The sequence below is a fragment of the Strongylocentrotus purpuratus genome, unplaced genomic scaffold (genome assembly GCF_000002235.5).
Source record: "Strongylocentrotus purpuratus isolate Spur 01 unplaced genomic scaffold, Spur_5.0 spur5_scaffold_6, whole genome shotgun sequence".
NCBI lineage: Eukaryota > Metazoa > Echinodermata > Echinoidea > Camarodonta > Strongylocentrotidae > Strongylocentrotus > Strongylocentrotus purpuratus.
In genome coordinates, this window is record NW_022145612.1 from 25,120,586 (window position 1) to 25,192,674 (window position 72,089).

The window sequence follows — 72,089 nt, forward strand, 5'->3', positions numbered from 1 at the left end:
TCGTTATTTTCCCACTTAAAGACATTTTTAAGCCCCCCTTTTTATAGGGAAGCTCTAAATTGGTATTATCTTTCAAATGCCGTTAAAATTTAACCTTTTTATTTTTTGGACTGCAAATGGGACATAGTACCTTTAAGGTAAAGGTTTTTATGATAAACAAGTTATTAAATAGTCTACTACTACTACTACTACCACTTTCCAATCCACACACTTGCTCTATTTAATCTCTATGCTCTATTTAAATACATTTTGTCTTCCTTATACTACCCCCCCCCCCCCCAAGAAAGGGGGGGGGGGAGAGAAAAGGAAAAAGAGTAACGCATGCATGCTAAGGAAACAAAATCATTATAGCGACAGTATTGACAGTCATAATTATCTAGGCATAGTAACATTATTTTCTCACGAGATTTAGCCCGGAAATGTCCAGAAGAGAGAGAGAGACAACGTGAGTGATTACATTTTACTCGACGATAAATGTTATCGCTTGCTGGACATGAATGTGCAGCCGTCTTTCAAAAGACAGTAAAGGATAGGACTGTAAGGCCAGCCCCCATTCCACCGGCAAATATAAATGGACCATTCCATTACTGATAAACAGGGGTCATGGAGTACTGCAGGGACACGGGCCGTCATAATTTACGTTCATCCTTTTTTCTTTCTTGTTTGATTTATTACTAAAGTCTCGATCTTCCATACCTTTCAGAGAGAGAGAGAGAGAGAGGGAGAGAGAGAGATAGAGAGAGGGAGAGAAAGAGGGGGAGGGGGGTCAGGATAAAAATGCACACTTATACGGTGCAAAAATTGAAAAAAATCTAAACCACGATTACAAGCAAATTGATGAGAGGAACAAGGACCAAAATGAAACAACAAAATACATGTACCTAAACAATGTGCGCTGTAACGGCATGCACACTTGACTGTACTTGATGACTGCCATGCAGCCCGATACATATTACATTCCCGACATAGCAACAAGCCAATAACACATAAACTGGACAAAACATTCATCTACAAATTTGTATCTCTATTTTAAGGGACCATCAAGGGTTATGAGAAGAAATTAGTAAGCTACACCATGGGTATGCCACTTTCTTTTAATTTTGCACATTACGAAGTGAAAACAGTTATAACAACAGGGGTCGATTTATTTTCATTGTGTAGTTCAACAGCATTAAAATGAAATAATAATAATAATAATCATGTAATAAATTTTGTTTTTCTTAACATCCAGCTGCCCCCCCCCCCCTATCTCTCTACCTCCATATATACTCCCTCTGACTTTTTGTCTGTCTGTCTCTCTCCCTCTTTCTCTCTCTCTCTTTCTCTCTCTCTCTCTTCCTCTCTCCCATTCCCATGTTCTCTATTTTGAAGCAAAAGGTGTCCCTTTCTAATGGATGAGGAGTGTCTCCCCTACAAATAGGTTTGGACGACTCCGGAAGGCCGATATTGGATTACTCGAAAGGTTGCCATGGTTGCAGATTCCGAACCTGCCTGACGTTGCCGTGTCGCCGTTGCTGATTGGTCCGTACCTAATCCTATTTTCAGTGACTTCCGATCATGATCAAATTACTTGTCGATCATACGAGATCAAAAAGTGCGCCGTACTGCCTGGCAAGCGAGCAAAGCCTCATCGGTAATATTGTGCATGGACTACTCGCATTTGAGCTGCATGCATGTTATGGTACGGTGCGAGCAGTGTATCTTCTCTCCCTTTCCGACTTATGAGAGATTCTGTATGCGAGCAGTAGCGGCATCGGCAATTGTCTGTTCATTCATTGAGAGAAGATCCCAAAGCCAAGTCGTTTCCCGCTGCATGTTGCCTAGCGAAAACTAGTCAATGTGGGAGATATTTACTCAGAGAGGGTCAACCATACAGTACACTCATCCGAAACCCGCGTCTAATTTATTTGGGATGTTTACACAAGGAGCAGTGTTCAAAACTTCTCTGCACCGTACCCCATGCACATCGACCCATACAGCATAGCATTGCACCCCTCACAGTGTACTGATACCAGTCACCATATGTATCCGTGTACCTCTCGATTTCTAGTATCAGGAATACGCGCTCAATGACAAGTGCACAAGTTATAAACGTTTTCATCTTTTCTTCTTCATCGTGGTATATCAACTCCTCTTCATATCCGAATAGAAGCCTGAGATAGCATCGTCGTTTTCTCGTGATTGGAATAATATTCCACCCGATTTCTTCGGGGGATACCAAGGAACATAATGCCCGCTCAGACTCCTGAGAGGTCGTCCTTCGGAATGGAAGACTCAGAACTTTTCGGGACCAGTTCCAAGTCGGTACAGGAGCAAGTTTTGTCCGGCCAAGTTCTCCTCATGGACTACAGACCTAACTCGGCCTTCTGTCGGGCGCATATAGAAGGAGCACTGAACGTTTGCTTACCGGGAATTCTTCTTCGGAGATTACAGAAGGGGAACCTGTCGTTGAAATGTCTGATTCAAGGGGATGAAGGAAAGGACCTTTTCGTGAAAATGGCCAGCAAAGTTCCTCTCATTTTATATGATGAGAACTCGAGCAACATCAATGCAAACTCAGATACTCCATTCGTCCTATTGCTGAGGAGACTCAAAGAAGTTGGTTATCGGGTCAGCTACTTAAGAGGTGGGTATATTTTGATCTTCATAATTATTTACAGTGATCATGGTGATAGTCTTAATATTGATTTGACAATTCTGCTCATATAACTTGTATAATGAAAGTTCAAAGATCACCAATCATGCTTATAAGTGTACCTTGTAAGAATATTAAATTAACGAAAAAAGACATTGTGAATTAATGGTGATGTACTGTACCATGTTTGATCGAGATAAGTTCAGCACAGTATGTGATTATTACATATTTATTTATTTTAATGGAATGATGATCAAATAATAGAACACACCTTAAGGCTTAACACTGACAGGTTCAGAGTCTAAAACTTAAAAACACTCAATAAATTCATGATGCTGGTGTTATTAAAAAATGGATTAACATCATACTAGAATGACATGATAAATTGATAGCTCCTCATACTGTATCACTTTCATGTGTCTTCTGTCTTTAATTGGGATTTCGCTATACTCAATATACTGCAATGTCATTACGCCTTTTACGGTAAGTTACATTACGGTAATAAAGAGAAGAATTGTTGAAATTATTGGCGAATCGATGAAATCAAACAATGATATTACTTATCAATGGAAGATACACCTGTGGTTCTCAGATGGGAGTAAACAAAACCAAATGATAGAAGAAAAAAAAGGAGAAAATAGTGATGATGAAGTTAATTAATTGGAAGTAAAGTAGTTACACACACAAAACATTTTAGTTATTTTCAGTGTAAACATCAAGCATGGGGTGGAAATTTGATTAAGGTAATGAGTAAGTCACAAGATTACATGTATTTTTCCAGTAAACATGAAATTTATATTAGCACTTGAAATATTAACAGGATTTGTGGGGCTGATATAGCAATGAACAGAATAGAACGAAAACCATTAAAGAACCATTTTGGCGATGTGATTGATGTAATCACTTTGCTGTTTACATTGATAAGGTGACTAATGAGTGCATCTGATCTACATACCAAAACATCAAAAGGCAACCATTTCTGATATTTGCCATGCATAACCATACATGTACAAATGTACATGTAGTCATATATTTGGCTTCTAAATGTTTGAAATTGTCAACATTCTGGAAATTTGGTTGAAATATGGATGTTTTCCTAATTGTAATAGGGAAATTATTGTGATGATAATTGATGGCTGTGAATGATATGTAAGAGTATATAAGTTGTACGCACAGGCCTACACACACGTTGATTGGGTAGCAAATTATGAGACTGATTTGATTCGAAGATAAAGCACAAAGTTCAACTTTCATCTTTTACTTTGCCGAACCTTTTATCCAAATTGCCTCATGCTGTATTAACACAACACTTGCATTACATGTACATATTGGATAGGATGGACTTGTGTTACTTCGCCTCTTGTGCTTGACATTTGGTCTTAATCTCGGAGGAATTCCATCAACACCAATAGCTGAAGTTCACCCCGTTGAGTTGATATTTCCTGTTGAGCTAGTGGAAGAGAAATGAGAACACATTTCCTCCATGATGCAGAGTCCCCTTCCCATAAGCTCGCCGCTGGTCTGAGGAATTCTGGCTCAGTAGGGCTCCCCATGTTTACAGATGATGTTCTTTTATCTCAGTCTAAACATTACTTTCAGTTTGAAGCATTGAAGACCAGGGAATATTATGTTCCTAGTTTGTTCTTGTCAATGAAAGAAAACTCACCCAGACATGTGACAATTCTATTTTGTTTGTAAACTTAATTATAGAAGTAGCCCTCAAAATTAGAAAATGATTGCTTTTTCCTGTATAAAGTATTATATTTATTCATCAAGAGATATATATCTAGTTTACATGTACTTGTACGTTAATGTCAACATAATTTAGAACTTTATTTAAAAAGATATGATGATACAAATAGTCATTAGATGGCTGGGCCTTATAAACAAAGGGTTTCTAAAGTTGAATTAATTGAAATCAGACCTTAAATAATCAAACTAATTTTTTGTATGTGCACATGAATATTATGATCCGTCACATTTCTGTGTCAAGTGCAAAAAAAGGGTTCTGCCAGCAGATTTTTGAATGGGCTCTGATGAGCAATTGCACAGTTACCTGTATGCCAGATCACCTTTGCAGTATTGGTAGATTGAAGAAGAAAAAACAACTATTGATGTAATTACCAAAGAAAAGGCAAGGAAAAAACAATGGTAAAATATTACATGCCATGTACTATTTAATAATGTACGGTAGTAAAATGAGTGAAAAGTATATTTCCATTCTGTCCTCACTCCTCTGATCATAAAATATGGAGTTGTACATGCAGCATGTAGAACAAGCTGTGTGCTTATTCCGTAACACACTTGTCAATACATGTAGCGTTTGTGTATGGTTGTGCACCTATACTCTGAACTTGCCCACTTGAGTCCCCAAAGCCATAATGCCATTGCCATGTGCATCAGCAGGCTGGCATCCCAATTATATATACACATCCCTTGCTATCTTCTCAGTATTTCTCAGCCCACTCACTTTGCTCTGTTCCATGTATTCCAAGCCTTCCCAATTAAACCTCTACCACTGGGGAGGCTCCTTGACTGGATGTCGTAAATCTTGACTTTTGTCAGTTTGAAATACAACCGTTTGATCTTTTATTTCCTAATTTTAGGAATACATGTCACTCATCCAAAGACTCAAAAGGTCATTGTTTACTATCCATGAGCATGTTTACTACCCCAGTTGCTCCTGTAGCTTGGAGAACGACATGCAAACCCTTTTTCTTCTTTGAAAGGAGACTTTTTAAAGTCCATTTTTACCCCTTTCGTCATAGTTCATAGTTATGAAACTTCCTATTAATTTCGCCGTGATAATCGAATGCATTAAGGTTGTGTTCCTTCCTGTACTATTTATATATTATGAAACTTATTCTATACTGTACCAGTGTACCTCACAGCATACGTAATAGAAAGAATTTGTTTAGTATGACTTTACTTTAGAATGTTTCTTAAGCTATTTTGTTGGTTGAAAAAGAGTTATCCATGCTAGTAGAGATGATATCTTACTCTCTGAACAGTTTACACGTACATCCCTTTTGTACCATATCCCTTCCTCTCATTTTCTCTCCCTCTCTCTCTCTCTCTCTCTCTCGTCATATTTGTTGGTCTCCCTTTTATTTTCGTCCCTGTTCATGAGAAGAGAGAAGATCCCTATTGTAAACTTTTTTTTTCATTGGCTGATGGGTGGTGCAAAAGAGAGTCCTATTGAAGAGGCTTTAAGCTGAGCGTTATGTGCAAATAACCCTATTCAGGAGAACTCATTGATTAGTGGGCCGGAGTCTGAGCTCTTTCCATCGCTTTACCTATTCAATTCATTCTACATCAAACCAATCCGTCCACCCACACACATTGTGTAGAATCCGGAGTCTGGAATAATTGAAAAGGCTCAGCAGAAAAACATGATGGAACTTCTTCTTGTGGTCTTTTTATCTTTATCTTCTTTTAATCAGTGGGAGAAAAATCTAAAGATGAATTTTTTTTGTCTACGTTTAGATTGTGTAAATGTGCTTGCTTAAAGGTCATGTTGTTGTCATGCTGTATACTTTGGGTGTGATGAATGCAATGTTTGTATTCAGGTTTTCTTATATATCGCCCACGTTTTATAACCTTTTCAAGTCTATGAAAGAATGAATCAAAATGTAGGTTAGGTTCTCTTGGCTGTTTGTGTCAACTCTTAACCTAATAATGGTACATGTGGTTGGAAATTATTAAAGTTCTTTCATTTCTTCTATTAATCTGGAACTTTTTAAGATTCACACAATTTGCTAGGAAATGATTTGCAAGTTTCAGCTTGTGACAGTATCTGGTTTTATTGTATGCTGAAATATTTAAATGGAAAATCAGCTTACTGAGAATATGTGTGCAATTGTGCGTACTAAATTTGAAATTTTTGTATTCTGATATCTTTTCCTGATGAACTATGTTTCATCTACATGTAGGTTGTTCTTATAACTTATTTTCTGCTGTATTTGTTTAAATTTAGGTGGCTTTAGCGAATTCTACAGACTGTTCCCTCACTTATGCCAAACTTCAGAAGACAGCGATTCCGACGAGTGTTCTCTCACAGATCTGGGCTTCGACAGGCTCAAGATCGAGACAACGTTGGTGCAAGCAGAAACCCCATTGGACAACCGATACCCCGCCCAGATCCTGCCCTACCTGTACCTCGGAACCAAGCAGGATTGTGAAAACTTTGAACTCTTCTCCAAACTGAGAATACGCTATGTTCTGAATGTTACGCCCAACATCCCAAACTGCTTTGAGGACAATGGGATCAAATACATGCAGATTCCTATCATGGACCATTGGAGTCAGAATCTGGCAGCTTTCTTTCCTGAAGCCATCGAGTTTATTGGTATGTATATAATGATTTAAAGGGGCAACCGAGTCGTGTGGGTTGTTAATTGGCATTAATTACCTATAGTCCTATATTTATTGATGCCTGCTGCTTTGAAAGGTCTTTGCTGATTGGATTACACCAGTCACCATGTACATGTACGTGTAGGTGATACACATTAGCAAAGACTCTTCAAAGCATCAGCAATCAATACTTTAAAGGCCCACTGCACTACTTGTAGCTACTTGCGCCCTCTATATAACAAACAATGCATAATCGGTGACCATTGGTCCCCCATGATCCTCGTTTTCTTATGTTAACTGAGAGCTGAGTTGATGAGATAACCACCTGTCCAGTGACCTTGCAGGGCAGTCTAATCCCTCCTGTAAACTATGGCAGATAAGCTTTAAGGCATAAAGTTATAAACATTTATGATCTTACTTTGCAGCACTAAAGTTGTGCACAATCTGTATCATCAACATCTATATTTCTATCACACCAGTGAAACCAGATAGATACCAATAACTTATTTGTTGATAGATATGCTATCTTTCTTTTATCTCTTATTTAATAGATATAAATACAAATGCTTAGAAACAGTTTTGCCCTTTTGTCAGAACAGCATAAATTTATCACGTTTCCAAGATGGGTCTATCGAAACAGGAAATGATCTGAGTTACTGTCATAAACACTGCATAGAATGTCCCATAGAAAATTAATGACCGAAGGGAAGGGCATATATCAAAACTGTTGTCATGGTAACCCTCTTTCAGGTTATCTGTGTTTAGCTTGTTTTGTCACGGATCAAAACTAGCTGAGCAGCAAGGCTTGTTAGAATGGAAGTACTACAACATGTTTATCACATGTTTGTAAGTAACACAATACAGTGTAAATTACAGAATCCTTGATTCTCTTTTCTCTTTTCCTCATTTCGATGTTCTCAAATAGAAACCAGACTTCACAGGCTCTCAACTATTGTCTGAAAACTGTCTTTGTAAGCTTACCAAGAAGTATCGAAATGTCATTGAGCCTCATACTATAGCTGTATTCCATTCTTCTTTGCACTATTGAGACATAAAGAAAAGACCCATGACCCAGTATCGAATAGTTTCCATTTGGCATAAGGGTTAGTGATGGTAATGAATTTCCGTGATAAGAAATGAGACTTTCTTAATATATGTCATTACCAAATATTTTGAATTGTAATACGGTGACTAAACTAAATATCACGCTGAATTCCCCTTCATTACGAGAATGCAATGACATAGCTTTCATTCTAGTCAATGGCATTATTGCCCCCTCAGTCACTGACCAACCAAGAAGTTACTCAGTGCCAGGCTTGACTCCATTCCATCGCCCCAAAACAGTGACAGAGCAGTGCTTTGTGCCTGCAAATACAAGGAAACCCCACTGGTCAAGGCCATATGTGGGACTATGGCAGCTGTTCTTGACATTTTACTTTTAATGCTTCTAGTCTAAAGCATAGGAGCATGGACCTACATGTAAGTACATGATAGGAGGCAACAGTATCATTTTTAGACAGTTTTGATAGCCATTTGGCATTTTCACAGAGTCACAAGCAACACTATAGCTTTAGTGACTTTGTACTTTAGACACTTTGACACAGACTAAAGAGGAATAATTCTACAGAAAATCGAAAACAATCATGACTTGCATGCAATTTTCTTGAAGTAGAAACTAGAAATATTCTTGAACATGAAGAGTAACTGTAAGACTGTTCAAACTCACTACCCCACTCATTACCAATCTAAAGGGGATTATAAATGCTTTGAGAAAAAGGGGTGTATGAAAATGAAATTTAAGTACAATACATGGCATGCCTAGACAACAAAAGCTTTGTGATGTTGAGTGATAGTTCTACAACCCCCCCCCCCCCCCCCCCCCCCCCAGAGGAGTATAGAAGTTAGAATGACCATGGAATGAAAAATGACTACCGTACCTGGTTTGTGACTAAGACTTAAAGCTAAAGACCAGTTATGGTCATGCGATTGCATTGTGAAAGAAACGTTGTGAAATCGATCAGAAAAGGTTGATCCTCTAGCATAGACGTACTGCAAGGTTCTGGAATCATCACAATGATAAGAAATTTGGCCAAGTCTTCATAAAGTTAGACACGTGCGCGACACGTGCATTTCATATCTCTCAACAGGCAAGAGATACACTAATTTACCAAATATATCAATTAGTAGGCGGTTTCCCGTCAAAATTTGTATCATGTAATATTCAAAACATATTCTTTCACATGATAAGAGCTTCCATTTCATTTTTTGAAATTGGGGCGTTTCCAATACTGGTCTTTAGCTTTAAAAAGAGTTACTTGCTCTCTTTGGTAAGATCAAGTTTCTGTATGCCAATATATTATGCAGGCCTTATAATAGTTAGTCCATTAAAAAGGATTGTAGGGGACAAAAGGCATAACAAGTGTGAGATTCTCAGTGTATTTCCAGTATTGTAATGTAAACGTTGATGAACTGTACGTAGACAAGCCTAAGAGTAAGAAATGTTTGCATGTCTCGTGAGACAAGATCTGCAGTGGTACTACAGCACACTGACTGCATTGATTTGCTGGCTCTCCTCTACATTTAAGCATGGACCTACTTTTAATATAAGCCTATGACTTCCTCCACTACCTAACCATAACACTAATCTTTCCTATTTTCCGTGGGAGCTTGTTTTGGTTCATTGCCTCTCAATGGAACACGGCACTTCCCTCAGGATAAAAGAAACAAAGGAACTCCATTAATAATTTCTCGTTTGGGATGAGGTCAAATGACTTTGTACATTCTATGTGTTTTCGTACCCCAAGGCTCTTCTGTTAGCAACTCCCATTTTCTTTTAAGCCATGTTTTTGTCATAATGACTTACGAGTCGCAAGCACAACAATAGCTAGCATATGATTTTTTTTTTTTTCACCCAGAAGATTCAGAGTGCATTGATTTGCGGATGACTGATTTCAAACTTTTTCCAAGGGAAACGTTTTACTTCAGGACAGATTTAACCATACAATATTGTTAAGAAGCAGAATGGGGTTCCTGAAAATCCTTGCAGCCAGCCACGAGGCTGAGGAAAAGAAGAATATTTTGTACCATTTAGCCCCTTCAAAGGTTATCCTTTCTAAGCCCCTCTCTTTAGAAACTGTACCGATTTTTTAACAGGGCTTAACAATAAGATTACCGCCCAATTACCTGTAAATTTAGGCAAAGATTGTAGTTATTAGCTTCCAAAGTAATTACAGCAATAATTTGGTTCAGGTAAAATTCTGAGCGATTCACACACACAAACAAAAAAATATATTCCAAAGTAGGACACTTACACTGGTCCATGTGTGTTTTTGATTAATGTTATAAATGTTGCTTGTATGACTTGTTTGGTAACACGGTTACACCTATATTAGGATATAGTCCCAGAAATGTAACCTGTTACACAGTGAAGGTCCAATGCCAAATGCAAACATTAAAATACCTGCACGGACAAGTAAACTTTCATGTTTGCCACAGCCAATAACAATTAAGTTCATGGAAATGTTGTAGCGTGGAGTTGCATATATTTAAAATGATAGTTCTGTAGACAGTTCTATACATGTATTCATTTCATTGGCCCATGTTCACTTTCAAAATATCCTGTAACAGTGTAGAGCTTGTTCATAATTCAAGAAGCTCCTCTATTTTACAGAAGATCTATAGTTGGAAATTCACCCACATACACTGCACTTGGTACACTGACTGTATGTTGCAAATAGGATGAAGTCATTCTAGACTTTAATACTAAACAATTTTTCATTGCTTGCATGAATAATATAACTTTTACAAGTGCGATATATCAACATAAAAAGCTCCCAAGCTCCATGTATAATGCATAGAGACTAGAGTAGATATTGCAAGGCATATCAAATACATCGCTCGGACATGAAAGGATTTTTGTTTAGCACATTGTTGGGGGATGATCATGGAAGAATTTTCAATGCAATAAATAAATTGGCTCAGTGACCTTTAGAGTGGCATTGGTCATCGACATCAATATTCCAGATCAATGATAGCAGATTGTCTATCTGGAATTCTGCACCAAGTGGAAAAACAACCATACTTACAGCATACCGGAGCTCCACGCTAATTTATCAGTTTTCTCAGTGGGCGTCCGAGCTGGAAGTTTTAAGGTGACTCGGTAACATACATTGCTTCAGATTCTGAAACAAAATCCTGGATTTAGCTCATGCTGCAATCATAATTATAAACCTTTAGGTCAATTAGGAATCCCATGACTTTTACAAGCCGATTGCCTGTCTGATTATCAAGATATTTATGATTGGAAATCAAAATTTCAAAAATCGCTTTCCTAACGGTTTTTATAACACTACAGTCTATTGGGGAAAATGAGTATGATAAAACAGGTCACTCAAGGATTATGACTTTTTTAAGGCACTTCATGATCATTTTGAAGCACAATTATTTTAGAGCTTCAATATTACACCCTATCACAGACCCTGATAACACGTAGGGCCGTCCATCTCAGATTAAACATTGTTAAATGATGCCTTTAACACAGAGTTAAAGTCTTCTTACTCTGAACAGACAAATCATAGAATGCACTTCAAACATGAATCATTGACTGAATCAATACTCATTGATCAATTTGATGTGGTCATAAAATATTTGAACTATTTGGATCCAGTAAATATTACTTTTTTTGTACTTGTTAATGATATCACAAGACATCACAACATATTTGATAATGATCTACTTGATCTTTGGACAGCAATCGCAGCATGAACTTTCATTTCCCTTTTCCTCTTTGAAGTTTGAATGACAGAATGTGGACCCATTTGGTGTTCTCAGTGAGTTCCCCTCTTTTGACTTTGAGATCATCAACATGTACAGTAATAAAATAAATAAACCCACTATTTACTTGAAGTGGAGGCCAGGATGACACTGGATGGGCACCCCGCTGTACTTCATCATGTTCATGTATAAACTCTTGATAGTACGCCTACACATTATAATTCTTTCAGTTTCGAAGAAAAGAGTTCTGTATTCATCCAACTGCCTGTACACTTCCACTTGAAACAGAAAGTATACTTGAAAGTTTGAAACCTTTTAAAAGAAAATGCAAGTTCAAATCTACATTTGAAATTTACAATAGATAAACAGAAACTAGATATATATATTTGTGGCCAAGTTAGCCAACCATGTTGGATTAATACTGCTTTTTGAGAAATACAGGTCATTGTGATATTAGAATTTCAGCTTTATCAATCAAGAAAGTATCAAGTGTATATAAAGGGTTCTGGAGGCTAAATGACAAGGGAAGAATTCATATACTCACAGCCCCAAAGACACCAACTCATATACTTTATCTCAGAGGTTAAATGCCCCCTAAAAGACAAATTATGAAACTGCCACTGTGCGCGTATGTATAGGACCTACTTGTTGGAATCTGAACTCGTATTGGTATTCATGATTGATGAGTGTCCTGAAGTTGCCAACTTTGAACAGTTGCCACGAAGAGATTGACATTAGAAGCTCAATATATATGACTAGAGCGGAAACTTTCGATTGATTACTCGCTTAGCACTTCCTTTTACCAAAGATCTTTTTTAGGCCACGGTAGCAAGACTTCCAAATATTAGATTTCATTTACAATGATAAGGGAGCCCTTGTCACCTCCTGAATTAAAAGCTATGGCACCCAAATAATGCATGCAGGTCTGATTGTCATCATTAAGCCCCCCCCCCCCCCCCCCCCCCCCCCCCGAATCAATTTAGTCATCGGGTTTGATTTCAATGAATAAGAGTTTGGAGTTTGGTGCTTGGAGATTATTTTCTGCATTCCTCCAAAAGCCCACCTTTGTACTTCATATTAATTACCAGCAAATGTATTTTGTCACGTAATGGGTTTAAGATGGCAGGTGTCACATTAGCAGAGTATTATTATTCTTATCAGATAAAAATATATCCTGTTTATTCAAGTTAAATGTTTATGAGTTTACATTTATAAAACTTCTTGAAATTCAATACCCATGGCTGCCAAACTTTACTTTTAATCTGATACCGGTAGTATTTGAACTGAAATGAATTGAAAAAGAAGGAGTATTGAGAGAAAGAGTAGTATAAAGGACGGTTCATATGAACAAGCTCCTTGATATGAAATACAATTGCTCTTACAACATGGTTCAGGAGAACTTATATAAGAGAACATCAAATTACACACACAGAGTACAACTTAGACCTATATTTTGTACAGTGTATTGGGCTATCAGCATCAGTTTACATTGTTTTGAAGTAATTTTAAACTGGGATGTTCATCCAATGCTTACTGTGCATGGAGCATGGACCATGCATGGTGGTGCTGTACAAACCAACGTACGGCCATACAAAAGACAACTTGTATTAAAGCGGCCTTGTATTGAGAGGGGTTCGTAGAAGCTGAGGACTAAATAGTTGTGGTTCACTTACTCAAACCCTCTGTGTTTGCTCAGTGTCCAATGAGGAAGCTGGATTTCCTATGTTATATTGACCTTTGTCCTCTACGATTAGATAGAGAGCAGGAGAGAGAGGAAGAGAGAAAGGCTAGTCCTCCTCAAGGTCAACCAGGTGACCTTACTGCATAAACTACTCTGGCAAAAAAGGGGTGTTCCAGAAAAAGATGACAAATATGATTTTTGAATAAAATAATGGGTTAAAGGAATGTCCTGCTATCTTATTGGATTTGAATGAGCCTACTGGTATTGCTTTGATTACGTTTGATTGAATTGATATTGGTTTAGCAACCACTCAAGTACAAATGTATCAGTATTGAATACCTGCAGAACTAAACAGAAGGATGTACCCGTATTTTAGAATACTGAATAGCCTAGTTGTGACAGGTTAGCACCTTACTGATGAGTAGATGAGGGTTGCGTTAACCACTAATGATCCCTGTAATTACATCATGAGATGCCACCCTCCCATCCAAGCATTCACACAAAATTAAAGGAGGCATATACATACGCGAAGAGCATGACGCACACACGAGGGCCGCTACAAGCGGTCGAGGTTACACATTTTTCGGGAAGCTCGAAAACCTGCCAAATTACCGGCCTTCTATTATTCATGGCTTGTACTCATTCAATATTGACGCGCCTGTAGTCTGAGAGGGGAGGCCGGATGCAAGGTGCATGTGTGTGTGTGTGTGTGTGTGTGTGTGCGTGTGTGTGGGTGAGGGTGAGGGTGTCTGTGTGTGTGTATACATCCTCTCATCGTACATGTTACAAGGGGAAGATGGAGAAGAATACTGGAGAGAGAGAGAGAGAGAGAGAGAGAATATAAAGAAACCGATACTTAGATGGTGAGAACGGGAGTGCAGGATACATCACGCTTCCATGTTGCTGATTACACACGTTGTCGTAGTGTGCGTGACGAACAGTGAACGGTAGGAAGAGAGAGAGAGAGAGAGAGAGAGAGAGAGAGAAAGAAAGAAAGAGGGATAGAATAGAGGGCATAGATAGGAGAGAGAGAGAGAGAGAGAGAGTGAAGTCTGAGCACATAATTCGCATCCGGTCTGTACCACAAGGGGATGATGCTGGCCGATGGATGCATGTGCACAGCGGCCATATACCTGCATTGTGTGCGGGGAATAAGAAATGTGAGGCAGAGTATAGATTGCACAAACAAACAGACCAGTGCGGAAATCGCATGGTGCCTGAGTAAACATTGGCTAGCATCCCATGAAAATGAGCCCTTGAGCTTCACGACAGAGATGGAGAGAGAGAGAGAGGGAGAGAAAGGAAGAGATATAGATGATATGTATAGAGAGAGAGAGAGAGAGATTAATGTGAGAGACAGAAAGAGAAATAAATATGATAGTCAAGAATATAAAATACCCCACTCAATACCGGTAGGCCATGCAGTGAAGAAGTGTTTTCTTTCTGAAATCAAATATACAGGGATCAACAGCATGGTAATCCTTTTTTTTTTAAATACTTTTTTTTTTAAATACTTTACAACACATGCTTTATTTGGTTACTTGGTTACGTGGAGTAGACAGGAACATATTATTTCAAAATAATGGATATAAACTAATGTTAATCATTTAATTGAATATTCATTCATTCACTCATTCATTTACTGAGCAGGGATGGAATCCTCATGTATGATGTATGTCTTCACCTAGTCTTCTTGTAAACTGTAAAAACGGAAATGTCTGAAACCACCCATTTTAATCGGACAGAAAACTATCATTTGAAGACTCAATACCACAGCATGCAGATAGAGCAATAAACAGGGTTCAGCCCACGTTCTCTTATACTACTTTGTTTAGATTCTACGCGATACTGCTTATCAATATCAACCCTTCATTTTTTTTTCTCCCTCAAAACAGCTATTTTTGTCAGTCTGAAAGATTATATCTATATCTACTGGCCTACTTTCAACAGCTGGATAAGAAAAAAGTGTTCAATGGAGGGGGGGGGTGGCATGAATATTAAGAGAGTTTGTGATCCCGGTAAATGAAAAGTGAGCCCATTTTAACAGTGATCACTCAAGATAAGATCAGATGCATTTATTGGTCTCTTGCAGAATTGAATATTTGTACCGAACAATTGGTTGCAGTTAAAAAGCACAGAAAATGCATCACATAATAACATACTTGAGAGCAGTGTTACATGAAGCAATGTCACTACACAAAAGAAGGAAAAACTAACAATTCACAATATTACCTTTTCACAGTATTTAATATCATTTTCATGAAACTACATGTAACTGGTATGATAATGAAGATGATAGTCCCACAGAACAGATCAATACGTAGCTACATTTTCATGAATAAGCCTGGTATAATGGAAGAATTGTGTACCTGTGTCCTTGCGATTTCTAACTTCTCAGTAATTCCTCACCGACGATATTATTTCCATGTAGATTTATGAGCAGATTCCCTAACAATTGCCCCCCCCCCCCCCATCACCAGACAGATAAGATTACGGATTCAGCATGAGAATAGCTTCTCTAGTTCAGATTAATAATAGGTGTGAATTTATAGATGGGAGTTGCTAGATGGCGATAGATTCCTATTGATTTTATTTGTCATATTGGCAGTTTGGCACCATTGTTGACAATTTAGATGCTGTGGTATTCAACATGGTAGGAAGCTGTAATATTTATCATTATAAGACATATCAAGGTATGCTAGGCTACAGGCCATCAACAGAAATGTGGTGTTTTAGGTGGCCCCTTTTTATATTAATGCTGGCTTAAGTTTTTATGAAGGAAAATCACCTATATGTACATGTCTAGCCCTTTTCTATTTTGAGCTTGTTTCCATTTTCCAATATTTGTAATATCTGCTCCATGAATATTACATTTCTATTATTATATCCCTCTTTTGTTATTACTTTGAAGTGACAGATAAGACAAATTTTGATTATAGATATTAGCAAAAATCACATTCTGAGTTATCTGAGAGTTGCATGATAACATTATTTGAACACAAAATAGCCCTTGCTTTGATAATCATGAATCTATTTTACATGAATAAGTAGGTTACAACAGAAGTATGAAATTTGTGTGCATATACATGTAGGCCCTTAGTGAGACTAATTGTTTTTTGTTTTTTTTAATCTTTGAAATGACAGAAAGTCTAATGTTTTGAGTATTAAATAGTGTGATGGATAAGGAAATAATTGTTCTTTCCTTCCTTTGTTTCATTTTTGTTTCTGACATTTCTCATTGTTTCCTATATTAATTTACTGTGTATTAAATGGGAAATTGTTGGAAGACAGAGATCTATGTCCCATCTAATCTATCATGAAGTTGATTGTGTACTTCAGGGATGTACTTCTCGAAAACATTTATTGATGGGATTTGCATTTCAGCCTGTAGTGATATAAAGATAGAACTATCACTCCCCTCTGTGACTCTGTCCGAATATAGAATTCCCCAAGCCGTAGATATGCATCTGTTCAGCTACTTAACATGCAACCTTCGCTAGGGGCACACGCAGAATGTTACATGTAACCGAAACCTGTATTTAAGTGGCCACTTGATGGCGGAAGCATTCACATCCTGTCTAAAACTGTACTCTACATTAGTCATAGACTTGGCACACACAAAACTAAGCATCGCCAACTCCAACCCAACGACTCAATCATGATGTAGGCATGCATATACACACAAACATGCACCTTGATGTACACAACGCAAGGAAAGGCAGCAACCTTTTCGCCCGATTATTTTTTCCTCCATTAGATCGAGCAACACTCGTCTGTTTAGAGATGTCTGAATGAGACTGTACACTTCCTGCTCTTTGTATCTCTCACTCTCGGTTGGAAACCGCACTTTCCCACCTTATATCCGGGTGTTTTTGTTTTTCTCATCATCTCTGGGAGCGCGTTACATGTAGGATATAAAAAAATGCATAATAGATGTACAGCATCTGGACAGAAGATTCTTCACAAGAAATATATGCAACCTCACATGAAAGATGTTGACTACTAGTACATGTGTTGATCAATGAAAGCAGTTTTCATCTGTTGGATTTTTAATGAAGTAGGGGCCCTACATGAATACATATCATCTATGATATGAGCTGAAGTATGTAGTTGAAAGAGGAGAATTATATATTTCACTGCTTTCACATCATGCAGATCATTCAAGAGTTTGCTAGCTATCATCCCTTCAATCATTGCATGTTTTGGTCCAGTGTTTATAACTTGAAAGGCCGATTTGAAGATGCGTGACCTGACTGAGGTAACTTCATTGACCTCTGTCTGATAATAATGAGACTTAGTATACAAATAGATACCGTAATTAGTTTATCATTTGTTGATTTTTTTTTAGTATAATGCCAGAATATTGTAACAAATTCTGATATTGTCTGAATTCCTACTCGCCCTGCTTGTCAACATATTCCTATTCAATTTGTTGGCACTTGTGGCCTTCTACAATGTCATTTCCTACTCTCGTTTCCATTTTCACACCACACTTGTTTGATTTCTACAGACCACATCCACATCACCTCCTGGCTCTGTGACTGAAGGCCATGGTGGTGGTGGAAATTATTTGGCATTAGGTACCAGACACTCAGAAAATATTGGTGGGGGGGGGGGGGCGGGCGAGGGCCACTGGAAAATTGCAAATGGTACATGTATATCTCCCCCCCCCCCTGACACACACACACACACACACACATTACCCACTCCACCACCCTTAAGTGGTATAATCCATACAGACTACTTACAAATGCCAAGATTTGAATTCTTCATCACTCAATATTCAATTGACCCCTTGCTTGGGTCTACTCCCGTATTAATTTAGCTTTGGATGCATGGTGGACCTTGTTGCTATCATGTTGTTGGCGTTACTTTCATTAGGTGGTTTACATGGGCGGTCTTTTTGACGCCCACTGTCGTCCTTGATGTGCTATTGTCCATTAATGATGAGCTATTATCCTCTAGACTTGTGATGCGTCCTTGCCATCCCATTACTTCTGCAATAATAAGCTGATCAGAGCTAGTCTGCGCTCTTAATGATTGCGGCCGGCCGTTCAGCTATGTCACCTTATTACACATTACCGTCCTAGCTAGGTGACACACTTTCACACATAATGATGAAAACTAATGGAATTTTGATGGAATTGCCTGTGGTTTTGGCTCCCAACAAGCATCGATAAATTCGATATTGATTTATCCAATTCTTTTACAGGTTTGATTCTAATTACTATAATATGGAAAAATCCAAATGTAAAGTTTGATTGGTGTAATGTATGGTTATACCAGTTGTGTGATAACATGATGATGCATTTACAAATACACTGCATTTATCTCACTCCCTGTATTTTGATTATGATCAACTCTTAATTTAAGATTATTCCAAATGGAAATTAAACAAGGCTATACAATTAAGCTGTCCCTCATATGAATAAAGTTTGAGTGGTTATTTCATCCCTAAAGCATCAAGGAAACAATCATAATTTAAGCACAGGAGGATACAGAGAGGGCTACACAGTACGCACCGTGCCATTGTCTGCTTATTAGAAAAGTACATTCAAATGGAAGTCGTTTCTCCGCAAATTAGAGGGAAATTGAAAGCTGAACTAATTGGAATATTACATGTTTACATTTGTTTGAAAATGGATGAAGAAAGGGTGAATCATCAATCAGGAAGATCCCATCTCTAATTTGGCAACCCAGCATTTTTATGGACACTAGGTTGCCGCCTCTTTTTTTTTCTTCACCATAACTGGAGAGCCCCTATATGTGTATTAGGGTGCTTTACGTTTGTTTGTTATACTTGTGCCAATTACCGGGTACTGTGTCTAATCAAGTCTCAATTGAAGAGTCTAGATTGAATTTTTTTCATCCATTCCCTTTCTCTCAGAGTAGTACATGTCCATTTTACATTAAGGCTAAATTGGTTTTACCAGCATTACTGGATGCCTTGGTCAAAATTTGGTTCATGAAGCGGTGAACTCGAACTTTTAGATCGGTAGTATGGAATTATAAGAAATATTGCCTAAAGGGGGAGGATCTTGCATTGAAAAATTTGATGAGATACATGAAGTAGGTCTACATGGCGTTTTCCTTAAATTATCTGTACATGCATGTAGCTGTGTGGAAAAGGTGACCAAAATTTGTTGTTCATTCCCTCATATATAAACAGATGTGTTATTGATCACGAACTCTTGTTTGTTAAATAATTCAATTGTGTTTACTTAATAATTGTGTTTCCTTGTTGGTTGTTTATATTAAAATGTTTGGTGAGGTCTGCCATTTCCTGTTTGAAGGAGTGACCACTGTAAAAAAACAACTCTTTTCTAATTAAAAAAACATTTACCAGTACTGGTATGTCAAATAAACAAATGTGGTAGTCTTTTTTGCTTTTAAAAAATTTGTATAACCTTTTCTGTCTCTTTCTAGCTCTATATTTCTCTTTCATTCTATCCATAAGAGCTGGTACTTTTATTAATTTGTATGTTATTCTAGTTTTCATTTTGTTGGAATATAACTCTTGTCAAAGTATTCTTTTGAAGAATGTTCACATAGATATATGATGCTAAATTAAAATTGTGAAATCGTTTGCTAATCAGACTTTTTATATATTTGTTCTTCTAATCTGTTGTCTACAGACGAAGCTCGCCGTGCCAAGTCTGGTATCCTTGTCCACTGTCTGGCTGGTGTGAGCCGTTCTGTGACTGTAACCGTGGCATACCTCATGCAGAAGCTCTGCCTCTCTCTCAACGACGCGTACGACTTTGTCAAGGAACGCAAGTCCAACATCTCTCCCAACTTCAACTTCATGGGCCAGCTGAAAGACTTTGAGCAGAAGCTTTCGACGAGTCCCTGTCGGACTGGCACATGTCGGTGTGCCATCGATGGCTGCCACTGTCTCAGCCCAGACCCCACCTCATGCTCATGGATGTCGACATCGTCCACGTCCTCGTCGGCGTCCTCATCAACCTCATCATCGTCCAGTGAGCTTACAACTCCAGCCAGCAGTGTCAGTGTCAGCGCCAGCACGTGTTCAACAGACAGTCGGAGAGGGGAGTTTGATTTCCATTTAGATACCTGATCTGAATGTTACAGGCCTGTTATCATGAGGCCCTAGACAGACTGTAGAAAAGTGTATCATCCATTTAATTCTGGAAGCTTCTAGAGATGGAAAAAACGCTGGGAAGTGTGATTGTGAACTTCACAGTTAGAAGAAGCAATAAAAGGTTATAGTGAATAGATAGGTACAGCCTTCTCCCATATATATATACTAGATAGTGGTGAACTGCTTTCAGGGTGCTACATGCCATTACATGTGTGAATTGATATGAACAAGGCATGTAGATCATGCTCATGACGCTATATTGTGGGGTCAAACTAAACTTCTTCATGATGATTGAAGACTAATTCTCCTTTAAGAAGTTGCTCTCAAAGCTATATCAATGTTTTACACTTCTATGACTGGTGTTATTTTTCCCCACCTAAAGTCTTTTTAGCGCATAATACACAATTATGAGAGGCTACATAGGAAATGAAAGATATCCCTCAAGGCATAGCATAATTGCCTTATAGATAGTACCAGCTATACTATGACAGCACTTTGTAATAAATCATTTAGTGCAGGTGGAAGAAGCAATTGATAGTGTCAGTAATTCTTACAATTTTATGCCTGCCTAAAAATCCCTTATAGTTTAAAGAATACAAATTCTGAAATTTTAGCTCATGAAGATATAATTTTATAATGGCAGTATTGGAAGTTTTATTGGAGATTTTATGTAGACTTCCATGTTGCAACAAATCAAATAGCTACATCTAGAAGATATTTTACTTCTCTTATCATCAACTTTTTAAAATCTTCTTTAAAAGAAAAACATGATTCAACACAATATGCTATATTTCTGCTTCTTCTGTGAAGCACGCTTGTTAGGTCATGTCGAGGGTGTAATTACTGGCATTATGTTCTCTGCCTCTTGCAATGGTTCTAAAATGGCTGACATTATCTCCAAGATTATGTAGCACTTGACAAGTACAGTTTGTATGTTTGTTGCTTAGTTATTTTTTGTTGTACTCTGATGATAACTCCGCAAAAAATGTTACTTAACAATTTATGTTTGTATGATAAAAACAAATTTGAAATACCTCTTGCCATTTAATGTTTTCTCCCTCAATCAGGTACTATGAACATGCTTTGGTTCGGACTTAATTGTTATATTGTGAATATGTTATGAATTATAAAGTTCTGACTAACGACCGAAGGGAGTAATTTCTGTTGTATATAATTCAGAAGACATATCATGCTGTTGTTCAGAATGATAGGTGTTCATGTAATCTTAGTGAATACTTTACTTTGCAGGAAAGGTGGCAAACAACTCAACAATTTCAGTCTCGTTTCGATTCTGAATTTTTTTTTTGGAAGTGGCCAATAGCCGCATTCTTTCAAACATGGTGGGCAGAGGTTTCAATATACTCTTTATTTACACAATGTTTCATTACTTATACAGGGCTACTCACTAACTTCTTTTGTTTAAACATGGGGGGGGGGGGGTATGCATGGTACCCTATTCAAATTTCAAAAGATGGGTTTCGGTGTTTAAATTCTAGAGCTCATGTGCATGGACGGACCCCTTTTGGTTTCAAGCCCTGCCTATGTTTTATGAAGAATATGTTGAGAGAACATTTCTGCATGAATATACATATGAATCATTTAGGCGTACATTGTCAAAACATTTGGTGAAAACATGGTGTATAAATAAAGAACAGGACTCGGCTATATGTAATGTCATACCTCTAAGGCTGATGGTATCTGAAAAGAGGTAAATATGATACGTCCATCCAAATCATAGAAGCTAAGAATGTATTCACATGTTTGAGTATTTACGATTTAAGTTATGAAGTAATGTATGCAAGGTCAGATTAATCACTTTTTAAAGTGCTTTTATTCAATTAACATCTACAGAAATATCAGGTTTTTCTGCAAAGATACATTTTAGGAGGGAAAATGGAGCTTGGAGAGGGTACTGTTTAGGACTTTAGGTCAGATTTAGCTCCAGTCATTCCAGGTGTGAGTCTGGAAGATTGACTTTCACGCCTAAAAAATGAGGATATTTTGCATATTGAGTGTTTGACATGATCAGGGTGTGCATAGAGATACAAGCTATTTTCTATGTTTAGATAGGAGTGTAGAATTGAAATGTCTTGATATTTTGTTAATTGTACAGTATATATTTATTGGATAGGATTTTTGTATTAATCTGATATTTAGAATCCCTATGTGCCTCGATCAAAATGAAATTTCATCAAAGTATAAAGAATGGGAATGGCCAGAAGAAAAAAAAAAGTTAAGTTAAACTTGCAATGATTTTTGAATAATTGGGAAAAAAAACTTTTGTATTTTTTTTGAAATATTATTTTAGTGAAATGAAGGGAAATCAGTTGCAACTCAAATTTCAAACATAATGGATTAGTCTTAATCTGTGGATAAACCATTAAAAAATGTATTCCAATAGATGCAAAATTATTGAACAGAAGTTGTTCTTGATGATGTACAAGGCTAGTCCAACATAACAACTTCTAGTATATGCAAGATTGATTCCAACCATAGAGTTGGTATAATTACACATGCAAGGTGAATTATATGGACCATAACCATTATTTTTGGAAGAAATACCCGATTGAACACATTTAGTGAATGTTTGTATTTAGGTGGTTTCCCTTGATGCACGCTATATAAACTGCTCATCAGTATAAGAGATTACAAAAAACAAACTCAATTGAATGTGGACTAAATGGGCGTTCACGCTATAAGATAAAATAAAGAGTAATTTTCTAATTCATATTTTTGTAAATTTGTACATTTCTCACTCAACAGTTCATGTGGAAGTAAGTTATATATTATTATGCAACAAGTAAAATCAAAAAGAGGAATGTATTCAAATGGATTCATGCTTCTTACATGATCTAATACAATGCTCTTGATATAATCTACTTAACACTTACTGAAGTTTATATTTTTACTATGCATTACAGATACGAGTGAAAGATGTGTACTATTCAAAGTATTCAGGGTTTATACATGAGATGAGGTTTGAAGGTAGTGTTTTTAAAGTTGTTTCTAAGGTTTGGTTCACATATTTGTACTCTTTATTTTTTTTTAAAGTTTTAACAAAGATAACCAAACATTCTTTTAATAATTTTTTTAAAATCCGTAACCATGCAATGCAGCTTGGCAAGGTTTAGCACAGTAGGTCTCTTGGACAAGATCAACAATGTTACTTGAACAAGAAACACTACAATACTGTAAACAGATGCTTCTCCATGATTAAGCATTGATTTGGGGATACATGTGAAGGTTTCCCCTTAAGTATGCAAGGGGAAAGTTTAAATTTCTGGAAATATAAACCAAATATCTCATGATTTACTTGTACTAGGGTTTGCCATGCACAGGTTCATCATCTAAAGATTGATAAAAACGTTGCCAAATTATTTTCACTGAGTTTACAAAATTGGATGAATCAATGAACATGTGTAATGTTACGATAGTTTTCTTGAACAAAGTGTTACAATCAATTGAAAGATCAAATATCATTGGTTTCTCCCTCCATTAACAGATAGATGCACCTAGTAAAAGAGCTAGAAGTGAAGTATTGTTATGAATTGGTTCAAGAAAGACCTTTAATTTGTTTGATTCGAACTGGTATGTGCCATGAAATCAAAATATTCAGCAATATTCCAGGAGATATTATTTTATTAGATCATTCTCTCTTTTTCTGATAGTAGAACGATATAATTTCATAGCATTCCACCACAGTCTTATGTGTTTTTTGTTTTTTTAAACCATTTTACTCAAATTACTTTGTTGTTTTATGACTTCGGTAGTCTGGATGATGAGGAAAAGGAAGTTGGCATTCAGAAACTATTCCAGTAGTATGATTCCAAGTGAAAAAAAGGAAATGAGCTACATAAAATCAAGGTAACAAAGCTATTTTGATACAAGCAAGAAACTAAAAGTTTAAGAAGACAAATTTATATTCTCAACACTGGTGTTGAGTGTCAAGAGATACAAAAAGAACATAGTCACAATGCATTTCTCTTTTGATAAACCATTGTAAATTCATATACAACAGTAGTCAATGTGTATATTCTTAGAGTATATATTTTTAAAGAGCAAAGTTAAATCTGTATTATGTGTAAGATATATTTTGTGTGGTCTTTTTTTAAAGATTAAGCGGTGTACATGTTTATGTTATGTTGATTGGTATAATGCAATATACCAGAGATTATGTGTATGTCATGGGACAAAATGAGGGGACTTTCACACAAACTGTTAGTCTGTTTGAAAGAGTAGTAGTTGTGATAATGTAAAGTCTTTATACCTCAGTCTGTGACTCCCGTGAAGCGATGGAGAGTAAACGATTTGGGGGTAGGTAGAGAGATACTAACACTTGCTTCAAGCAGCTCAGTAAATAAAGTTTTCTCTATGTTATTCGTTAGCTATCAGTTCAACGCTTTATACGAACAAATTTTAATACAGGACAAAGTACTAGTAGTGATTTGTACTTGTCAGTTCAATATGATTTAAGGGATGCAAAGTCTGGTTTAAAAAAAACGTGTATGTGTAAAAAGAAATTATTTTGTATAAACAAGACTCAGAATGTGAAGTCATCATGGATAAGTGCTTGTAAGTGTGAACACTTTAAAAGCAATCTTGATTCCTGTCTATTCTATTTTGTACAGTTAAAGAAATAAATGCAGGAAGACGGAAGAAGGTGGTGAAATGTAATTAAAATATGAGAAAAACGAACGGTTATTTTGTGACAATGTTTTGATTTCTCTGTGGGTGCAACGAAGAGGGGATTGGAGTTGGAGCGGTTTTGGCGGGAGTGAAGTCTGTTCGTGCGGGTCACGTTACTTTGAGAGAGAATATGACAGTAGATTTGATGAGAGAGTAGTGTATGCCGCCTTATGAAAGATAGATCTGTCAAAGGTTACCTTTATTCAATTGGGGGAGGGGGTTGACAAAATATGTATCCAGAGTGCTATTGAATGGTCGGGGGGGGGGGGTGTGTAGAAGAGAGGTGACAAGAAAGATGAGAAACTGAAGATGTATCACTCGCCTGTACTTAGCTTAGCTGTCTTGTTCTTTCTTGTGACCCCTGATAACTGCCCCCACCCCATGACGCCCATTACCCCCCTCGATGACTGGACCCATACTATATGCTGTCCCACTGTTGACTATTATTACATCAGACATTGGTGACAATGGTTGAGTGTGTTGTAAGGGTGGACGAGGGCAATGGAAATACTCAAATCCAATCTCCATGGTAATTCATATTTCAGGTTGCATGACCGAGAACATATTCGTCGCTGTTTTCACGAAGTGACGGTAGTGAAAAAAAATTGCATTCACTTTGCGTTACGATTTTCCTCACTACCGTCACTTCGTGAAAACAAGGACTAATTTTATTGGAAGTCTGTTAATATTAGACAACCATGCAGTCTAAATGCAATGATTAAACACAATCTAACAAACTAATAGCAATTATTAGGTAATCATCTTAAAACGTTTGGGACATGTCAACCCCCCCCCCCCCCGATTGTATAAATACACGTAGTTTCAGGAATCTCCCATGCCAAAATATTTCGAAACGAGCATCATCGGTGATACCTTTGACAGAGCTGCCAACCATTCCGTTTTTGCCGGAATTACTCCGTTTTTTCCTCCAAATTACGGTATTACGTTTTTTCTTCATAAATTCCGTTTTTTTTTTTTTTTTTTTTTTTTTTTTTTTTTTTTACATACCGCACATCAAACAACTGCCCTGAAATGTTGATTTGATCACAAATTCAATTAGAAAACTAAGTTTAAAGCATACTTGAATACATACTTGAAGAGAAAGATATTATCAAAAAGAATAAAATACCGGTACTGATAATACCAAAATTAAAAAATTAAAAAATACCTGCTTGTATGGAAGAAAAAACAGCATAAGGAATGGACATTTCTGCATTTGAAGTGTGTCGCGCGTGAATGTAAGTTTCGTTTTAATGAATTCCTTTTGTTTGCCTTCATGATTCCTTTTTTGGTCGCACAAGGTTGGCAGCTCTGCTTTGATAGCGTAGCTACAAGGCACATGGGGTATGTGCCCCACAATCGAAGGGCGAACAAAGATTAAAAGCTGTTAAAAAGAGAGAAATAAAGGAAGGGTGGAAAGTAATCAGATTTCTTCCATACCCTCCCCCAATTCTTCCTATTTTTTCCTAACTTGTATAAAGGAAACGAATGGTGGTTGATGACACATTAAACAGGGATGTGTGATATTGTTTATTGTTATTTCGATTTACTAATTTAGAGTTGAATACAAGGGTTGAGGGGGAGGATATTTTCGCTAAATGACATCCTCGACCGCTGTCAATGTCAATAGCATTGTTAATATGTCAGTCATTTCATCCAGCTGATGTCATCTAAATATCCTTTCATGAAGAAAAAAAATCGCCTATTGCAAATTCAGTTCGTTTAACGAAACTCCTATATGGCACAATAATTCACTATTAAATCATTGAAAAGTTGCCCCAAAATAATCCTTCGGTATTTCTGATGTATCATGTTTAATATGGGTTATTCATGACCTCGCGTAGACAACGGATTCAAAATGTGGAATTGAAATTAGACAAAATTAATTTGGCAAAGTAAAAATATTTTATTTTTATTTCAAAGGCATGTAAAAGTGGCACAAATTTGCCTATCCGATTTCGAATGCCCTGTTCCGTATTATTGTTTAATACATGTGCGATATACATTTTCAGCTACAGGGACACGGGGCATGTGCCTTTCCGACCAAATGGTGAGTAAATTTCAAAAAAAAACGGGGGGGGGGGAGAAATAGGGTGGTGGAAAGAACGAAGAGGAGCAGTGAAGGCAACGTGTACAGGATACGACACGCCCTCTTTTCACTCTCTCCCCATGCACTCGAGGTTTTCGTGCATGCCATCCACCAAGTTTAGACCAGTGCCCCCTTCTCATGACACCAGTGCCACCCCCCCCCCTTCAATATGTCCATGCTACGCCGCTTCAAATTCCAAATGGAAAATATTGAACCTCAGACCAATCTAATCTACATAAGCTGGCTTGAATTCGACCGAATTACAAGGTTGTATAACGAGTCGGGTCTCTGGACAATATTATTGCGCGCACATCCTTCAAAATAACAACCTTCTGTCTTTTTTTTTTTTTTTTTTTTTGGTCTTCTTTCTTTACAGCAAGGCTGGAAATGTGAAGAAGAAGAAAAATCCTGAAGACATATTAAATGCCTTCGCTGCCCTAGATTCTTGTCAACTCTTTAAAGGTTGGCTCGACATTTCCTGAGTTATTGATCTCGTAAAAAACAGTCTCTCTCTCGCTCTCTCTGTCTCTCTCTTTCTTGCTCAATCTTTGGTAAATATGCGCCATCCTACTTTTTCACATTTTTTTGTTTTACTGGTTTACATTCGCATCGCTTAGTAATATGTTTTACAAACCGAATTGAAAGATCATTTTCAGACAGGACTACATTAATTATGTTGCTCAAGGCATGTACTGTATAGGCCTATGATCTTCTTGTCTTTCAATAAGGACAAGTTGCATGTGCATACTGAATGCTAGAATGAATCCAAAAAAAATAATGTAGTTAGTGTTTACCAAATAATAATATAATAATAATAACAACATATATAATACGCACATATCCACCCCTCATGTTGACTCCTTTCATTAGGCCCAGTGTTGAAGAATATTATGCAGGTTACTAAAAGAAAAATTCATGCTTTGGTGTCCAAATTGATATGAAAAGAAGATTTATACCGCTTTTATAAGTATTAATTCTTCACATTATTTCATGTTAAGAGAATGGATTAATTTTGCTTTTCAATGATACGGTACTCACAATATCGCTGTCACCTGATTATGAGATGACTCATGAATATGATATGGTCCAGTGTCTTTCAAAATCATACTTGATCATAATTCACCACCCCCTTGTGTCAATGCACCTGGCGTGCTTAGCACAAGCAATAATGTCTTTATTGTGCTGTGTACAGGTATTTTCATCCCGCAACAATGCAAATAAAATAGTTAAGTGTCAATGTAGATTTACATAAAATGTTTTACCTTGATCAATTCTATGTTTCGTATACTAATCTAAATTTTAAAAATTGTACCCAGCATCGTTACTGTACTACTCAATTTATTATCTTGTTTTTGAATGACGTGGCAGTAAAGAAAACTAGATTTGCCAATGAATGAACGTCTCTAACATTCTAACATTCTAAAATATACAAGTTATAATTCTAAACAAAAATCGGTAACAAAAGATAACAAAACATATGAATAATTAACAAATCAAATAAAAACAAAGGAAAAACATGACAAGCGTGAATTACATATGATGTTGTTTCTTCCCTATGGAGCTCACCTCACAAATTAGCACATGCAACATAATGCCCGACGGTGTTTATTTAGGCAACTAATATTTATGTGGAGGTCATTCATTTCAAAACGATGTTGCCCCCCCCCTCCCTAAACGCACACATGTTGAGAGAGAGAGAGAGAGAGAGAGAGAGAGAGAGAGAGAGAGAGAGAGAGTGAGAGAGAGAAAGAGAGAGAGAGAGAGAGAGAGAGAGAGAGAGAGATGGAGAAACAGACAGAGACAGAGAGACAGAGAGAGACAGAGAGACATGCAGTTCAGTCTTTATTCATTCTCAATAAAAGCAAAATACATACAGTATGATACACAACAGAATAATTTCAATATAAATCAATACAGAGAAATTAGAATGGTAACAAATTAAGAGAATGAGGGGTCAACAAAAAAGAGCATAGAGTTATATTTTGACCCAGACATTAACAATACATACATACATACGTATAACAAATAAACAGATAAACAAATACAAAATATAAAAAAACATGCCATATATAACATTTCACATTTGCAAAAGATGGGATTTATATAAAGATGAGGGGAAACAAAGGAAAAAACCACATGTGAATAAATACTACCCATGCATCCAATGCCGTTTTTCAGTTCAAGCCAAGTTCTCTCGCATTCATCGCCTAATATTGTCAGTGCCCCTCCCCCCCCCCCCCCCCCCCCCTCTATCCCCACCCCAACCCTCCCTTATGGTTGGGCCCACGCCACTGCGCCAGTGGTGCTCGTCATCCAAGACGACAGATATTCAAATACTAAAGGTATCATTGGAGAGCAAAAAAAAACAATCAGGGGATGAGCTATTAGAGCCATTAGGCTACCAAATTTGGATATATATATTTATATCTTTCTCTCTCTCTCTCTCTCTCTCTCTCTCTCTCTCTCTCTCTCTCTCTCTCTCTCTCTCTCTCTCTCTCTTCTCTCTCTCTCTCTATATTTTTTATATTTTAATTTTAGAAGGGGTTGTTTGTTTGTTTGTCTGTTATTATGTATTAAAGACACATAGCAGATCTGTCTCGACTTTGCTAAAAAATTAATGTTAAATCAAATTAATTAGTCTGCAACAAATCATAAGATGCAGCTACATTCCGAAGTACGAGTTCAGACTGATATCTCTTTAATGATAATGGACAATAGATTTAATCAAGACATTGTGTAAGAGAAGGTGATGGCATGCATGCTATGTACATGGAAACTTACAGAATGAAAAAAAACCTCTTCCCCAACATGTACCAATATCGTCCGAGGTAAAGTCATGTAGGCCAAACATTTCAAACCATCCCAGTAAAAATTCCACATGGTCCAGTATACAATTGTACGATAGTCATAACTGGAATATGTGGTAATCGTGTATGTCCGACGTGGCATAGGAAACTGGTACTGCAATATTATGTATTTCTAACATATTTTCAAATATCCATGTTAGTATTGTGATAATGTAATGTTGTTAAACCGCAGACGCACTTAATTACGACTGGCGGCATTACCCTTGGGTGGGGGGGGGGGGGTACATTTGCGTTTACACTTCTGATCAATAAATCAGCCATGACTGTCACCATCATACAAATACAACCAAAAATACAACTTCAAATGTGAAGAAAAAAAAAATTAAAAAAACGTTCAAAAAATGACAGAAAATGACAGCGCGGGAGAAGCATATACAGCTATCATTGTTTATAAAGTAAATAATAATAAATAATAATAATAATAATAATAATAATAATAGTGGGTTCTTGTATATAGCACATGTCTGTCAGACTTAACACTCTTGGCGCAATATTAGTTTTATTCTGTAAATTTAATGTAGCGTTTGTTCATTATTAACAAAGGATATCCTTTAGGGTGATATTTAATTTTAATTACCGGCTTGGGGGCAGTATCTAATTAAGAGGGAAAGAATATATGAGTGTAGGTCCATGGTTACTCTCTAGGAAAAATGCGGGAATTCTTTTAGATTGAAACTACAAGTCATGTGCCTTTCAGCAGATCTAAAGAATAATCGCCCTATTGCGTCAACTCATATACGTCTGCGAGCGAGCTAAGCGACCAAGCGATACATTTTACTTTTCAACATTGCAACATAGAAAAGGTGGAGATGATGGACACATGAAGACCGACAATATGGCCCGAATTCACAAAGAAGGTTTGTCGACAAACCTCCTTTTGTTTTTTACAAACTAGGTTTGTAAAAAACGCGTAAAAAACGCGTCATAATTATGACGTACGAAAACCAAGGTTTGTCGACAAACCTCCTTTGTGAATTCGGACCTATAATTATGGCTTCTGTTTTTCTGGGTTTGAGGATTCCGCACATTTTCCTTCATCAACCAGACACCGTCCTGTCTGAAAATCACATGATGGAGTTTGAAAATAAAAATGAGTAGGCACACATTTTCCTCATAGATGAATAATTGGCCTTTGGTGTGCACATTCTACATTCAGGGGATAGAATGTGTGCCGTCACTTACTTTCATTGAAATAATGATCAAATTTGAATCTAAACACAAGTAGAAGACAAAAATTGACCATGATAATGCATTACACAACGGCATTGCAAATACAGTACATTGTAGACTGCTTTCAGCCTCGAGGCACACGTTTATATTGTCCTTGGAATGTATAATCTCACATAGATGACGATAATGATGATGCTCCTCCTATTTAAAAACAAAAATGTAAAAGAAGAGCAAGTTCGTCACATTTTTCTCTACACAAATGCAGGTATACCGTGCTTGATTTGTACTCCAAGCTTTACGATGTCCCTTTTCGTTTCTTCTTCTTCATCATGCATGTCCTACGTGTCTATACAGTTCCATTTTGCATCCCTCTTTTTCAAAGGCCTTTTTCCCAAACGCTCTTCCCGCCAACAGAAATTTCACAATGAAATTCGCCTGCATGCTCTGACGTCATATGACGTCAGCCGGTATTCATCTTGCTACACAGCTTCGTGTGTATTTCATCTTGCGACAATTTATTTTCGCCTCTCGGAGCAGTAGCAAGGGCAGCCTGGTATAGTTTCTTAAAGCTATGCCTACAAAATGGTTACAGTAAAACAAGGTAATGAGATTTTTTTTTTCTTGTATGAAGGTCTAAGTGAGATGATCACTAACGTATTCAAATTAATCTATTCCAAAGGGCTTTGTCAAACTCATAAGTCAGATTGCATTATTAATGATGTAAAAAAAAATTGGGGGGGGGGGGGCTTGAAAATAATCTTTTATGTATAGGCCTACATTAAAAAAAGAAGCAGTCTGCTTCTTGCTTTTTCGAGCCTTCGGTATTTTATAAAAAATCCCGATATAACTAAAACAGTGGGATCTTGCACCCCCCCCCCCTCCCTCTTGATACACACTGACATGGCCAGTGGCGTATCCCGACATCGGCTTCAGGAGGGGCAAAATATTTCAATTGACTGTAGTCCATATACAAGGATGGCTCTGGTTTGCGTAACAGGAGGGGGAGGGTAGCCCAAAATGTCTTACCTGTGGAAGAAAATTTAATCTTTAGCAAAATTGACACAAAGTGCCCTACTGGTAAAGCTACATTTCTTCTTTTTGGTTGGAAATCTGAAAGAAGGGGCAAATTGCCCCCCCCCCCCCTCCTCCTCCTTGCTGCATTCAATCGGATCAGTTAAGCCGGTGCCCTAATGACACATACACTCTACACCACCGGTGATATTTTTTCCCGTTCATGAGATTTTATTGGTTTCTGAAGTTCTACAAAATACTGTGCCCCTTATTATTAAACCTTCCTACTGTAGGTAGAGGGTTCCTACATTGAGTTTAGGAGCGTTCGAAACGAGCATGCGTACATCCTCAACCCATGAAGGTTATTTATTTCTTCTTCAGTTCTTCTATTTCAAGTCCTGAATCCGCCCCTTGCCATCCATCATCACCCCCAAACCTACTACCCTCCCTCCTATTTTATTTTATTTGTTTAATATATTTTTTTTTACATGTTTTTGTGTTTTTCTTATCCTCCTTCTCCTTACTCATCTTCTGCTTCTTTTTTTCTTCTTCGTTTCTTTTTTCTTTTTTTCTTTTTTTTTTTTTTACTTCTTCTTCTTCTTTATTTTCTTCTTCTTCTTCTTCTTCGTCTTCATCTTCATCTTCTTCTTCTTCTTTTTCTTCTTCTTCTTCTTCTTCTTCGTCGTCTCCTTCTTCGTTTCCTTCTTCGTCATCATCTTCTTCTTCTTCATCGTCTCTCTCTCTCTCTCTCTCTCTCTGCCTTTTCTGATCATCTTGAGTCGCTCTTCTTTCAGCTAATTGTCCTTGTTCCATTTCTCTGGTTTTCTTTCTTTCTTTCTTTCCCTTCTCTTTTTCTCTCTCCCTCTCTCCGACTTGTTTATCTCCTAGGTTATACCTATGAACTAGTGTTGGCTTTCAGCGAAACCTTGAATTCGTTTAGCTTTCACCGTTGCTATGGCAACGAGTTGTTAAAGCGGACGTAAGTCAGACAAAGGATCGAAAAGAAAACTCACAAAGGAGTTATATTTTTACGCTAACAAAATTTCCAAAAAGGGGAAATAAAAAGAAGAATAGCCCAATATCGTTCACAGCTTCGAGTTACTGACATTGATGTGAAAACAAGCTTTTTGCTGAGATGTTCATTTCAAAGACTTAGATGATGGGCCATCATAAGTCAGTTCCTTTCCTTGAGTTCCTGTTATAATTATTTTAATCTTCTTTCGTCGTTCATTAACTTGAATGTGTGTTGAAGATATGATAAACACTGTCAACTATACTACCCCAATGCCTCTAACTGAACCATTTTACTATTAGATTGAATTTAGACTTGACTATATTATCCAATAGAAGTTCTAAAGAAAGGGTACTGTATTGAGTTTAATACACAAAATACATAAACTTCAGAGTTCTTAATAGTCTTAACTTTGTAATAGTAGCCATGCCCCTCCCCGATATCCATAACATAAATTATGTATCGTTTCACAATCAATCCAAACTCGCTTAGGAGATGCGGTGATAATAATGAACAGAATTTCGACTTTTTCTTAAATTAAAGAAAATAAAATCTCCTTTAGAGAGATTCATACTGAGGTTGATGGGAAAGGGGAAGAGTTGGAGGGGAGAGGCTAAGGGTTTGACTTGACAGTGCCCCATGCCCCTCCCCCTCCCTCATCTGACACCGCCTCTAGTCACCGAGAAAATCAACCGTATTCTGATATTTTCTCATTGACTACATTGTAAGGTCACATAATCATGTCAATATGATATGTGTCATAGCTCTCAATACCCCCCCCCCCCATCTATATTATTTTGATGACCCTACAATCAAAAGCGTACCTGTTGATATATAAAAAAAAAATCAATTTTCTTTTAAAATGTTTTTTTGTTGTTGTGATGATTAATGAGGATTCTCAGAATAATTGTTTGCTTGTAACTTGATTCTTTTTTTTTCTCGAAGTTATTTACTTCGAGCATTATCAATGTAAAATGTATTTAAAAGAAAACTCCAAAGCCTCATTGTGTTTTTCGAATTATTTTTCTGTACATGTTATTGTATAAGAGGTTACCGCATTCGGTTTGCACATGAAAAAATAAAGACCATTGTCTTTTCATTTTGTAAATGCATGCTACCATAGTAGAATGAAACACTACACCGGAATATAACATGATAATACTTTTAAGAATATTATAAACCCCAACGTGCCAAACAGCAATTCCAAGAAAATTCAATTGATCAGCTGAGAGCTATAGTGCGGTAAAATAAACTCGGGCTATTTCATTATTGAGAAGTGAGAGGAGATAGACGGGTATCATTACTAAAGCTCCAGGCGATGTCGGATACTTGTTTCATTATTTCGTAAAGGTCACACCACAATAAAAATAGAGAATAGTCACTGCTTCGGTACAGAAGTTCATTCGAACACATGCCTAGATGGATGCTGTAAAGATGATTTATTTTTCTTACATAAAGATTCCTCATCACTTTTTTTTTTCTTCATATTTTCTTCATTTCGATTTGTTCGCAACCTTTCTTATCTTTCGTATTCGTTGGATCAAGTTCATGTTGTTTTATGGGTTATTTTAACGTGTCCAATGCAGCCAACTTAATCGATACATTATTTTGAAATGGTTTATAGGCATTATCTTTCAGTAAAATTTTAAATTACTAGTAAAATAATTAACTTTTGATTATTATCCTGCATGATTTTCACTAAACAACTTACTTAAACTTGTCCTTGGTCTATCAATCTCGGAATTCCAGGATTATTCATAATTTATATAGAGAGCTTTTTACTATTAGGAATTGGATCAGTTGATCAATAATTATTCTATTCGGAGTCCTTGATGGACTTTCATGATTTACTCGAGATAGGTGGACGAGGTGGAGGAGAAAGAGGGCGTGATAAAGCCCAAATACTATTTCGAATACTGACGTTTTGGAACTGGGGGCGTGGCGGAATGGATGAATTTACGGATAAGTAATATTCCTCATGGAGAATAATGTCGTTAAGCAATTTCAATGAATACAGACCAACGCCCATTTTGGAAATTGAATAGACATCAGCAATTTCCAACGTCATTTTACCAGGTGCCGATGGTTTCAAATGATGTTGTTAGAATCCAGTCATTCACATTTTTCAAATAAATGGTATGAATGATAAGTTAGTGAGTACATATTTTACGAAATAGCCAATTTTCAATTGACATAATTATACTTATGTGCGATTTTATATACCGATCCTTTTTTCTGGTACTAAATTTATTTATTTTGCAAATTTACTGATTTTTGTTGTTAAATTCATCGTGCAAAATGATTATAATCATGATTATGAAGCATTTAATGGACTTAATGACGGGCCACACGTATGGGAAGTGATATCCAGTTGTGTTGTATACGTCACCAACTTTATTCTCTGATTGGCAATCAAACTGAGAAATAATTTACTACATAATTACATGTACTCATCGCTTGCTGTGCAATTCATCAATGACACAGTCACCATCTATATAAGATTGTCCTCTCATTGTTAGGGCACTGAGAATTTGTTGTGCTGATCTAAATAGAAAGTATAAAGGGATCGTTCGAGGCTTCTTTCGTAATGATTCATTCGACCTGATAATAAACCTTATATCCCCCCCGTCTCTCTCTCTCTCTCTCTCTCTCTCTCTCTCTCTCTCTCTCTCTCTCTCCCTCTCTCTCTCCCTCCCCTCTCTCTCTCTCTCTCTCTCTCTCTCTCTCTCTCTCTCTCTCTCTCCCTCCCTCCCTCCCTCTCTCTCCTCTATAAAGATAATGATAATGATAACAAGACATCAATACATTTGGCTTAGCTCTGTAAAGAAAGTTACATTATATCGTAAACGTGGCATGTTTTAAATAGCAAACTAGAAAACGAAAATAGTCCAAACTTATCTAGTTTATGTGATTAACCATAAGGTCTATATATTATATTCAAGAAATTATCTGATATGTGATTACATGTACTTCACACGACCCTTCCCCCATCACATAACGAAATAAACAGAAAAGGGAGAGAGAGAAAAGGGAGGCCTCCCGCACCGGCAAGATTTACTCTCTATGCCTCTTACTTCAATTACTTTCGGGCTTCTTTTCATCAATTCAGTTCCTCCATCTTAAATGGTTTTGAGCTCATTTGCTTTGTTTTGTTTTCGTTTTCTATTTTCAGTAGAGTTTTGTTTGTCCATTTATGCACTTTCGTCCTCCATGACAACGTATACACTTTTCGGTTGCTGCAACCGTCAACATCATTGCCATAGCAGCTCACGTCAGTAATTACTGAAATTTGTTTAATATGTAGTTCAACATTCAAGCACTCATGTACCATGTATATCATGTACAATGGCTTACCAATCGAAGATACCTCTTGTTCATCATCATGGTAATCTACATAGTCGTCATCATCAACATCATCGTCGTCGTCATCATTATTATGACCAACATTGTCGTCACCATCATTATTATCATCATCATTGTGGAAATAATCGTCATCGCAACCGCCACCACCATCATCATCATTATTATCACCTCATATTTTAACTTTTGTTTTACAATTATGTGTTTTGGTTTGTACTTTTTGTTCATTATTTTCGCCAAAGTTTAATATCCAGAACAGGACCGAAGGGGGGGGGGGGGGGGGGGGGGACTCATTTTTATTTTATTTTTTTGTCCTGAAAATTTGAAAATTTGACCGATCGATATTTCGTTCCGTTGGGGGGGGGGGGGGGGTAAAGTCACTAAAATTGTTTTAATAAATTTTCTTTTAATTAAAAAAACAAATGAGGGGGGGGGGGTTCTTCCAAAACAAAACAAAATTGAGGGGGGGTTCGACGCCCGACCCGCCCCCCCCCCCCCCCCCCCCCCCCCTGCGTACGCGCCTGCTTCGACCCCCCCCCCCAACCGCTTTCCCTTGATGCCTCGTTTCTGATTGTATTACATGTCTACTATATTATAAAGCTCCCTCTATATGAATAAATGAAATGCATTGATAAAAGAAATGAATGGAAATAATAAGTAAAGTAGAATTAACAACTCTTCCGTGTATGAAAAATGAAACGAAAGGAAGGATGGAATGGATGACTTACACGGCAAGAAAATAAAGAGAAGCACTATAAAATAAAAGAGAGTGAAAGAAAATTATCTGGTACTGATAATGATCTTTACAATAGTTACCCCTCCTACCCGACCACAAAAACCAAATCGCGGGTTTCTGATATCCGGATTTCATCACGCAATGATTCAGTGGTTATCAGGAACCCGGATCCTCATTCAAACCCATGCAAGCTCTTTCTGGATTCGGACTTTCACTCGAAAATGGCTTCCCTATGTGCACTTCTTTTTCACCTTTGGCAAAACAAAACAAAAACAATTTACTCTGGCAAAAACAAAAAGGAAATTGCACGTTTTTTAAAATTATTTATAGCATTCATTGTTACATCATCAAATTTGTACACGGGGAAGGGGCACAGTTCCCTCAACTTGTTCAAACTAAAAAGGCCCTTACTTTCTATCCCTCAATAATGCCTCTTTGAACTAATAGAATGCGCCATTTTTTTAATTGAAAGTTCCCTCTTTATATTAAAGTGACTTGATAACATTGTTGAAGGTTGATGAAAAAAAAAAAATCGCTTAATTTTTGTATAAAATGTTACTTACTATATTCCTTCTACTGTACTAACCCTCTGACATCCACAAAAATCTAAAAAAATTCTCAAACCACGACTATATCTATGGTTTTCTTTGAAGGAGTCGATGTATGACACCCTCTAACTCTGATTAACAGTAAATTCTCCCAACTATTTTTGAATTTTCCCAACCGTTTTTCCATGAAAAAAAGACATAAAACAGGCTGTAAAAATCTGTCAACACTTCAATGTCTGGAATGGAATGTAGAGCCATTTTATTGTTGTGACGATTTCCATTAGCCTAAAATGTAATTGAATTGTAATAATACAGTTGGGAGAATTAAGGAATCGATCAGAGCAGTTGTTGTCAATTTGTTCCTTGAATAATGGTCCGCCACTCAAATTTTCAGATTATCTTTAATTGTACATCTAGCATTGAAGTCACTACCTTAGGACCACTATCTCTCATCTGAACAATGTTAACAAGTACCCTTAAAGACAAGGTTATCTGGCATTTTTTTAAAGTTTGGTTGCATTATTGTAGGGACCCACCCCCCCCCCCCACACACACACACACGCAGACATACACACACAGACTCACACAGACGTAAAGAGAGGCGTTGTTTGTTTGCCGCTCTCAATAGCTTCGCCAGTCACGATGATCTTGAAAATACGATAAAAGTGCATACAATATAATAGGGCTATGCTCAAAATTAATATCAAGTTCATTTTTAATTCAAAACAAAGGGATCTCACTGAATGACCACCGATCCAAATGGAACAAGCATTAATGATCTGACTGTCTACGTATATACTTCCTTAATAAGTAATAAGTAGCATGTTTACGGTTAAAATGCACCGGTATAAAAGGGTTTCAGCTATGACGCCAATCAGTCCGCGGTGTGTACTCGTTTCTCTCATTCGCACCGGATTTCTCCGAATCGAGCAGGTATCCCGATAAATTCAATCTTCATTGGTTGCTTGTTCTATCGATTGGAGATGAGCGAGAAGCGAGCCAGGCAGAGAGATATATAGATAGGGAGAGAGAGAGAGAGAGAGAGAGAGAGAGAGAGAGAGAGAGAGAGAGAGAGAGAGAGAGAGAGAGAGAGAGCAGGAGCGTATGAGAACTGGTTTAAAGGCAGAAATCCTTGTCATAATTATAGACTAAACACTGTTGTGGCGTTGATATGGGGGAAGGGCACGGGGACAGTCATGTGCCCCAATTAAATGGTAAAGAACATAAGAAAAATGGGGGGGGGGGGGAGGGGTAGAGAAAGTATAGGGAGAACAAAATAAAAGGGAAATGAACATTAAAACAAGACAACATGAACCTCCCCTATTTGGTGGCCTCGTTCATTTCATATGTAATTCACCTAGAAAGACCGCTACCCCCCCCCCTTTCCCCCTTGATACCAGTGCCCGTTTAATGACTGCATCCACGCTGTACTACTCTCCGTTATGCCATTTATCTTTCCTGAAGCTGTCCAGGATTATCAGTAGTAAGTATTGACAAGAAATGATGATGAGATCACCAAATTATTCTCTCTTTTTTGTATTATCAATTTTTAATACGATTCGACTAAACCTCACGTTTTCGTTGTTGTTGCAGTGTCTTCTCTTTTCTCTTCCTATGTCTTTTCTTCCATTTTCTAAACTTGGAGCCAAAAGTGCATGGAAGAACAAGCAGTCCAACGTAGAGCATCACAGACTGACGTGGTGTTATCGAAAGTAAAATACCCACGCACTATGGCAACCTTCATAGAACGTCGAAAAATGATGGTATCACCATGGTTATAGACACATAATTATTGGCCTATATACCGAATTACCGAAAAGGATGCCGGATTCATTTTCTTTATTTGTTTTACTTTTGTTAGTGACTAACACATAGAGGGAACTGAATTATAATGAACACCGGTCAATTAATGATTGAATATTGAGAAAGTGATCCGGATGTGTCAAATAGTCATCACAATTTGTCAAAATTTCAAGAAATCGGGAAAATTAATAAATCCCTGAAGTAGGACTTTATGAAAGATAATGAAAGACAAATGGAATGATTTTATTCACTGTCTTGGGTTCAGGACTTCCTCCTACCATTAATTGCATGTACAACATGCCCATGTTAATCATGTGCTTTGGTAATAATATCATGGTCACTCAGTACAATTTTGTAATGCCACATTTATACTCCCTTGCCTCCACCTCCGGGGGCGGATCAAGGGCACCCCTGGCAAATTTTTTAATTAAAAAAAAAAGATGGTAACGTTAATTTTACCTTAGAAATATTTTGTTTTGCTCAAGGTGTGGGTGGGGGGGGGGGGGGGGGTTGCTGGGGCTGTTGAGTAAAAAAGAAAATTCTCACTACCACCACCCCTCACATTTATCGCTCAAGGGGGGGGGGTGTTGAGTAAAAAAAAAAATAGGTGCTCATTACACCCCCCTCCCCCGCTTATCGGTAAATATTTTTCACCAATATTTTCCACCCTCGCCACCGGCTTGATCCGCCCCTTCTTCCTCCTTTCTCTCTCTCTCTCTTTCTTTCTTTCTCTTTCTCTCTCTCTCTCTCTCTTTCTTTCTCTCTCTCTCTCTCTCTCTCTCTCTCCCTCTCCCTCTCTCTTGCTCTCTATCCCAGTATATTATGTATCAATCTTCAATAGGAATAACAAGTTAGAATGGTGACTCTATAGACTTGTGGAAATTAACCACTTTTAAAGAAATTAATCACCCCTCCCCCCCCCCCCAAAAAAAAAGCACTTCGTGTTTTTCCTCCCGCGTGTCACAGAGCTAGTGCATTGGTCTCTTTTGTAAACCGTGTTATTATTATTTGTATCATTATTTTACGTCAAAATATATTCGTGAGATATTCACACACAATAAATTAATCAAATCACAATGATATTTCTATTTGTGGAACATGCTTGAGATTTGTACGTCTATTATAATTATAAGATGAAAGAAAGGTTTCTTAGTCAAATATGATACAGATAGTCGACTTTTGGGAAAGAGTTATTAACTTCCATCATAATTGTATATCGAAATACAAAATTATGAGAGACACTGATTTGAAAATCTATAGACAATCCTCTGCAAACAAACAAAAAGAGGGGGGGGGGGGGTGTTTGAACGTGATATTGCCATCGCATCTCCGGTATTTGAATCTCAAGATCGCAATTGGAAGAGAGCGGAAAGGGGATGTTAGTAATTCCAATATTCAAATATTCATTCTGCTATAGCCATTTCGGCCGCCAAATAGATATAGAAAAATCAATAAAACATCGTTCGACCGAGAATGCGACTGTATTTGCGTGATGGATCAGCCTGGCTCTAACCCAAGGACTCACATGGAATATGAAAAATATCTTATATCAATGTTTCTGTTGGGGTGAACGTTATGAAAAATGTAGATACGGTATATAACCGGTTCGCTTTCTCTGCATGGTCGAAAACCCTGAAATAATGAAATAATAAAATAATACGGAGGACAAGTACGAGGTATATGGGATGAGAGAGGGTGGTGTTTGACCTTTCAGAATATAGCTGCAATGTGGGTATCGCAAACAGGAAGTAAATAAAATTCTTTGTAATTTATTGGAAGAAGAAAGAAAGAAAGAATGAAAGAAAGGAAAGGGAAGAAGGAAATAGATGATAATGAAAGAAGAAAAAGAAAGAAAGAAAGTGAGAACGAAGGAAGGGGAAAAGAAAGGATAAATGAATAAATGAAAGAAAGTGAGAACGGTGGAAGGGGAAAGAAAGGATATGAATGAATGAAAGAAATAAGAAATGAATAAATAAACAAAGAAATAAGAGGTAAACCCATTCGCTCATTTCCGCCACCAGATTGTATCGCATCGAATGATGAATCTACATAGGGCTAAAGATAATATCTGGAGCAGTTAACTTTGGAACGACCGCGTGTATATTATTGAGATGCGACTCCACATCGCCGTCGAACATTTTTAGTGTTTAGAACGATGGTGTTCTCTGATCTGGATTCTTTCAAAACGGCGGTTACTTTGCGCAATAGTGTACACCCATCGTACTCCTGTTCCGTGTATTCAAACAGCGCCCCCATTGTGAGATTTGTGAAGGGATGCTCGGTTCATAAATTTTATATTAATTTAAAAACCGATTTTGAGTATGTTAAAATTAAACAATCATATTCTAAGTTACACGAATCATGGAAATGTTTTAAGATGTATTACAACACTACATGATCCCAATTCTACAACAAAAAAAAATCCTGTGGGGGGAGGGGGGGGGGGGGCTTTTTAGAAAATAAATTACAATATTTTGTAGACCTACTCATGCGAGGATTTTATATTTCTTAGCTTGTTGTGAAGTTCCCGCTAATAACCAAGCAAATCAAATCCCAATCAGTGACCATGTTTTTTTGAATGGTCTCAAAAACACCTCTGTAAATCAGTGATGTATTTTAATTTACATGTGTAAAAAAAAATGTTTTCATTGACAAGTTTTTGATTGATTTGATTTTATTTCTGCATTTTTTCCAAATAAAATATAACTGAATAACAAATAACATAATATACATGTAAGGTATAATACAACATAAACAAACAATGATTTCTTCATGTCAAAATGTTTTTTTACATAATATATGTACATAATTATAATAACGAAACTTATTATTTCCATAACATATTATCATAAATTTAAAGTATTATCCTAACTATTCTGGTGGAAAAGTGCAGGAGACCGCAATCATAAGCAAAGCTTGACAAGGATGGCGGCCTCAAAAATAAAACAAAAAAAAACAAGAACAAAACAAAAAAAAATCTTAAGGTAAAACTTAAAATGAAAAAGTGTTCAAGCGATCTTTGTGTATGAGTTGGTGAGTGTGTTGTGCAAGTGTATATATATATATATATTGTGTCTGTGCGTGTGTGCATGTGTGTGGGTGTGTGTGTGTGTGTGTGCACGTGCACGCGAGCGTGCGTGTTTGTATGTGTTTGTAACAAATAGTGGAAGTGTACGTAGCTCTGTGTGGTATAGTCGAGTAGAAACAAATACAGCCTTTACAATAAAGGAAATTAAGAAATACGAAATAGAAAACAAAATTTGCAAAACTGAGTTGCAATGTGACCGAAATTTGACAATTGCCTACTGCATGTTGAAATCAGTTATGTAGATACTTCGATATAAGAGTTTTTTTGAGAGATGCTTTAAAAGAATAGAGAGATGAACAATGCCTTATTGAATTTGGTAAGGAGTTCCAAACATCTGGTCCATGATGTCTTACTGATTTTTGTGCTAAAAGTATTTTAGGATTTTCTAAGTGATAATTTGTTGAACAACGTGTGGGGTATGTGTGAATGTTTGAGTTTAAACTGTAAATATTGTGAAATAGGGATGGTAATTGATTATGAGAATATTTATACATAAAAATGCATGTCTGAAAAATGTGGATATCTTGTATTTTTAATGTTTTTAAACGCTGAAATAAAGGTTCCGTGTGTGATATATAATGTGAGTTAGTGATCATGCGAATCGCTCTCTTTTGAAGCAAAAATAAGGAATTAATTCTTGTTAAGCTACAATTACCCCATACAATATTACAATAAATCACATGTGATAGAATTAGAGAATTGTATAATATAATCATAGATCTTTCAGAAAGAATTTGTTTTAACTTATACAGTATTCCAATATTCCTTGATATTGATGTATGTATATTACGTATATGCTCATTAAAATTTAGATGAGAGTCAATAGAGACTCCTAAAAATTTAACAGATTGTTTTTCAATGAGAGGCAAGCCATCAATCTCAATATTACAATTTCTCATATCATGTACGTTGGTCTGTTTAAAATGAATGAAATTTGTTTTACTAAGGTTTAATGACAATTTATTAGATTTAAACCACCTAGAAATTTTCATTAATTCACAGTTTAACCGCGTTATGAGCGTATCAAAGTTTTTATGGGAATAAGAAATACTCGTATCATCAGCAAAGATGATAAAATTTAAAAGTGAAGAGGTTTCAATAATATCATTTATATAAATAATAAATAGCAATGGACCCAATATAGATCCTTGCGGTACTCCACATTTAATTGTTAATTTTGTTGATTCATGATTTTGGAAAGATACGTATTGTTGTCTGTCTTGTAAATAATTAGTGAACCATGAAAGAGCTTGACCTCTTACGCCATAGTATTGTAATTTATGTATTAATATTTTATGATCAATCGTATCGAAAGCTTTTGACAAGTCCATAAATACTCCAACAATATGTTCACTGTTCGCAAAAGCCTCAATTATTTTATCATACATATGCAGAATTGCGTAATCGGTAGAATGACCAATTCTGAATCCGAACTGGTTAGGAATCAATGAATTATTTTTTTGTAAGAAAGTGTTAAGTCTTTTATATATTATTTTTTCGAGAATTTTAGAGATACTTGGTAATAATGAAATTGGCCTATAATTACTTATTACTGAGGAGTCGTCCTTTTTATAAATAGGAATCACTTTAGCGATTTTAAGCAAATGTGGGAATACACCCGTTGAAATTGATAAATTAAATATATATGTCAGGGGGGTTACCATATTAAAGATTATTTGTTTCAATAAGTGAACACTTATACTATCATGGCCACTAGATTTTGTAGAATTAAGGTGTTGAACTACATTAATAATTTCATAATCATTGGTTGGAGTAAGAAATAAGGAATTTTCACGTGGGAAATTCAAGGACTTATTGTAGTCCATGTCACCTGAATCAATATTAGCTGCTAAATTAGGGCCTACATCTATATAATACTCATTAAAAGCTTTTGAAATTTTAATTGGATCTGTTATTTGTTGTTCATCAATTAAGAAACATTTATTACTTTCTGTCTTTTTCTTGCCTAAGAGTTCCTTTACAGTTTTCCATAATAAATTATTGTTACTTTTATTACTTTCTATGTTGTTAGAATAATATAACTTCTTAGACAATCGTATAAGAGATGTAAGATGATTCCTATACGTTTTATACTTCTTAAGCTTGTCGTTACATTGACTTGTAAGGGCTTCCTTATATGATAATATATGATAATGAAAGAAGAAGAAGTTTTGGTATTTTGCTGTGTCTGCAGATTACACAACTGCTGCTATTGAGTCATAAACTTATGTTGATAAGAGTCTATTTAGGATCAAACATTATTCCAAGGGTTGAGGGCAAGTGATTATCCTTGTAATATGTGTCCTCTGCAATGCTTTTGACAGCATGGCCATGTAATGCTCTTCGATGTTGGTGATTACCAGTTTGACACTAGATGGCGCTAGACCAATTACATGGAAGCTAGATTAATGCGACAACGTACTGGGACAAACAAATTGCATTTTCCCTTTGTTTATGATTATGATGCAACGGTAGTAACCGAACCATGAACATCACAGCATAACTCAAATTGCTCGATCCTTTTGAAAAGTTCACATGTTGGAATTTCATTCTCAATTAATATCCCTTCCCTCTTTCCTTGGGCCCTGCCCTCCCGACCTGCTACCGATTCTATCTCTGATCTGTACAATTAAAGGTAATACAAAGTTTTGGGAAATCTTGAAAATGAGGTAACGACAACGATCACTGAATATTGTAGGATCGCATGTGCTTCCAATATGTTCATTTGAACCAAATTCATGACCCCATACCAAAACTTTGTATTACCTTTAAAAGGCAGCAAAATATACTCCCTTTTCAGTTTACAGGGCCTGAATGAAAAGGGCAGGCATACACAAGTCATGGATTGGATTCAAGTGCATTATGCATGTGTATTTAGTATATGCCTACTCCACATTGGCCAGTAGATACCAATAGAGGGATAATTGTTGAAAAAAGGTCATGGGACTGATATGCCAAAAGTTGTGCTTAGACGCCCAATACACACATAAATGTATCTTCGCTTTCTCAAACATACACGTTACACATCCTCTGCTAAGAACCAGATACGAGTCAACACGCTTCTGGCTCTGAACAGACAACATTTTGTTTCAACTAGTTCAATGGGTTACATCAGCTCTCTCTCTCTCTCTCTTTTGACTGGGGCATGGTGGTTTTTAAAGGGATCGTTTAAAGGTAAAGACCAGTTATGGTCATGCGATTGCATTGTGAAAGAAACGTTGTGGAATCGATCAGAAAAGGTTGATCATCTAGCATTCAGCCTCTGCAAGGTTCTGGAATCATCAAAATGATAAGAAATTTGGTCCATTCTCTGTAAAGTTACAAGCACTATACACAAAAAGATGTATATATCGTCGTCGGTCTTACGAACCGGCGAATAGCCCAAATTCGGGTCGAAAAATTAATTTGGACATTTTTGTATATTTCGATAGTGTATGTCCGAATCTATCTAGAAAAAAAAAATTATTACCCAAATCGCTTTATTTTGAGAGTAATGTCATTTTTAATAGTTTGTTATGAACGACGAATAGCATTGCGCGTTCTTACGAACCGGTGAATAGCTATTCAACGCCATTTCTGACCGATTTTTATTGTGGCGCGGTTTTACGAACCGGCGAATATCGTCAGACGATAAAGTAAAGCTTCTTCTTCTTAGTCCGGAAGGTGAGTAGAGTGTAATAATTCATGAAATTTCTTCCTAACAACAACAATTATAATGCATGTGCTTCATTAATTTTCATATCTATAACTATTTTTACGTAAAAAATATATTATAAGCTTTTTTGTGTCACTTTTGCCTTCAATTACGTTTCTACAGCCCCACGTACTTGTCTTTATGCAGCCTTTCCCGCTAGCGTAGCAGACTAGTAGGCCTAGTGGATTTGCATTTGATAGGGGGGGGGGGGGTATAAGCCATGCACTTTGTTTTCGAGACTAAAAACTCCTCGATTTCAATATTCTGCTAATTTCCTTTTTCTATCTTGTTCTACATACTTTGAGGTTACAATATTGAGAAAATTACAACAATAAAATATCAATAAAAGCAGTCTAGGTCTAGATCTAGACGGTATTTTCAAGTCGATAGACTAGAGATTGTGGCCGTGGCCGATACAGTCAGTAATGCCAATGCAATGGTGTGGTTTCGTTCAACAAAATGAAGGGGTCATTAAGAAATGAACCAAAAATATTGGGGTTAACCTCAATGACATTGTGTCTTTAAGAAAGTTAGATTAGAGTCTATAAATCTAGACCTCTCTAGTCTAGATCGATTGATACTAAGTTCATATCTTAGACTACCAAGATTTTTAACTGATATTGTAACTGTTAGTACTAGTCTAATCCAGATCTAAGTTATTGTTACTGTTACTAGATGTAATTTACTGCACCTAGATCAATATTTATCCAATATATATGTAACCCTGAGTCCACGTCGATGAATATAAAATTTACATATTATATCCTAGGCTATAATTTAGGACCAGGGCAGCGTTTCATGAAACCGTCATAAGTACAAGTTTACAGACATCCCATTTAAAGGTGTGTTAAACTTAATACATGCCATTCAATGGAATGTTGGTGAAATTGTACTTATGAAGGTTTCGTGAGACGCTGCCCAGGGGTCTACAGTCTCTCAAACATGTATATTACTTGGATCTGTCCCTGAATACATTTTAGATTTTATAGCAATATTTAGAGTTTTCATAAATCAATTAAGTCTATTTGGACTAATCTTATGAGATGATTCAAAATACCATAGGCCTACCGAAGGCTTATTAGGTCCACAAATAGTTGATAAGAGTTCATTGAGAATAACTTTGCCTTCTGTGTGTGTGCAATATGTGAAACACTTTGATATCTAACTTTAAAGCAATAAGGGAATAGTAGGTGGGAATAATGCAGTAAGTGACCCCGAATTATGACACATGTATTCTCTCTTTTTTTTCTCTCTCCTTAAAAATGTAGAGGCTGACAATGGAAGGAAACAGAGATTGTCTTGTCCGTTGGGACAAGGATGAGAGTACAAACGTTGTGAGCATGGCAGACCTAAAATTCCGGAAGGGCAGCACCCCACGAAAAGGAACAATTGTGAAGATGAAGTGGCCTGACGGCATATGGCGAGGCAAAATTGTGATGATTGAGGAGGAACAGGATCCCATGGATGAAGAGCAGGAGCCCATGGATGAAGACAGTGACAGTGGGGAGGATGAAAATGTGCCATTGGCTAACTATGGTAAATTGATCAAGAAGTGAACTAGATTTATACACATGTACTTATTTAAAAAAGAGTAGAATTTATAGTTTACTTGATCTCTACAAAAATGTACAATGTGTAGTTTTAATGAATGAACATCTATTTGAAATTCATTTCAACTTTGACATTCAATGAGGTCGTAGATTTTCTTTTCTTTTTGTTAAAAAAAAACAATTATGTGATTTGCAAAGCTGTTACTATGCAAAATGAGGAAAATAAATGATTAAAATAAATTTTATATATAAAAGTATAACTGTTTACACTTTACGTATACATAAGGTGAATTCAAGCTCTAATCAGTTTGGTATTTTTTTAATGTGTTTCCTATAACAGCTAGGAAACTCCATTCTATCCCCAAGATAAGCAGCCTTTCTGAAGAGAAGAAAACAATGAGTAAGTATGATAATTTTATCATGTTATTGCACATTTTTGAGTTGGAGACAGGTACAAACCATTTGCATTGGCCATTTTTTTAGTGACTATGCTAAAATAACTGCTCCCTCAATGTTTGATTAAATAGGTAACAATACATGTTGAAGTTGGTGGTAGCCATATCCTTGTTTGATTGATTTGGTGGTATTGTGTATCTATCCATGCAAGGTTGTATAACTAGTATAGGCTAAGAGATTACCGTAGTATAAAGTCATGTTCTATGTTTCTATCATGATGGAAAAAACCTGAAATGAGCATGAGATGTTGCATTCAAAGTTAATTCCATGAGACTATTCGGTGGGCTGAACACAAGATACAGATTTTTAGATCATGGCATTATTTGGTAACCTTGGTAGTTGTAGTAATAATGAAAACTGGGTGACCTCACCAAATAATAGCAAAAAAAGTAAGTATTTCTGTTTTCTGTTTCTCCCTTGTTGCCCTCTTCCTCTTTCTTTTTTCAATCTTACTATCTCTTGATTCTATCTGATTCCTAACATCTCTCATCCTCTATCTCATCTTTGTCTCTCACCTCTCTAGCTTTCTTTCTATATGCCCCCGTCTCTCTCTCTATCTCTTCCCTCTCTCAAGCAGTTATGTCATTTCTGTCTATCTATTTTACTTTTCATCAGATGCACTTGATGGAAGCACGTCCCCTATCCAATCCGGTCCTCCAAGGGTTGACCCAGCAGTAGCTATACCCTCATCAGGATCATCAGCGGGTACTAATGCCTGCTTGCCTTCCCAGTTTGGATTCCTCAACACTACTCACCATCAACCTACTACAGGTAAAGCGATACAGAACAACACGTCACAAAAGTAGCTTTTGCCTTCTGAAGCGTAAAACATTGTCAATTTTTGTTGGCATCATTTGATAAAGGAGACCTAAAGTTCTACAGGAATGGAAATTGACTAAAAATATTTTCAAATATTTATTTGGGGAGATTTATGTGTAACATTTGTGTAATATTTTTGGGGGACACACTGTATACATGTTGTACAATCTGTTATGCACGACAGGGATTTATCTCTATTGACTTATAAAAAGATGGAAATGGATCTTCGCTACCTGATTTTAGTAATTTAATTATAGAAAGACACATGTTTTTAAGTTATGGGTAATTCAAAGCTCATGTACTTAAACACTAATCTATGTGGCGCAACATGTTTACTCCCTTCTGCCAGCCGCACATCAAATTAAATCAGAATTTTTTTGTTTGTACTCAACAGGTCCAACAACGCAGCAAGCACCACGTTCCTTACCATGTGATGACATCCCTCCAGATCCAGCTCATTGCGAGAGCCACATGTGCGACATTGAGGTATTTGCTGCATGCCATAGGTGCCTCGCGTTGCTCTGCTTTGACCACTTTGAACATAGTGAGCCTTGTGTAGATCACAAGATTGTATTACCAGAACATTTTGAGGTGGATGGGTTTGATATTGATACAGTTGATCAGCCTGAGCAGCCTTTGGCAAAGAAATCAGAAAACACAAAATCAAAAAACCGTATTGTAAAGCAAAAGCGTAACAAGGGTGAAGGATATCAATCAGAGAAGTCTGGAAAACTTGTAGATGGTAGAAGGCATCTTTCTCTTCCTCGGTGCAACACCAAATCTTTGTACTGTGAGATGAAAGATCTGAAGTGTTCAATGATAAGTGATCGGGATATGTACAATATCCGGAATTCCTTTTATGACATGGGCAGTTTGAAACTCCAAAGAGAGTGGCTTGCAAGGTTTCTGGAGAGCAAGCCCTGTGGTAAGGGGGGTCGTAAGAAACAAACAATTTCCTACTCCTTGCCATGTTGTTCACCAGAAGGACAGAAAATCACAGTGTGTAGGAAGATGTTCCTTGCAACATTGGGGGTTTCTGACCGGCAGGTGAACACAGTGCTTGAAAAGAGGGACGATCAAACCGGTGTACTCCAAGGTGAAAAGAGAGGAGGAAAACAAAAACTAGACCCAGTCCAAAAGCAGAAAATTGTTGAACATCTAACAAGATTTCCTAGGGTTCCCTCACACTACTGCCGTGCCTCTTCTTCTCATACATACTTAGCTTCTGATTTGACACAGGCTCAAATGCATAGAATGTTCGTAGCAGAATATGGGGAGTGTGCATCCTTGAGTACATACAAAAGAGTCTTCAAAATGCTGAAATACAAAATTCATAGACCTAAAAAGGATATGTGTGGTCTGTGTGCGAACAACGAAAAAGAACCTATGAGCGAGGCATATCAGAAACATAGAGCTGAAATTGAGCATGTTAGGTCTATCAAAAACAAGAGTAAGGAAAGATCAAAAATGAATCCACATTCATTTGGAGCTGCTATCTTTGACCTTCAGCAGGTCATGTATGTTCCCAAATCTAACAGGTCTGAAATTTTCTATAAACGCAGATTGGCCTGCTACAACCTTACAGTGTACGATCTGAATACAAAGGATGGTATCTGCTATTTTTCTAATGAGACAGTAACAAAGAGGGGCTCGTGTGAAATAGCATCGTATCTTCTTGATTACCTTCGTGAGGTAGATACCAAGGGTGTTAAGGAAGTTGACCTCTTTAGTGATGGATGCAGCGGCCAAAACAAGAACTCTGTTCTGCCATCCATGGCCATAGCCTTTTTGAGGAATTCACTGAATGTGAATTGTATTACTTTCCATTTCTTTGAGACCAATCATGGTCAGAGTGAGTGTGACACTATCCACTCTGTAATTGAAAACAAGGTGTCCAAAACTCTAGAGATCCTGCATCCCTCACATCTAGCTAGTCTCATAAAGGGTGCCAGGTATGTCCCAGGCCCTTACATTGTGAAGTGCGTCCAGTCTTCAGATATCCTAGACTGGAAATCATATTCTCAGGCCCTAGGTATGCTGAGGACGAGATCGTCCGATGAAGGCGAATCTGTCGACTGGACAACCTTCAAGCAAGTGCGCCTACACAAGGACTTTCCTGAGAAAGTCTTCTTTAAGATATCTCACTGCCAGGAAGACTTTCTAACGATAACACTAGGTCATGGACGTAGGTCAATACAGGCAGTCGGGCTTCCCCAGAAGCTGTATTTGTGTAGGCCCAAGCTTTCAGTGGGAAAGTATCAAGATCTGGTTAGCCTTTGCAAAGGACCAAACCCTGTGGTTTCTCAGCCAGAACTTGTGGACTTCTACACAAGTCTCCCCCATAGCTGAGTAATCTGATTGGTAATGGTCACATGACTGATGGCTTATTGGCATCAGTTTGTATTTTTTGTCTTGATACTAACATTTTTATTTTGTGTTTCAGGAAGCTTCACGGGATGGTCTACTTTATTGTGTAAACAAGCTTCTGATTGACAGGTAAGTATATCAAGTTTGTTAATTAGCATCGACGTTTTAGGTTTGATGGACCTACCCTAATAGTAATAGCCCCTTGAGTCTTGACGTCTTGGACTTTCTATTACCAAAGATGTTTGTCTCTGCAGATTCAGTGTCAAATTTCTTTTTCAACTTCAACAAAAAAAATCATTTTAATATTCTTCTGGTCTTATCATGGCTGAGGAATTTTGAGTGTAGTTTGGTGAAGGTATTGGCGATAACAATTAGTTTTCCCTGTATCATAGCCTACACATCATCATTTCAGATTGAGTAAACTCATTGAACGGTCTTGTTAGGAAAGCTGGAAGATGTCTATACATTTAGGTCTGATTTTCTCTATGGTATTCAGGTGATTGAATCTATTAAATGTGAACAGCTAGGTTATTCAGTCTTTGGATTAACCTACATGGCTTTTGATTTGATGAAGTCATAAGTTTTCTTAACGACAACATCATGTATATGAATAAACACTAATACATGAACATGGTTGACATAAAGAGAAGGAATGATTCAATAGCTAAATGTAACTAAGGTGAGCTTGGACATACACAGTGTTTTCTACTTTCAGATTGAATAAACTCATTGAATGGTCTTGTTAGAAAAGCTGGAAGATGTCTATACATTTAGGTCTGATTTTCTCTATGGTATTCAGGTGATTGAATCTATTAAATGTGAACAGCTAGGTTATTCAGTCTTTGGATAAACATACATGGCTTTTGATTTGATGAAGTCATAAGTTTTCTTAACGACAACATCATGTATATGAATATACACTAATACATGAACATGGTTGACGGAATGATTCAATAGCTAAATGTAACTAAGGTGAGCTTGGACATACACAGTGTTTTCTACTTTCAGATTGAATAAACTCATTGAATGGTCTTGTTAGAAAAGCTGGAAGATGTCTATACATTTAGGTCTGATTTTCTCTATGGTATTCAGGTGATTGAATCTATCAAATGTGAACAGCTATGTTATTCAGTCTTTGGATAAACATACGTGGCTATTGATTCGATGAAGTCATAAGTTTTCTTAACGACAACATCATGTATATGAATATACACTAATACATGAACATGGTTGACATAAAGAGAAGGAATGATTCAATAGCTAAATGTAAATAAGGTGAGCTTGGACACAATGCAGTTGTCAAGAGTGCTAAAAGACTGTCAAATGGTCCATTGATCCATTTGAACTACTTAAGCCAAAAAGAGTACACTTTCATCAAAGGTCAGAGAAAGAAAAAATGGATAATGATATATTTCTATAATTATCTGTTCTTTTTATTATTAGAAGTACAATATTTGATATAAATATATAGTTTGAAAGCAAATATATTCGCTTTACATTTGAAGCTTACTGAAAGCTAATCTTGTGTTTATTTTACTTATTTATTTTCATATACTCTTCCATTATTTTAATCCAAGAAAGGATATTGGAAATTAGTCATACATTCATCCCCATTTTTGTAAATATAGCAGTCCATTCATTTTTCCTCTTGTCTCATAATGATGTTGTATTATATTATAATAATATTTGATTATAAAGTGCGGAGGTTGGTAGGTACATTACAAGTCATACACAACAGTTAGTGGCAAGGGTCTGCATTTTTATAAGCATCTAATATTTCTATCTTTTGGAACAAAAGCTTGGACAGTGTTCTGAACGGGCTAAAAGAGATATACTGGGGAGCAAAGTGTTTTTGTTCAAAACAAACTACCTTTTTTATGTACATACTTTTTCATGATTTAGATACAGTTCTTTGAAACTAAAGGACTAATGATATTAATTCCAACAAAAGAGGTTTCTTCCATATCAGTTAGTATTGAATGTTTGAAATATAGTCATCTGTAAATATGCTAAAATTCAAGAAGTCTGTTGAGTTTGGTAAATTAATATTTATCAATTTATTAATATTGATATATATCACATTCATGTCTTGCCTGTTCCCCCACCCCCTCATCCTCTTCTTTTTGTTACCTTTTATAAATAATATTTTTCTCCTTCCTAGTTATCTTTGAAACGTAAATTCTTCTGCTCTGTCCTTCTCCTTATACCTTTACTCTGTGTTTATTTTTTTCTCTCCTATTCCTCTTTTCTGGTCTAATTCTCTCTTTATATGTCTCTACCTACTTTGCTTTTGATTCTGTTCCTTCCAATCTTCTAATGATCTGCTTCTCCTTTATCTCCAACTATATTCACAATCTGATTTACAAAAGTATGCTGTCTTCTATTGTGTATTTTCTTTCTCCTTTTCATGCTCATTTTATGCTGAATCGGTTGTGTCTCATGTATTGCGTGCTATATGTATTTCTGACTTTATATGAATTCATATTATGTTTGATTGAATTAAAGTCAAATTATACTAGAATTTAGGAGTTTGCAGTCATGCATTTTGCAAATGATGGTGGCTGTGCTATTATAAAATTTGTGATAAAAGAGAACGTCATAAATAAGGATATGTTTTTCAATCAATATAGTATTACAAGATTTTCTTTTGGCGATCAAACTAATCTTGATACAAAATGCAGATAAAGAAAGGATGTTTTATAGACATGGTGTAACTTCATTCTGGTTTCATTTCTATAAACACAAATTCATATTCACATACTTGTAAATATTGAATCAAAACTGAAAATAGAATGTTTTTTGTAAATTATGTGTATCCGAACTTCTTGAATATATGGCATTGATTTAAATTGATTGAATCTGGAAATTCAAGTACTTATATTCATGTCTTTATTAAATTTTAATGGATCCTTATGAAATAGGTGTAAATTGATAAATTGAAAACGAAATGATTATTATTATAAAATAAAGTTATGAAAATAGATATGAATTGGTGGATTGAAAAGAATATGATTATGAAATTAACTTTGTTTTATTGCAATTTTGAAATAAACAGACTTTCTGTGTATACTTTGGGGTTCACTTTGTCTCGTTTATTTGAAAGTGATTTTCATACCTTAATATGAGCGTGAAAGAGGATGAAAGTGGATTCGGGAGAATAGATATGCAGATGAGAAAGAAATGGGAGTATGTTGGACTCCTTAGTATCACTTTTTCCTTTTTCTTCCCTTGTACACCTGGGAATAAAACTTCTAGATAGCCGGTGCCATGCAAATGTCCATTAATATTATTATTATTATGTTAATGGAATGTGTATACACAAATATTACTGAAAGAGCTGCATGCAATGGAGATTCAAACAGAGCATGATTAAAACATTGGATGAATAAGGAAATTAAAATGGTAATGTCGTGGTCAGACAATCTGATTTAGGGGTGGGATACGAGAGAGGGAGAGAGAGAGAGGGGGGGGGGGAGGAGAGAATTAAGAAATCACAATTATGAGCTTATCTATATACTTCAGGACGGTAGTGAATTCAACAACAATTGATGTTCCGTATATTTATGAATATACCATCATTACACACATTGATAATTATTCGCCATTTCAATTCGATTTGGTGAAGTTATTCCCCCAAACCATGTTTTCTCGCTGTAATAAGTAAACTAACATGTTTACATGCACTGCAAATCACAAAGTTTGTTGACCCACATAGATGCGCGTGTTGTAGCCACACAGCGTTCGTTCTTACGAACCGGCGAATAAGCGTCGAATAGGTACTCACTGACCGCGCGTACAAGCTGTTCGTTCTTACAAGCGCTGAATAAGCGTCGAATAGCTATAACGTGAACGCGTTTGACAACTTTTCGTTTTTACGAACCGGCGAATAAGGTTTCTCGGCTTACAACTCGATTATTTTATAAAGATATGAATTGAACCATATATGATATTGAAGGGCAGATCCCACACGTTTTTGCTGTGTAAATATTGTTCGGAAATATTAATCAGAATCATAATGAAATCCTCGTTTAAAAAGGGCTAAAACTTTAAATGCGTTTTTCTCGAAACTATGTTTACGCGCACTGGGAGGCTATTCGCCGGTTCGTAAGACCGACGACGATATATGGGACTACCCTATATCTCTCACAGACCATGAGAGAAACAAATTTACCAAATATATGAATTAGTAGGCGGTTTCCCGGCAAATTTTTTATCATCATGTATTAGTCAAAACATATTCTTTCACATGATTGGTAATGAGAGCTTCCATTTCATTTTTTGAAATAGGGGCGTTTCCAATACTCGTCTTTACCTTTAACAATGTTAAATCTGAGATGCATGGCCCTATGGTTATCAGTGTCAGTGATATAGTGTTATATTGAAGCCCTAAAACGATCAAGAAGTGCCTCAAAAAAGTAAAAACCTTTGAGTGACCGGTTTTACCATACTCGTTTTCCCCAATAGACTGTAGTGTTATGAAAACCGTTTGGCAAACGCAAAATATGATTTCGATTTTCAATCATAAATATCTTGATAATCAGACAGGCGATTGGCTTGTAAAGGTCATGGGGTACCTGACTGACCTTAAGGTTTATAATTATCATAGCAGCATGAGCTAAATCAAGATTTTTTTTAAAGGATCTAAGATAAAGTTACTGGATCCTTTTAAGTAAAATGGTATTATTACCCCTTCTGTTTTAATGGCAACTGGTATAATCAGAGCGTCACATAGATGCACACAAGACTGAGATTTTTAGGGTCTGTATGTATAGTCCTCCTTTTGAGAGTCGTAAATTTTAGTGATCCAGAGTAACAATTTGAGGGCCCATGTGTAACAGGCCCGTTAATATCGAGTCTTGGTTAGGGTCTGACATTTTGCTGTTTGTCAAAATAATTAACTCACCCCGGGCAGGGACACTGGTCTTCATTTTCACAACGAACCGTCTGGTAATACACAATGCTAGCAACAAATTTCAAGGTATTGAAGGTAAAAACTGGAGTTCTGAAAAGGACTGCATGGCAAATGTTAACTGAATTGTTTGTAACTTTGACAGTTCAAAGTTTAAGACTGCCTATAAAATAAATGCTGCGAAGGATTTTGGTAGAACAGCACACATAGTACTGAATGAACGATAAAGAATAGGAGCTTGTAGTCCTGACAATGTGCAAAACATTGTCGAAGTGAATTCCAGAATAGTTTACCTAATATTATTGTGCTGGTCCAAATGACCCATAGTTACTGCATGATAAACAATTCACATCTATTTTCATCCAGTTTCTTTCTAACTATAAACAGTACAGTAGTTAGATTCCAGAACTCAAGCTTAACTTTTTCAATCTGAACGCAAACATGCACACATGTACACCAGTGTCTCTCTTCCCTCCCATGCGACAGTACAAGTCCGACACAGTTAACACGCGACAATTTCACCGATAAATCAATCGTACAAAATTACTTTTCCTGGACAAGACTGCTGACTGCTTCTTTATTCAAATCTCCACAAATCCTTTGCGTCTGTTCAACTCTGTTGTCTTTATACAGTCTTTCATACTGTTCTTTTCTGTCGTCCTAAGCCACCAGAGGCCTTGTCCAAGAGCGCTAGATCCTTCTCTCTCTATACATGAGATGTTTATGCTGCAACCTTGGGGTGGCGAACGTTGTGCTTCTTGGCAAACCTCATGTTCTTCAGGTACTTAGAATCCATCTGGGAAAGGAATAAAATGAGATGAAGGTAAATCTTGAAATTGTCACATACAGACACAAACATAGTGCATCATAAAACATGCTTGGAAATTGATAACTCCTTTGGAAATCATCTTTCAAACAAGTTTGCGGGGAAATATGAGACTCTTACTTCTTATTCGTCATGAACAATTGAAGCTAGTAAGAGAAACAAATTTTTAAAAGAAATTTTGAGTCCAAAAATATTTTAAAGGCCAATGAAATGCATATGAATAGGTAAGACAATCTTTCAGAAGTCGTTATCTGAATGTCTTGCTGTTTAAGTATATATTTAAAAACCCTGGGTTTTGGTCTTGAAACTTCCAATTTTTTGGGGCAACCTCAGCTGTTGGGGTTAATTCACTGATAGACACCTTTTACAGCCCAAGTTATCTCAAGCTTAATATTCATTAGCTTAGCCTAAGATTTGTACCCAATACATTCTTAGTTGTTGTTGATGACAAAATGAATAGCTTTAAAGATGAAGTTGAGTTCTGGTCATGGGATTGCATTGTGAATGAAACGGGTGTGGAATCGACCAGAAAAGGTTGATCATCTAGCATAAGTTTTTGAGTGTATTGCAAGGTTCTGGAAACATCAAAATGATAAGAAATTCGGCCAAGTTTTGGTAAAGTTACAATCACTGTACAAAGAAAGATCTATGTGGGACTACACAAACACGTGGCGTAAAAATCTGTCCCAATATTTATGATGTTACATGCCATATTAGATAGCATTTGAAGAGCCATGCTTTTCAGGGAACATTTTTTATCTGATGTTCTTCCACACTTGCATAATAACAATGATAACGCTCACAATTTTTTTTCACCTCTTCCCAGAACTCAACTTTCTCTTAAATGTTCGTAAAACAAATCTTCTTACCCCTCTCAGAGCTGTGTATCTGTGCTTCTTGGGCTTCTTGATCCCATTACGATGAGCCTTGAAACCTAGTGTGCAAGGGGGGAAAAGGAATTAACATACTGTATTGCTTCATGAATTAACACAAGGCATTAACAAGAATTCAGAAATTCACCACACTATAGATTGCATAATATCAATCATCTAAAAGAGAACATTTATAGTATCAAATACATTTATAAATATGACAAGGCCTGTTATCACGTAACACATCTTTAAGTTGCTCAAGCTTGGGTATATAGAGGGCAGCACACTGAGCCAACGGGTATTACGCTCCTGTGCGTACCAGTGTCCGTAATATGCGTACGTCCGTACAGAAGCGTAAAACCAGTTTGCTCAGTGTTCGGCAAGTTGCCTACTTCACGAACGACTATAACCGACGCATGAAAATCTTAAATTTAATCTGTTCCCCCACTGTGCTAATTACAGTTGTCCCTGTTGATCATAAAAGAAATAAGTGGACAAATTAATATATTATCATTTTGAACAAGCAGATATTGCAATGACTGTACTCACTCTGATTATGGGAGGTGTGATTCTTTGACTTGGCCATAGCTCCACTGGTATGCTGCTCAGTTCAAAACACAGCTGGCACTAGAGAGAAAATAACAATGAAATAAATTATGAATATTTTGATCACTTTGATAACTAAGTTAAAGAGAAGGTAGAGTTCTGGGAAGAGCTGAAAAATAATTTGTGAGCGTTAATCATTCTTATTATGCAAGTGTGAAAGAACATCAGATAAGACATGTTCCCTAAAAAGCATGGCTCTACAAATGCCTTCATATGTCATGAACATCGTAAAACTCGTGTTCGTGTAGTCCCATATACATCTTTCTGTGTACAGAGTTTGTAACTTTACCAAGACTTGGCCAAATTTCTTATCATTTTGATGATTCCAGAACCTTGCAATACACACAAATTCTTATATGCTAGATGATCAACCTTTTCTGGTCGATTCCACACCGTTTCTTTCACAATGCAATCGCATGACCAAAACTAGACTTCATTTTTTACTACTAATACTAGACTAGACTAGACCCTAGTGAAATTTGCATTGCAAAATAATCATACTTTTGGTAATCAGTGCCATCATAAATCCTTCAATGGTACATTTTTCAATACTTTGACACCTGTATGAAAATGAATCCAAATAAAAGCATGTACCAAACCACAATAATAAATAAAAATAATAATAATTTTTTTTTTTTTAAATTTATGATAGCCTAGACTTGGTCTAGACGATTGGTGATGATGATGTGTATTTGCATTTCCAGCAGAACCAACCTCACAGACTCTCGTACTCGTGAGAGCCACCAATAGAGACTTTCAGATTTGCACGAAGACGATGTGGATTGCTACGGTCGACGTCCTTTTAATGTACGGCGTTGAATGGACGTCACACGTATCAGTCCACGCAAATCTAAAAGTCCCTATTATTGCATGTAACTGAGCTGTGACTGTTAATTTATGTTAGCTCATTATCAGTATCATCATGTTCGGAAACACATTGGAAATATAAAGCAAAACTCTTTCAAAAGTATCATTATCAGTAATCACTCTGGTATCAAATTTCCACTTTTTTGTTTAATCTATTTAGGTCTAATACAAAGCTCTTTGTAGGACTACGAGTAGAAGGAAGAGCCCACTAGATCTAGTGAAAGCCGAAGGGTAGTTTGCAAGGTTCAACTTCAAACTTCAATGTGACAATGGGCGCGGGAATGGGTGATTTACACGAACACATTTCATTTAGATTTTAGTTTACATCACTCTTCACGGCATGCAGGGGTATGTCCTTGCCTTGGTGCAAATAGTAGACCTACATCATACATGTCTAGGACACATTTCATTTTCAATATCATTATCAACTAGTCTAGCTCTGAAGTAAAGTAGTAGACCTATTTAGTAGAAGAAATCAAGGTCAAGAGAAGGCCTTATATTATCCATCAATGATTCATTGTTTTATGTTGTTACTGTCACCGTCAGTTAGCCTAGTGTTATTGTTAGGGCCTAGGCTAGCCCTAGGCCTACTGTTACGAAGGATTGCTTAGCCTATCGTTTGTTCCTTTTCAATGCACACAACCAGAAGTTGGGCATTACTTGCAGTCACATGAACCCGTTTACATTAGGCCTACACTATTCACTCATTCATGTTCATTCATTCACTCATTCATTTTCCATTTCCCTGCCACAAAGAGTCGGATCGAGAATCTGAATAGGCTGCACGTTGATGGGCTTTGGCCATTGCCAGGCATTAGTAAAAAAAAAAAAAAAAATGGGTCGACAACACGTAGGATAGATCTAGATTTATAAAGTAATTAATCACCAGGGTTTGTCTTTAATAGATCCACTGCATTGTAACCTTTCGGCATTTGATAATAAATATTAGACCCTTAAAATAGATTTAGCTTTCGTGTAACCGTGCCATCAGACAGTAATCACAATTCACACTGGGCAAGGAGAGTCCCGTTACCGCTGCGATTCGCAGTAAATGGGACCACAATCAATCTGCATTACTAGAAGTTTGGGCTTTCAAATCACCGTTTGTCTACAACTTTGCGCATTTAACGCATTCAAATATGAAACTATAGCAATGAAGAATAATTAAGCAATCATTCTAAATCAATAAATTAACTTTCAGAATAGTAAGTATGTAGATTGAATGGGATTTTGCAAGCTTTCTCAATGAGACTTACACTTCTCAAGGATTACGGATCTGTAAAGGGTTTGAGCGTTGAGGGCGTGAGAGTAAGGAAAGAGTTCAGAAACTGAAACTAGAGACAGGTTTATGTAGATAATTTTGAGCTCGGCGTTCTTGTCGCTGTCAGAAATATTTTGGATTGATAAAATCACATACTTTTTTTTCTCTCGAAATTTTGATTGATGTAATTTAAGGGTGACATGGGTGTCACATAACACGATGTATAACATTCTATATAGCTCCTTGGATTTCGTAAATAAAGAAAATGGATTACGGTGCACGGTGTCGCCTGCTCAAGTTATGATACGGGGTGACCCAACTGTACTATAGGGTTTGTCGAGGTCTCAAGCTCACGTTTATTGAAATAAATGTACATCTTTTGATATGTTTATATTTTATATTTTTAATGTGCTCACATACCCCGAGAGGGTTGAAAGAGTCGATCAAATCAACTCAACTTGTGAATGTATAAATGCATGATCAAATCGCGTATTCCTTTTTAAGGCCTATTCATTATTATTATCATACTAAAGGCATTACTTTCATTATTATCATCATTATCAAAATCATCATCATCGTTTTATTATCATCATTAATATAAGCCGATAATTTTTAAATCTTCCTTACTAATATTATCAATAGAATGAGTGGTAGTAGCTTAGTAATAGTAGTATAGTTACAATATAAGTACATGTATCGATTATTGATATGTCGTCTTCAGTATCATGAACTTCTGTGCGATAATATAGCATTACGGCTTACCTCTTAAGATATTAGACCTGCATGCCGTAAAATGATTTCTCACCCAGGCCTAATTAAATTTGAAGCCATTTCTAAACTTCTTTTTTTCATGTACGAGAAATGACGTTGACGGTAGAAAATTTGTTGGCAGGACTCCTCATGCATGGAAAAAAAAGGAAGAGAAGACGAGAACGAGATTGAGAAAAAGGAAGGGAAAAAGAATTACACCACTATCACAACAACAACAGCACGATAATGTGTCCATGTGTCCTCTACGACTCATCCCCCCCCCCACCCCAACAAAGGAAAAAGGAAATCTTAGGGGGAGGTGCTAGCCTCTTGCCGCCTTTGTAAGTAAGAGGACTTTTTTTTTTGTCCCAAAATTTGAAAATTTGGCCGATCGATATTTCGTTTCGGTGGGGGGGGGGGGGGGGTAAGGTTAGGTTTTTTTGGTCACCCATTATCATTTTTTTCTTCTTAGTGTTAAACAAAATCGAAAGGGGGTGGGGGGGGGGTTACTCCAAAACACACACAGAAAAAAAAAGTCAAAGGGTGGGGGGGGGGGGGGTTCAACTGAAACCCCCCCCCCCCCCCGCGTACGCGCCTGGTCGTATACTTGTTATTGTTGTTGTTGTTTGAAATTGGCACCTCGACAAAGTGATAGTCGTTGAGTGTGCATGGTCACGGAAGGTAATAACATATAGAATGTTTAAATATATATCCTCTAGATAAGAGTCAGGGGCGGATAAAGCTCTTTGCCAAGGGGGGGGGGGGGGGGTGGTGGGGGGGGGGTTGATCCAGGGTTTTCCAAAAAAAAAGGCGCGCCGTTTTACTTTCTTCTTCTTCTTGTTTTCCTTCTCCCCCCCCCCCTTTTTTTTGGCACTTGGCCGCCCTGGGGGGGGGGGGGGGGGGTTAAACCGCCGAAACCCCCCCCCTCGATCCCCCCTGAGAGTGACACTATTGAATTTTAACTTGCTTTGTATTTTTGAGAATCTTTGGATTTATATAATATATAGAATGAAGCCAATTTATCTTTCAGCATGATTTTTTAGCCTCATGAACACGTATATGATTTTTTAAGCAATTTTGATTATGGCAGGGGTTATTAATATGTGTAACATTAATCTTTAAATACGTTTTTAAGTGTCATTTTGGCTGGTTGCAATCAGTGTTTCCACTCATTAAAATTTCCTGAAATAGAACATGAAATTTCTTTGAATTTGATGCCTCTTATGTGCCATGTTTGTTGTTCTTCAGGCATGAATTGCTGGGAGGCTAACGTCATATCTTATTTTGCAATAAAATATAGACTTGCTAGCTAAATGAACGATACACCTAACCGAGAAAATTGGTAAAACAATACATATCTAAAAGAATAGTAAAGCCAAACATTATATGATAAAAGAGAAAAAACTCCCACTTTTCGGTATTTCTTTTGATTTTCCTACAAATTTATGAAACTTCCCGGAATTATTTAATTTCCCGAACATTAATTCATCGAAAAAGCCCTAATTTCCTGAAGAGTGGAAACACTCAGTTGTTTACTTTTTTGGTTTGTTTGTACCCTCTACGCGTCACCATACAGAGCGTACCACGTTTTAGTCGATAAATTCGGTTCATTAGCATATACATGTACGGTTTCGGCGTCAGCACGCTGTCTCTACATAGGCATTTCGCGCCATAAGCATTGTGTTGTACGCTTGGCCAGTACCTCACGTGTTGTAGCTGCCGTTCATCTACTTACTACACCCCGCAAACTTGGCAATATTTCTTCATTTAGAGCATTATAAACCAAGGTAACATCACGTTATTTATCTGAACATTTAGCTGCATTTATTGTGAGTACTAATACGTGGAACTTTTGAAGATATCATCATGGTCAAGCAAAAGAAGGACCCAAATAAGCCCCGTGGCCGCATGTCTGCCTACGCGTACTTTGTACAGGATCGGCGCAGTAAAGCTGAAGGGCAAGTGAATTTCACCGCTTTCTCTAAGGAATGTGCTGATAGATGGAAGCATATGGATGATGGAGACAAGCGGCCCTTCAACGATAAATCAGCTTCTGATAAGATCCGATATGACCGGGAGATGTCGGGCTACGTCCCTCCGATGAAAGAGAAGAATGCAAAGGGTGGTCGACGCCGAGCCAAGAAAGATCCAGATGCACCAAAGAGGAATCTGTCGGCGTTCTTCCTTTTCAGTCGAGACGAGAGAGGTGCCATCAAGCAGGAACACAAAGATTGGTCGGTTGGAAAGATTGCACAAGCGCTTGCAGCCATCTGGAAGACAATAACCCCAGCAGACAAGGCCAAGTATGACGCTGAAGCTGCACTAGAAAAGCAGCGTTATATGAGAGAGATGGCAGCCTTCAAGGAATCGAAGCCAAAGCAAGTGAAAAAGCAGCAGAGGAAGGAATCAAGTAGCTCAAGTTCTTCAGACGACTCCACCTCAGATGACTCAAGCTCTGATTCCGACAGTGACGAAGAGTAAAGAGTGCACTAAACTATTTCTAGGCCTAGTCTCAATCGGACTGCCATCTTATAAAGTGCACCCTCAACCTTATGAAGACCATCCAACCTGATGATATTGTTACCAATTGTTGATGAAGCTAACTGGTCAACATTTTGCACCATGTTTTTAGTAGCAGTCAATTTGTATCGATCAGTAATATCAACAAGAAGTTTGAAAATGATGGACCTTTGATAGAGATATTGCATTTCTGACATGATAAATGTTTTCTGTATTCTAAATTTCTAGATCAAGAGCCATGTTAATGAATCGATGAATGAAGATGTTGCTCAGGCCATCCTAATTGAAATTACGAAGTTGACGGTTTGGGTCTCCTTTTTAATGAATTTAACTTAAAAGGATATAATTCTTCATTCAACATTTCATGAAATTATGAATAGACATGTGCAAGCAATGTTCGTTACCATTCGTCCATCATTATTCTGTCAAAATATGCTTGTGAAATTCAGAAATGTAATCCCATGACCATGTTATGATGTAGCCTAATTCCATTTTCTGAAGTTTACGATACATTTTAGATCAACAGAACAATCTTGCATAAATCGACAGCTAAAAATCGGGTTCATTAATTTAACAATAACAATCATAAAGTTGATAGGGTGCAGAGTTGATTTAGGATACAAAATTACTTCAATCACTTTGCTTGTTAATTATGTCTATGTCTCTGAGCAACGCTTGGCACAACCAACAAGTCCTTGTGTTTTGTAAGTAACAATAGAAAGAAATGTGTACAAAGTTCTGTAAATAGTAGACTTGTGTGAACTATTATTCGCGCAAAGTGACAGGAAACCTGCATAACGTTCTTACTGATAAATTAAGCCGAGGTTTTTAGTCAAGTTTTGTATTAATGCTATTGTATGACGTACTTTACTCTTGTGAAATAACATTTACCACTGTAGTTAAAAATAGAGATTGTATAAAATTGCATCTTTTTATTATTTTTTTAACAGTGCTGATATCATTTCATTGTCTTCATTTAAAGGAAATTCAAGCTATGTAATATAAAAATTTAGTGGTGTCCATTTTTGTATAGGAAATGCTGTCAGAATGCAACTACGGGTAATAGACACTATTACATATTTGTTGACTGGAAAGTGATTTGTCGAGTACCACTAGTTAAAACATGCATCAAAATGAAATTGCCTTTAATTTTAGCTTCTGAATGTTTTGGCAAAATTCATCTGCCCGATCATTAAACTGTTGGCTCGTAGCTTGTTCTGAATTTAGCTACAACCCTAAATAAGGTCTTCCACATTTTTGACCGAGTATCAGTCATACATTGTAATACAGCCATGCTCAATGGCCCGATGTGTTATTATTTTGTTGTTGTTGTATCAGCATATTATAGGAGTAACACCACAAGCTATATGTACTGTTTGTTTTATGTGTGTACAAGTAACATTATACGATCCATAAACGGAAATATGTGCCTAAGTCACTTGCTTACATATATGTTTGAACTAATGAAGCTTGGATGAACTGTTCTGCAGAGGTGTATATTTTGCTGGAAATTGATGTGATTTTTAAGGTGTTCTTCAATTTGAATTGTTATATGCCAGAAATTGTCTGTTTTCAACTTAATCATCGAAACATAGGTTTTTTAAAAGTACATGTATGTGTTCATTCCAGTTTGAGAGTTAATGTTTAAGAAAAAAAAATGTTCTGAAAGGGTGTTTTACATCAAAGAATTTTAAAACAGTTCAACCCCATACTCTAGCTAGTATCGAAGACAGTTAAAGAGTAATATTGTATCTGGTATGAAGATCAGTCTTTACGATTTTCATTTAGTGTTCCATCAATAGTAATTCACAAATGTTTGTAAAGCATCCTTTGTTTTACCCTTTTCATGTATTTTTTTTTCTTCATGAGGCATGATAAACCTTCAGTGTTGATCTGTCAGTCAGTGTATGTTATATTTTTCTGCATCGTAAATAAACAATGTTTTTAATTCAGAGAACAATCATATGTATATCTGCAAATCATTTTCTTTAATGCAGTACTGAGAAAATTGTTTAATGGTTTGGAGAGAGTGAATGAGTTAATAATATAGGCCTTCAGGGTGAGGACGCTAAAAAGTTTCCATGGAGAAAGTTTGTCTCAACTCTCAACAGTTGCCTAAACATCAATTTCACTCGCCCAATATGACAAAAACTGAGAAGCATATTCATATAAGAGAGGGCAATAACATGAGAAATGAGGGATTGAGCAAGAGGTAGAGCTGGAGGGAGGTGACAGAGAGAGAGAGAGAGAGAGAGAGAGTGAGTGAGACTAATTTTCCAATATGCAGGGTTCTACACCAACCAGTGTCAATGGGCTGCATGGGCAACAAATGTCTTTCTAAAATCATGCTTGCATGGCTACATCTTAATTTGTATTCATTTTGCAAAAATCGACCCTCCCCCCCCCCCCCCTTCATGTCCTGAATTGAATTAATATTGAGCCCTGCTATGTGAGGTAACTCTGTGTAACGTGTACTAGGTGTTTAGAGCTATTGGTGTATTGATATTGACTTGAAGATGTCGCAGAAGCCTTTTAACAGTCGCTTGATTTGATTAAATTTGAGGTTTTTCTGAAGTATAATGGCAATGTATGATGTATCACCAAAAGTAGTTTGCAGACACAGACCCTTATAATATCAGTCGCTGTAACAGTGTCTGTACTGTGAGACTAGGCGAACAGCATACTGCGTTGACAGGGTCTGTACTTTGGCAATAAAGTGTCAAAATGGACTTTGTGTCTGCGGACTACACAAAGAGTGGTGCCCAGAATATTATTTTTCTAATCAGTTCCGACCCATCCACACACGTTGTTAGGCAATTTGGCCCGTGTCATCCAAAATTCAAAACTTTGAGAGTAAAGATATGAGAAATATGAAATACATGTGTGAAATTGCTTCAAGAAAACGTGATAGCCTCAAAGTACTTCAAGGAAACTTCAAGTTGTTCATGTATTGATTTCTTTTTCGATACCTATAGTAGTAGAGGGAGGGTTATACATAATGTATACACAGATGGCTCAACAGAACGAACCAGGGCATGGAACATGTTATATTATTTATTTGTAGTCATGACATATCAAGACTTTTTTTAAGCGTAAAAAATACCTGGCGGACAAAATGGCAAACTGCCGCCCCGAACGTTATCGAATTTGGCTGGGGGCAGCACAACTCCTGAACGTATATATTTTAGCAGAAATTTTGTGTTCTTTTGCCACTCCCCCTCGGCCCCACCCCCACCACCTAGATTCACAATTGTGTACTAAAAAAAACCCCAGAACTTTATAAGCACGTATAATGGGTTTACGTATATATTAGGTGTAACTTTTTATTCATACTTGGTAATTAGTACATGTAACTTTGTTGGGTGTTGCATGACTTGTAATGCACTTTTCTCCATCTCACTGAAAAGTATTTAACTGCTTGGTATAGCCTCCAAGCCCTCCATTGCCTTGCCTAGCAATAGTATTACTAAGTAGTATACTGGAGATTTTACAATTACATGTTGTGACTATAGTAAAAACTAATTTAGTCGTGAATATAAACTGTACTATTTCGAAATAATAACTTTATATCCATGGTTGAGACAGGCTTTACATCTGCCTGGTTAACGATATTAAACATGTAATTGTTAAATATCTTGTATATTATTTCCTGAATTACTATGTACATTTTTCCCTTCATCGAAGTTCACTTTAAGAACCGACTTTCAAAGTCAAAGCCGTTGATGTCCACCAAAACAAGCGAACAAAGGCTAAAAGGTTGCTAGGGCCATTTGAAAACCTCCCTTGTAAATTGTGTACCATTTTCCCGCCATCTGCTTGCGATCGATGCCTTGCCATTGTCTGCCGTACGCACTGCGGTGAGCCCACTCCTTTGATAAATCTCATAATCTTTGTATAGTAGACACACAGTCCTGTTGTAATTGTGCAGAGCACGCCGTTTACTGTACGTAAAATGGCCATACGTGAGTATTGCATGCGAGGACGCAGTGATCTAAGAAATCGGAAGGGCTATTGACTTTGTACGCTTGATGGCAAAACCCGTTTCCAATCAGCAATTCAATTGACGAACAGTTTTGCCCTCTCTTTCTTCTATAACTCGGTGATTGTACAGTAGGCCTACATGGAGTACAGCTCAAGGGGTTGAATGAACATGTACAATCATATGCATTTACTGAGTGTGTGCTCGAGATAATGCGGACTCATTTTCACACGGCACCAACTTTTCTGTGACAAAGGGGGTGAGATGGGGTGCACAGTTGACCCAATGCAAGCTGAGTTCATTGTCCGGGTGCATGGGGGCGGCGGTGATGTCATTTTGTGTAAAATGTGAAATCTCCCCGCTTTGAATGAAGCAAATTTCAATCATCTTGCCACTACATTTCAGAGAAGTGAGAGTGAGCTTAGTTCATACGCGAAATGGACTGATCCCGGCTCTCTATTTCTCCTTTTTCTTCCTCTTCGTTCGTATTCTTCTTCTTTCTTTCATTCTTTCTTTCCTTTTCTTTCTTTCTTATCGCAGACATGCACACCCCTTACCTAATCTTTCTATTTAGTAAAAAGCAAAGTTGCACTAAATGTACATCCTTATTGTATATCCTAATATATTGGATATGATAGAATTCATCAATCGCTGAAAAAGACCTCACGAGGATAACAAACATAAATTAATTTAATATAATATTATTGCTATTCCATTTGTTCGTTGAGGATAGAATCATTATTACTATAAGATCTATGCCTCATATCTAGCCGTCCAAGTTTAAGAAAACCCGTTTTTTACAAAGGTCAGTTACCCAGTATGCATAAGGTCATGTTTTTGTTTTCACATTTTGCCGCAATGAAATCAAGATAAAAGATTGGACCAACAACATAATTCTGGAGGCACCACCATGTACCAGGCTCAGTTGTTCATTGCTGCCATCTACGTTAAAACTTAGACAATTCAACGGCCGCTTTATTTTTCTGTTTATCTCTCTCTTTTTTTTTCAATGCCATATTTTTCCAAGTAATCTCGACGGAGGGGTATCCAAGAGAAGCTTACGTTGGAACCCTGTCAAAAAGACAGCTGTTCCAGCACCTAATTACTGGACAGATACTTATATTCTTCTGATTTCCATAGGGGTCCATATTATATATTCCACATTTTAGCTGATTATAGATTTAAATTGTGTTCTAAAAGTGTGTCCTTACACTCCAAACTCTACATGCAACAAAATAATCTATCAATTGGTGTAAAATAAAATAAAAACCTAGGCCGCTGCCCAGTATTCTATAATGATGTATGATTTTGATAGAGAAAATGTCTATTAATCACAAGCTAATCCGTGACCTATATTTCAAATACCTGACACAAACTTTTATCGTTCAGCTTCAGTTTAGGTGTTTTGTTTTTTTTACATGAAAAAGCGATACATATTTTAACAAAACATAACGTTCTAACACATTGTTATTCATGAACAATAAAAACATTTACACAGCATAAGTTTTGATTGCATTTATACACTTGATAATCTTGAAGTTAAATGTGGAAAAAGTATTACCTGTGCATCCTTTTATCTTTACACATTCCCCCATCTTTTAAAAAAAAAGCCCCTTCCACGCGCATCATAAATGCCTCTATTAAATCTGATATTTGCCTCTTTCCTTCGACAAAAGCCTATTTTCTTTGTTATAAGTGCCCCTTTCCGTTTTCACAAGTGCCCCTATTCTACTAGTTAGGTAAGTGCCTCTTTTCAGATACAAGAAGTGCCCCTTACCACCTCTGATAAGTGCCCCTTCACCTTTTATATTTGCCTATTTTTCCTCCAAATCTGAGAGGTTCCCCTTATATTTTGACAAGTGCCTCTTTTTCTTTGTATGCCCCCATTTCATTTTTATAAGTGCCTCTTCTCATCTCCGGTAAATGCCCTTATTCAAATCTGAGAGGTGCCCTATTTAACTTTATAATGAGGGCCCCTTTTTATATCTGATAATTGCTCAATATATTTGACACGTGTCCCCTTATTCTAATAAGTGACATTTTCCTTCTGATAATTGCCCCTTTTCTTTGTAATAAGTGCCCCTTTTTCTTTCCCGTAAGTGCCCCCTTTTCATATCTTGTGAGTGCCTCTTATCAGGTGCGAGCAGTGCCTCATTTTCATCTCAGATAATTCCCCTATTTATTTTGAAACTTGCTCTTTTTCTTTTCTAAAGACAGTAATAGCTGTCCTTTCCCTTCGGATAAATACCACTTTTTCCTTTCACCATAAAGATAATTATGAACTCCTAATTTAAAGAGCAACTTTTTATTTAATTTCACTCAAAGCTTTTAAAGTTGATAACATTTTTTTCTTATAAAAGGTCTTTTCATTCTTTCATGATTAGATTGTGCTTGAAACCCCATTGTATTTTCCTTCTTTATAAGACGTAATTTCTCGCACTGCAACGTCACAAATCTTTTTTTTTTAAATTCTCCGGAAAGTGTCTTTTTTTTGTTGGTGCTTCCCCCCCCCCCCACTATGAAAAACGCTCAGCCGCCCCTACTTGGAGGGGATTTCGAAAAAAAACTATAAAAAGGTTCAGGGATACTTTGCGTAATGTTGGACAAAATAAAATAATTTCCTCGTTTTGACACAGTCCCATAAAAATCTCAATAATGACAACTTTCCCGTTCTTTATCCAATTTATCTGAAACTTTAACCAACTAGGCCTATTCTTTCTTATTTTGTTGTTGTTCTGCACTAAGCTATATCTTCTTACTCCAGAGCTGGATTCCTCTTTAATTTCCAACAACTGTGTTACAGACACTGTCTCTCCTTAGATTAGAATATACAACTTTTGATTTCTCAAAGAATCTTCTCATAACCCTGAACCACTTCGAAGTATAAAATCATATATTATTGGGATGAGTCTGTTTGCCCCTGCCCCATCATCCCCCCTTGCCTAAATTTCAAATTTCTTTCCCCTCTCCTATTTCCAGTATATCCTTTTTTACTCATTTCCAGGCACGTGGGGGGGGGGGCACCAACATGTAATCGATCGAGGTTAAAAAAAAAAGGGGGTCTAAAAAAGTTCAACCGATCTTAGACATTTTTTTTTTGGGGGGGGGGGGCATGTGCCCCCCCCCCCCCCCGTGCCCCCCTTGGCTACGTGCCTGCTCACTTCAACAGTGGGCCCATGACTCTTGACATCATGCATGCAGGACCCCATCGCCCTCTCTGATTCCACTATTGTGTTGTTTGATTGTGGCCTTCACGTAGCAACGAAATAAAACAAACACAGCCACTGTTATTAGTGGTAGTAATGGAATCAAACCGTTACTGCTTACAATCCTTACAAGAATCATGTAGATGCTCGTGAAGACGAGAATGAAGAGACCGATTGCGCATATTAGGAACCCAAACATGTCAGGATTGACGGCTGAGTTCATAGGGGATGACTCCAAGGAGGATATTAGCTGGTATGTCTTTGGTTTGACTTCTCTTGCGTACGTCGTAAGTTGGTTCCAATCGTCGCTATCCATCTGCACGGTGTTGTCCAATTTTCCACTGAGAAGTACGAGTGAGGAGCATTTCACAGCCGTTGGCTGGTTCTTCCGGAAGGTCTCCATAGTAGCTTTCTTCTGAAATGGCCAAGAAAAGTCATGAGCGATCACGACTACATTCTCCTTCCCTAAAATTCAAGAGGAAACATGTAGACA

At 36.9% G+C, this 72,089-nt stretch overlaps 1 protein-coding gene and 1 pseudogene across 2 annotated transcripts; both read left to right on the forward strand.

Moving 5' to 3' along the window:
- Positions 1 to 1,587: 1,587 nt before the first annotated feature.
- On the forward strand, positions 1,588 to 25,239 carry LOC115919104 (dual specificity protein phosphatase 6-like). Its single transcript, XM_030999889.1, has 3 exons — positions 1,588 to 2,626; positions 6,612 to 6,983; positions 20,078 to 25,239. The coding sequence occupies exons 1-3, from the start codon at positions 2,230 to 2,232 to the stop codon at positions 20,518 to 20,520; spliced, it is 1,212 nt and encodes a 403-aa protein (XP_030855749.1). The 5' UTR covers positions 1,588 to 2,229; the 3' UTR covers positions 20,521 to 25,239.
- A 38,276-nt stretch (positions 25,240 to 63,515) lies between these two features.
- LOC752906 lies at positions 63,516 to 66,374 on the forward strand (annotated as a pseudogene). The gene has a single exon (XR_971737.2). The product of XR_971737.2 is annotated as a high mobility group protein 1 homolog pseudogene (transcript).
- Positions 66,375 to 72,089: the final 5,715 nt, after the last annotated feature.

What these genes read in the sequence shown, in the direction of transcription:
- LOC115919104 (XM_030999889.1), top strand. Translation starts at nt 2,230, where the DNA reads ATGCCCGCTCAGACTCCTGAGAGGTCGTCCTTCGGAATGGAAGACTCA. An exon ending in TCGGGTCAGCTACTTAAGAG is followed by an intron (nt 2,627 to 6,611) that starts GTGGGTATATTT and finishes GTTTAAATTTAG; the next exon opens with GTGGCTTTAGCGAATTCTAC. An exon ending in TGAAGCCATCGAGTTTATTG is followed by an intron (nt 6,984 to 20,077) that starts GTATGTATATAA and finishes TGTTGTCTACAG; the next exon opens with ACGAAGCTCGCCGTGCCAAG.